Below are 58,454 nucleotides of genomic sequence, written 5' to 3' on the forward strand. Positions count from 1 at the left end.
GAACATAAGAATAAGCATTTATAATGCAGTTAGTAATTCTGCTGATTTAGAAAAGGGCCAGTTGTAGGTGCTTCTCTATGATTCGTCACCTCACTTGACCCTGATACTTGGCTAGGTTTCCTATACCAGGTACGATTTCCTTCATGCTGAATGGTACTTAGGTCCAATTAGAGAACTGTTTGTTATTGCCAACATCTGGAGTGTCACTATTGCACCCTTGGGGTTAGCATGCCATGCTGGTCATTGTGACAATTCATAGGTTTATGTATACTTCTCACAAGCTAGAGTCATCTGGGAAGAGGGAACCTCAATTTTGAAAAATGCTTCCATAAGGTTAGGTTGAATGCAGTCCTTCAGAGCATTTTCTTAATTAATGTTTGAGGGTGTAGTTCACTGTGGGTAGCGTCACCCTGGGCTGGCAGTTCTTGAGAAAGCAAGCTAAGCATGTCATGAGAGCCAGCCAGTAGGCAGTGATCCTCCATGGCCTCTGCATCAGCTCCTGTGTGCAGGTTTCTTCCTGGTTTGAATTCCAGTTTTGGCTTCCCTCAGTGGACAGTGACTCAGGATATGTAAGCCAAACAAACACATTCCTCCTCAAGTTATTTTTGGTCATAGTGTTTCACCACAGCAATAGTAGTAACCTACCTCAGACACTGTTATATCTGGGACTATTGATCACTTTTCTCTCTTGGAATCTCACATGGGATCATCAGGTTCTGTGAAAGCTAGCCCTCAGGGAAGAGACTTTCAGGTTAGGTTCAGCTCAGGAGCCTCTAGGCTCTGATCCAAAAGTACATGGTGTCTTCAGCAATTAGAAACTTACCTTCTACTTCTGGGGGTCAACCAAGGGCAATAACAATAGTCTATAATGTTTAGGGGAGTCTCTTGGACTGCCTTGACCAACAGCTCATAAGGGAGCTTCTCATGCCTGGTGTTATTTTTATAAACACTAGGGGAAACTTTTCATTTAAAGTATGTAGATATGAATATATGTATACATGTAGACTTCTATGTGTTAGATATAATTTTAGGTAAATAGATAGTACTGAGTCTTTATGACTTCTTCAGATATCCTTACTGTTATTTTGCCCTTCTCTCTCATTGTTCCTCTGTGTTGACCTCCTTTCCCTTTCCAAGTTACCCCAACCCCCATTCCTTATTTCAAATTACTTTTACCTTACTAAGTTTGTCTCTTTTGCTTCACCCCGCCCCACAGTCCATTTTTACTCTTATTCCTATTTTTTTCATTTTCATTTTTATTTTGAGAATCTTATATATTTACATCACTTCCACCCCGTCTCTCCCACTTAAAATTCTTCCTGCATTCTCATACTTGCTTTCAAATTTATGACCTCGTCTTTCATAATTATGATTGTTTTACACACACATGCACGCACGCATGCGCACTCACTTTAGTGTTGCTCCTGTGCATATGAGTTTCAGACTGACCACTTGGGATTTAATAACCTAATAGGGGACTTCTCTCTAGTGAAGAAGGATTTTCCTTCTCCTAGCATCCATTAGGGATGGGGTCTTGTGATACTTTCTCCATCTATGTTGATATAGCAACCGGTGTTGTCATTGTTCAGGCTTGTTTAGGCAACTGCATTATCTATCTGTGAAGTCATCTGATCCTGGGATCTGAGGATTTTTTTTTTATTACTGATTCAGTCTCATAGTTTGTTTTAATATATTCAGGTTTTCTGTGTCTTGTTTGCTCAAGTTTGGGAGTGTGACATTGTTTTATGTGTGTTTTTCATGCCAGTGTTTTGGTGTGTAATAGTACACTATGACCTGCTTTATTTCTATAGTATTGATTATAATGTGTCCCCTTTTACTTCTAAATTTTTAATTTGAAATTTTATTTTAAAGTTTTATTTTATTTGAGATTTTTATACATGAGTACTACTGTATTTATATCATTCCCACTCATTGCCAGCCCCCAACTCCTCCTGTGTCCCCCATGCTCACTCTCAAATTTATAACTTCTTCATGTGTGTATGTGTAAATACAATGTCCTAAGTCTGTTTAGTGTTGCTCATTTGATAGCTTATCAGGCGCCTGTCCCTAGAGAAAACTGACCCTCCCCCTCTTCTTAGCCATTACTTGACTGCAGCTTTTCATCTAGGGTTGGGGCTTTGTAAGATTTCTTTCATTGTTGGTGTTTCAGCTGGTATTGTTCTTGCTCAGGTCTTCTTTATGCAAGCACATTGTTGAGATTCCATCTGTGTAGCTTCTGTATCATGTCTAGAAGACACTGTTTCACAGCAGATGCCTTGGTCCTCTGGCTCTTATAATCTATTTAACTCTTCTTTAGTGACATTCTTAGTTGTAGGTGTTGTGCTATAGATGCATCAGTTGGTGCTGGGCACTTCATGACCAGTTGCTCTGTGGTTAGACCAGTTGTGTATCTCTGTAGTAGTCTCTATTTGCTGTAAAAATATGCTTTTGTGATGAAGGATGAGAACTACATTTATCTGTGGGATAAGGATAAATATTTAGATTGCATTAGAAATTCTACTGGTTTATGAAAGTGACAATGGTTGGTTCTCCTCTAGAGTGCATGACTGCACCAGCCATGGGTTTCTAGTAGGAGGCATGATCCCTCTTGTTGAGTGGGCCTTCATCAAACTTGATAGAAGTTGGTTACCACCAAGATATAAGTGCCACTATTGTACAAGTGGTAATATCTTGCTATTGCCATTCTTGGCACCACAGCTGTTTAAGACTACCACTTAATTTTTCCCTTGGGAGTTTGCATAGCACCTTCAAATATGCTGAAAGCCACTCCTCAGGGACAGGATTCTATGTCAGTTACAGTTCTATTTCTCCAAGTCCCGTGTAAACTCTATGATGTCTTCAGCAATAGGGTTTTACCTTCAAGTTTTGAGAGGTAGCCAAGGAAAATTACAGTAATCTATATTGTCTGGGAGAATCTCTTGGGTTTCTCTGACCAACAACTAAAATCGAAGTTTCCCATGCCTGATGTATAGCTGCTATTAAGGGAGCATTATCAGCCCAAATGACATAACTCCATACACACACACACACACACACACACACACACACACACACACACACACGTGTATATATACGTATCTGTGTACATATGTATATGTATTCAATTATTACAGCATAAAGAAGGGAGTTGGACATGAAGTTGGACCCTTAGCAAAAGATCTATTAGCATTTTTTAGCTGCTGCAAAATGATAGGGTTTTTTTGACCACACTCCAGTGGAATATCACATATCCAAGAATATTTGGCCTGCACAATTTGGCCTTGATATGAAAAAAAAGGACATGCAGTTCGGTGAGAAGAGAAAGGTGGATGGATCTTGGAAGAGTTGGAGGAAGGAGGGTGAATATTACCCAATACGTCGTGCAAAATTCTGAAAGACCTAGTAAAAATACATTTAAAAATTTTTAACCAAGCGAGCGGTGGCACACAGCTTGGGCACCTGCTGCCAGAAGGCGGCTGCGCCTTTCTTTCTGAGTTCAAATCCCGCTGTCTCTCCCAAGTCTCATGGAAAAAATTTTTTTTTAAATGTCCTGAAACTCACCCTGTGTACAGGCCATAAACTTACAGTCCTAACCACAGAAACTAGAAAGGTACAAAGTGACTGACTATACTAGCACAGGGTACAAGTGCTGTGAAGTGGGAAATGATAAAAATGACAGAAGGTAACTGGGGAAGAGAAGGAGAGACTAAATACAGAAGGAGGAGTGAAAAATAACACTAAGGGTGTATGAAAAAGCCATAAGGAATCCCATTACTTTTTATTTACCTAAAAGTATGTGTAATATACATACACGTATTATATATACCTATATGGATACATATTTTTAATGAAGTTATTGCCACTTGGATTGACAATAATTTTACAAGAGCCATCAACTGTCTAACAAAAGTCCCAGTATTAGTCATGAAAAATACTCTTTCTTTCTTTTTAAATTTTTTTGTTATTTTGTTTTATGTGTTTGGCCATTTTGCCTGAGTGTGTGCATGCACACCATGTTCATGCCTGATGTTGCAGAGACCAGAAAAGGGAGCCATATCTGCTGGGACTGGAGTCATGGATAATTGTGAGCTGCCACGTGGGTTTGGGGGATCAAATATGCATCCTTTGCAAGAGTAGCCAGTACGATTAACTGCTGAGCCATTTCTCCCACCGTATAGTTTACACTTTTTCAATATGCTTACTAAGCTTTTTGGTCCTATGTAGTTCTGTAAGTCTTATTTAGATTCTAGATTCCTCATATGTTTGTCCATGGATATCCATTATATTGGTGTTTCAATGAGGGGATCAGGGCTGAAATCTGACAATTTTGACAATAGTATTCTTTCATCTACTCTTGTGACTATTTTAGTTTTCATGCTGTATATTTAAATCAAGAAATGTGTTTCTTCTCATTCTTGTCTCATTTATTATTTCAAGATCCCCTGTGATTGCATATAAATTTTTGGATGAATATTTTAAAATGTTATTAGAATCATGGTGGTAATTCCATGAATACATAATTTGCTTTGGGTAATACAGAGATCTCCCAATCCATGAAAATAGAATGCTGCTTTCCCATTTGCTTTGGTTTTTAATTGGTTTTAGCCACAGTTTGTTTGCTTTCCTCAGTGTACATTGATTTTGTAAGAATTCTTTTTTAGATTATTTTATTGTAGGTGTTTATAGCCTAGAAGTCACTGTGTAGCTCTGGCTTATCCTACACTCTTGATTTTTATGCCCCAGCTTCCCAGGAGTGTAATTATGGGCAGGCACTACCATACTCCAAACAAATGGTGATTTGTCTTTTCAGGATGTTAGCAATGGGAATACAACTGCAACTGGCTTTTGTGGGCAGATATTTTGCCTGTTACTTTGTGGTTTTAACATGTATTTTGTGGAGTCTTTAGGATTCTATACACATAAAGTCGTGTCTTCTATAAACATAAAGTTTATTTTAGTTTTTAATTTGAGTACTAGTTCACAATGTCTGTTTCCTAATTAGTCTTAATTTCCAGTATTATGCTAAATATATGTGGTGAAAGGAGGCATCCCTTCTTGTTTCTGATCTTTCAAATGAAGCTTGTAACCTTTAACTGATGGGTATTACATTATCTGCGGTGTTTTCATATATGACTTTTACTATACTAAACAGTAGTAATAGTTTCTCCCTGACTTTTTATTATGAAAATGCACTAGGTTTTGTAAAATGTTTTCAGCATTAAGACTTTGCCTCTTTATTCTATTGATACGATGTATAATTACTAATCATATGTATTATATTGACTGACAAAAGGTTGTGTGTATATTTGGTTAACTTTATTCTGGGTAGGGTTTTGAGCGTCTTTCTGAATGAGATTAACATTTGAATTGCTGAGCAAATAAAGCATACATATTCAGTGCGGATAGGATTTGCCCACTGCATTGAATAAAACAAATGACAGGACAAGTGAGAATTTATCTTCTCTGCTTACTGCCTTCAAGCTGGAACGTTAATCTTTCCAGGCCTTCAAATTTGGATAGAGTCATCATGCCATCATCAATTTTCTTGAGTCCTCAGCTTACGCATTGGTGCTCTTCTTTCTCCATAATTATGTGATTTTAATTTCTTATCACAACTCTCTTTCTTTCCTTTCCTCCCTCCTTTCCCCTCCTTCCTTCTCTCTCTAATAGGTATTTCCTATTGGTTTTCATTGTCTTAAGACCCCTGGCTCAGCTAGATGCACTACACTGTTTTACTTTCACGAGTCACGAAAGAGACTATATAATCAGTGGATTTGTTTGTTTGTTTGTTTGTTTATAATTTCAACTCTGCCATACATTGTGTGTGTGTGTGTGTTATATCGTTCTCTGCTTCCTTGTCTCTAAAGTTTCTTGATTAAAAAAAGACCGATATCATTGAGGATCTTTTCAATATAATCAATATTTTCTTCTTTTGATTTTATTTTTCTCTCTTTGCCTATCAACTGTTTAAATATAAAACATCTCAATGTGAACCTATGCTTTTCTTATTTGATTTCACTGAGATTTCCAGCTGTTCAGATTTATGTTTCTGTACAACTAGGGGGAATCTGTTGTCATCCTTATTTTTCTGACAATCTTTCCACCTTTATCTCTTTTATCACCCCTAGAACTACCCAGATGTATATACTGGTTCTCTACATCGTATTCCACATGTTCCTTCAAATTTGCTTTATTTATTTATTTATTTATACTCAGTCATTTCAAATGCCTTGTTTCTAAGGTTAATTTTATTCCTTCTAGCTGCTCAATTAAACTGTGTACTATCTGCTGAATTGTGTACTCAACACTTTACCACAGTTATTGTTCTGTATGCTCAGGTCCTGGAATTTCTAGTTTTTTCATCATATTTTGTTCCTTTTATAATTTTTATTTCTCTTGGTTGATATGTTCATTTTGTTATTTTAATGAAAATCTTAGGACTGTGTGCTTCTCTTTAGCCTTTTCAATATATTGAAACTGTTGTGGCACTGGCTAAGGGCAGTCGATTGTCTTTCAGAAGACTGGAGTTTGGTTCCTTGCACTCATGTTGGATAGTTCTCTAACACCATCTCCATAAGATGTTCTGGACTCCATGGGCACCTGCACTGCTTGAGATCTCTACACTGAAGAGTCTTATGTGTGTGTGTGTGTTAGAAGAATTTGACTAGATACTCCTCTGCCTATGTTTCTTCTTGGATAGTTTAATGATAATTTCATTTTCTTTCTCTCTATGAATGTGATACTTATTTTACTGTTGTTTTGCACACTCTATGGGTTCCTGAATGGATGAAAATTGTGCATTTAAGAGAACAACTATTTATCTCAGTCTTTTGTAGATTGGTCCTATGCCAAAATGGTCCCTCAATAGTTAGTTAGTCATGCTCTGTGTTCTTTCATCTGACTATGGAGAAAGTTTGAAATGATTAGTTTTTACTGAACATGCATCTCTCACTAGCTTTTTGTGTGGCTTTATAAAACATGCACACACACACACACACACACACACACACACACACACACACACACACACATCTATTTCAGTCGAGTCTCACCGGGTATGTGACCCACACTTCAGGGTAGGTTCCATGTTCAGCAGTAGATGGCCAACGAAAAATGTACATTCATTTTGCAGACTTTTTATCTCATAATGCTTTGTTTGAACATTTTGTTTGTTTTATTGGTTTTTTCTTTGTATATTTTGGTTTCTGATTTTTTTTTTGGTAGGGAGGTAAGGAGGATTTGTGAGGAACTTTTGAAGAGGAAAGGCATAATCAAAATATATTGTGTGAAAGAAACTTTTTCAATAAAAATGGCAAACATATCTATCCCACACAGTATATGTGTGTATACATGTTCTTTTAAACATCTTAGCTCTCCCAGATTTTTATTTTACACTCTACGTATCATTTTATCTTTATCTATAATCTGCAGCCCCATTTGTCTCTAAAGAACTATTTGTTTGTTGCTGGGCCAAGCAGTGTCTACTGCGTCTTTCCACCCACGATCAGGTTAGGTAAAATAATGATCAGACCTTCAGGCAACCCTTCGGCAAGGTGGAGAGTTATAACTAAGGTCCCCTGAACTCACCACTGTAATTTGTTGAGGAGAATTCAGAACTGTTCTACCATCTGCCTGATGTGAATGCTGGGAACCAAGCCTAGGTCTTCATGAAGAGCAGCATGTACCCTTAATCGCCAAAGCATCTCCATCTCCTCACCAAAAGGTTTCGTCACTTGATTTCTGACTGGGGTGACAGACAATCTTAATGTAATTTTTCATTTGCATTTCCCTGATGGCTAAATACAATTAATACTTTTCCATACACTTACTGGTTATTTACACTTCTTCTAAGTGTCTGTTGAGTTCATTCACGTGTGTACTGGCTGGATTATCTGCTTCTCTGATTATCTCAAAACTTAAATTTTCTTTAATTCTTAGAAAACCTTGTTTATGGGCTGGAGAGATGACTCAGTGAGTAAGAGCATTGATTGTTCTTCCAGAGGTCCTGAGTTCTAGTCCCAGCAACCACATGTTGACTCATAACCATCTGTAGTGGGATCTGGTGTATCAGCAACAGTGTACTCATATACATAAAACAAATAAATCTAAAAAAAGATAACCCCAAACCATTTTAAAAAGAAAACCTTGTTTATTAAACACTTTGTTAATATTTTCCAACTAACCATTGTTTTCAGTTTTTACTTTGCTGTTTTTCTACTTTTCTTTTTAAATATCTAGTCTAATCTTTATTTTTTCTCATAGCAGTTATTTTCCCAGCAAACAGATTTTCCCCCTTAGCTTACTTGTACTTTCAATAAAGCATGTTGTCTTGATTGTCTTCTCTTTCTTCAAGGCATGCATTTATAAGTATAAATTTCCCCTTAGCATACTTTCTTTTGGGGTTAGTATAGCGTATGTTCATTCGTATCAGTATGAACTACTTTTCCTCCTCATTTTCTTCTCTGATCTGTTAGTTATTTAACCTAGTCTAGCTATTTGTGCCTTTCCGTAGTGAGCTCTAGGCTTTTGCAGGGTCCTGAATCCAGAGCCCTGGCCTAGTCTTACTGCTTTCTCTCGGGCTGTAGCCCACAGCTAGGCTCCCACACAGGACCCTTCGTGCTGCCTACAACACCCCACTTCATACCCAGACTTTCTACTCCTCTTCCAGTCTAGCCTGGTGAGTACCTACTGACACCCAATCTTTAATACCATGTAAACTGGGCATGAAAAATTGGTGAGAAGCTTCAGCTGAAGCAGCAAAATTTGTGTTTGTCAATATAATGTACCAAAGGTGAGTGAATTTGGAGGGTCTTGGGAGGGATAAATGGGAGGGTTTGGAGGGGGAAAAGGGGAGGGGGAAGTGTTGTAATTAAAGTAGAATCTCAAAAATAGACAAAAATACATTTCCACAAATGAAAAAGACAGACCCATATTCTTTGGCTTACAAGATGATGGGAGATTTTAACCAAATGAGTGAATTATAAACTTGCATGGATGGAATCATAAAAAATTGGGAAGAGACTAGATTGTGAGAGTGTTCAGCATGCAGTATTTACATTTGTATAATTATTAAATAATAAACTTGATAAAAATATTTGTAAGTTGAAAGCATATTTTATTTCTGCTAAAAAAAAAAAAAAAAAAAAAAAAAAAAAAAAGACAGCTTTTTGCTAGACCTGGAACGTTGTGGAAAAGCATTAGTAATTGGTTTGCAGGAAGAATTTGGGCAGCTTTGACCAAGCAAACTCAAGAAAGCCGAGAAGGCTGCAAGTGGAGCTTCAGGGGTAACAGGTGACATTCAGAGGATGAGGATGCTGACTGACAACAGCAGGCTGATGAGATTTTGGGTAATGATGAGCTCTCTGACAGAAATTGTTCTGCAGGCCACTCTTTTTACACTGTGGCCACTAATCTGGAGGTACCTTGTCCATTTCTGAGATTTTTGTGGGAGGCTGAATTTAAAGCTGACAGCCTAGTTTATCTGCTGGAGGAAACTGCCAAGCAAACTGGCAGCGGCCTGAGCATTAGTCTGCTTCTAGTAGGATTGACAGAGTCAGGAGCAAACATGATTCTGGGAGGAATGGTACAAAAAATTTGCAGTTTATTGAGAAAATAAACACAAAGAAAGTACCAGTAAATGAGGCTGGCTTAGTTACTTTTCTTGTTGTTGTATCAAAACACCCTGATGGTAGCAACTCTGGGGAAAAAAGTTTATTTTGGCAAACTTTGAGGGGACAATCCCCTATGGCAGGAAAGCTGGTGGCAGGAGCTCGTCAACACATTACGTCTACAGTCAGGAAGCAGAGAATGATGAACTTAGGTGTGTAGCTGCCTTTTTCCTTCTTGTGCAGCTCAGGACACAGGCTCCAGGAATGGTGCCATGCACGATTAGGGTGGGTTTTCTCACCTCCATTTAATCTAAATCACAGTAATCCCTCACAGGCATACCCGGATGCTTGTCTCTTAGTTGGTTCTAGATACTGTCAAATTGATACTCAACACTAACATCACAGTTACAGTTAGTGTACAGTTGCAGCTATTAGTGCCATGAAAAATTAAAAGTAAAAAAATACATCAGCTTGGAAATTTAGAATGCAGATTTCTGTATACTTAAATAATAGGTTTTATGGTAAGAAAATCATTGTCATGTTAAAAAAAACACAAACTAGTTTCTGTGAAAAACACAGATTGAGAATAGTTCTTCATAACAAAAGAAAGCAAGAGTTTTAGAATCACAACAGGAAATACTCCTCAAAAGTGTCTCAGGAATTAGGAAGGTACAATAAAAGGCATAAATTTATTGTAAAAGAAAGAAACTTTTAAAAATTACCTGGATTTTTTTTCACAAGGTTGTCTTCTTCCTGGTTTTTCTTTGGTGAGAAAGTAACATAATTTGAAAACCGACTGTGGTTGAAGCATGCTTATTTGTCTGCATAACAATACATTAATTTTTATTCTTTGAACATGTGATACTCTTATCCAATGTATATTGATTATATCTGCCCACCACTGCTTCTCTTCAAAGGCATAGGGTATTATGGACCTGTAGTGGCTGTAGCAGGCATCACAGGCAAGTCTATACTTCATTACAAACAGGGAGCAAAAAGACAAAAGGCCCAGAGACAAGATTTCTCTTCCAGGGTGCTCTCTCATTGCTATACTGCAACCTACTTACCTACCTATTGAAGTTTCTAGAACCTTCACCAATAGGCTAGGGACTAAGTCTTTAGGGGAACACTTGATATCAAACCTTAATGTATGCTTTTGCAAAATGTTTCTCAGAAAGGTTATCTATCTCTGAGAAAGTTCCAAGAGATGCAAAACTAAATCAGGCCCCTGGACCAATTCAGGAAGGTGGCAGAGAAGTCATAGTGAACAGTTACAACTCTCAGTAAGTTTGGCAAGCACTGCTCCTTCTGGTATTAATAAGACACACAAAAAAGTGGATAACCATCACTGTGACCACTACTTGATTGTAGAGGTAAAGACCATAGGTAAGATAAAATGTCCTAATAGCCTAGTGTAAACATTTTCAGATTTGTTGATTAATAACACACCTGGTAGCCTTTTTTGAAATTTTTAATTCTGATGTTTGTTCTCTTCATAGTTACATCTATAAAGGCACAAGTCCTTGACATTCCCTGCTTCACCATTCTCAATATCACACATAAATTTGTCTTAAGAAAGATCTCACATTATTCAGAAGATAAAATAATTTTCTTCTGCAGCTGTAACTTGTTTCTAATACTCATTTCTTTCATAAAGTAAATGCAGTCCATCCAAGTATAGATTGCTCATTGTCTGTGAGACAGTAAAGTTATGGGGCTAAGTGAGGTATTATGGAGATCCTTAAAGACTAGGATTCTTCTTTTGCTTTCACAAAGTGAATCAGGAACATATGGAATTGAGCACTTCTTTTGCTAAGAACTATAAGTACATTTCTGAAGCCTTATTATAGAAAATAACTGTCACAGGATGGTATTAAAACTTTATAACTCTTGACCTAATGCCTGAGTTCTGAAGTACATCAGTACTGGTCAAAATATACTTACTGGACTGGCTGCATTGGTGTTTGCTGTGAATTAAAGTGACAACTTATGGGTGCTATCTCTCACTTGCTCAAGAAGGGGACCGGGAGCTTATATTGTTGTTTTTTTTAAGTTTGCAGTAGTGGGGAGCTGTGTGTAGGGTAGTCAGGGGGAAGTAGGAGGGTACTAGGAGGGATGGAGTGGATATCATCAAGATACATTGCATATGTATATTAAATTATCAAAGAAGAAATGATTTTTAAAGAGAAAAACCTGTGCAGGCTATGCCTGTACATTACCATTATCTGCCGGCGACTGAAAGTTAGAACTATTTTAAATTTGGAGGTCTAGAAATGGGCCTAAATTGGAAGAGTGTTTGCCTAGCATTATATGGAGACCTTGGTTCAAACGGAAACACCATATAAACCATAAATGGGAAATAGTGTTACCTAGGCACTCAGAAGGAGTGGAGGCAGTGGAAGGTCAGGAGTTCAAGGTTATCCTCAGCTATATAGCAAGTTTAAGGCCAGCCTGAGATAGATGAGATCCTGTCTCAGTTTTGTGTAGTAAATGACATATTTATTTTTAGGTCCTGTGTTGGAGCCTAGCTGTTGGTTATAGTCCAGGAAGAAGTGGTAAGACTAGCCTTTCCCCTGTTTCAAGTAGGGAAGAAAGAATGTTTGAGGAAGCATTTAAAAGCTTCCAAAATGATAGATTAAACTCAAAAATAGTGATTCTAAAAGCATGAAAAATTGTTGAGAAGGTTCAGTTGAAGCAACAAAACTTGTGTTTGCAACTGCACCATGCCAAAACTGTGTTAGAACCTGTGTGGGGATTGGATCACATCATTGTTAGAGATTGGCTAATCTTTCATAAAAGCTATTCCCGTAGCCTTAGATGTTGATGAATAATTATCTGTTTGAAGGAGGATAGCCGCAAAGAAAATTAAATATGAATAAACTGAAGACAATTTTTGTAATACCTAAGTTCTGTATGAACTTATCCACAATTTATATGATGCGGAAGGACATAATAGAGAAAGTAGATGACTTATTCATAATACAACATATGCAAAAGCAATTTAAACACCCAGTGGATGAATGGAAAAAGAAAATAAGCCAGGCACAGAAAGATAAATACCATGTAATGTTACTCATATGTAGAACCTAGAAGAGAAGTTGGGAATAGAAGAGTGGTTATGAAGAGATTATGTTGAATGATTAGGTGATATTGGTCAAGAGATATGAAATTTCAGTATCTAATAATGATGAGTAAGTTCAAGGGATCAATTGTGCTATACAGTGGCTATAATTAACAACACATTAATTTTTTGAAAACACCAACACAGTGGATGTTAAGAGTTCCTGTTACAGAAGTGATAAACCTGGGGAGGGGTAATAAATACTTAATTACTGAGAGCTAGTCATTTTACTATATATGTGTACAATATATATGCATGTTTCAAAACATCATGCTGTACACATTGTCATTTTTAATTTGTGGATTTGAAAAAAAAAAGTGATTAAAATGACCTGAGGATACCTAACTCTTGTGAAGTAATATATCCTTATACTAAGTATCTGTAGTTACATAATAATAATAATAGCTTCAAGCAATGCTTATTTATTATCCTACTTAATTTGAATCAGGAGTTCAGCCAAGTCTTAATGGCTTCCTCTTCATCAAAGCTGCATCAAATACTAGTGAATTAATGACTGACTCATAAGGCATAAAGTGTTTTTCTTTTTGTCGAGACAGGGTTTCTCTGTGCAGCCCTGGCTATCCTGGAACTCACTCTGTAGACCAGGCTGGCCTCCAACTCAGAAATCCACCTGCCTCTGTCTCCCAAGTGCTGGGATTAAAGGCGTGTTGCCACCACTGCCTGGCTCATAAAGTGTTTTTTAGAACTGCTGATATAAGAAATAAAACTTTGAAAGGCTCCAGTCCTGCATCTACGCATGGGCATCATTAACTATTCTGGGAGTCAACTCAAAATGTATTGTATTGTATTGTATTGTATCAGCTAAACGTAAGCAATCTGTGTTCAATGAAAACATGAAATATTGCTGTATATTTATCTAAGTATCATTTACAATGTGGCATTAATAAATTGGTATCTACAAAAAAATCATGTAATGTTATAGGTAACTAAATATAAGACACATTAAATTGAAAATTGGAAGAAATGGATAAATTACCTTGAGGCTTGAATGACTTTTTGGAACTTTTAAATATTATATATTAAATGTACAAAGTAATGAGCTTTACTATAATAACACTGTCTTGTACAAAATTATATAGAATCTGAGCAGTTACAATGGTGGCAAATGATTTAATCCCCACACTTTGGAGACAGAGGCAGGTTGATTTCTGAGTTTGAGGCCAGCCTGGTCTACAGGGCAAGTTCTAGTATAGCCAGGGCTACACAGAGAAATCCTGTGTCTAAAAAAAGTATACAGAATCTTAGAAAGCTAACAAAGCTAAAATAAATGAGTGAACAATCACAACTCATGTATTTTGGGATAAATTTTAAAATATTTACACTGATAACATTTTAAAATAAAATTTTGTTCTTCTTCATGGTAAGGTCATGTCATTTACAAGAAAGCAGATGCAAGTAGAAATTATCATATTAACTGAGTTTACTCAGACGCAAGAAGACAAATGTCAATTTTAAAATTATTTTTTTGGATCCACATTTTTATCTGGAAATATGAAATATGAAATATGAAATGTGCATATGGCATGAAATTAGAAGCAAAACTGTAGACGAATGAAAGGGACTAATGGGAGTAGGAAGTGACAGAAATGGGCAAACTATGGAAATAGGGACATGGTTAAATAATATGTATGAGCTGGGGATGGCTCCATCTATACAGCACCCACTTTGCAAACATGAGGATTTGAGTTTGATCCCCAGAATCCATGTAAAAACCCTGAGGATGGAGGTATGTACTTGTAATCCTAGTGCTGGAGAGGCAGAGGCAGGAGAATTCCAAGCCTTTCTAGCCATCCATTCTAGCTAATTTGTGAGGTTTAAGGCTAATGAGAAACCCTGTTTCAAATGTGGTGGATGACAATCTTGATAATTATTCCTAAGACTGTACTATGACCTTCACATGCACACAGACTCACACGTGTGCAAAAGTGTGTGTGTATGTGTGTGTGTATACAAGAACACAAATATATACACATTCATAAAAAGTACATTGTCAAATAAACAAATGACAACATATCTTGGTGTGGGTGTGGGGAAAAGGAAACAAACTATGCACTGCTTGTGGGAGTGCAAATTGGTGCAAATACTACAGATATCAGTGTGAAAGTTTCTCAAAAAATTGAAAATAGATCTACCACATGATCCAGCTATACCACTCTTGGGCATATACCCAAAGGATTCTGTATCTGATTGCAGAGATACTCATTCATCTATATTCATCGCTGCTTTACTCACAATAGCCAGGAAATGGAAACAGCCACGACATCCATCAATTGATGACTTGATAATGAAAATGTGGTACACAATGGAATATTATTCAGCTGTTAAAAAAATGACATCATCAGGTAAATGAATGGAGCTTAAAATAATCATTTTGAATGAGGAAACCCAGACACAGAAGGATAAACATAACATTTCTTTTCATTTCTGGATATTAGCTTTGAATCTTTAAATAGGTGTGGTCCATTTGGAATATACACAGAGGCCAGGAATTTAGCAAGGAACCATTAGAAGGAGGGGCTTTCAAGAGAAAAAAAGATAGAACACAATGGTATAAAAGGTTAAAGGTGTATAATGGAACATGAAGTATTAAATTGGAGTAGAGCATCGGAAGGGAGGGCAGAGGAGAGGATATGAGGAAGGATAACTAACACTGAATGCCTTGTGAAAAAGCCATAAAGAAGCATCATTATATAAATATATTACACATATATAAAGCTTTATGGAGCTACCCTACAACAGAGGTACAATACCCCAACTAGACATCTCAGGTTAACAAACCAAACTCCTAGTACCAGGAATAGGTTATCTCCTTTTAAGTTGTTGGCCAATGGGGTGTCACGTAGACTACTCCAGAATAACAAACTGTTGCCAGTACTCTTGCTTACCCTCCAGAACTTGATGATTAAGACCTGACTATTGTAAACATTACATACTTGAGTCGCAGAACATGGAGAAATCAAGTTGGTACTTACCTGGAACCTTCATTTCTACTGGTTAGCTTTTATGGCACTGGAAGTTGCTATGTATACTGCTAGGAGAGAAAAATAATCCACGGTACCACTCATCTGTGAATACTGCAAGCTAAAAGGACTGATTTGACCAGATATGCCCTCTGGTGCAATGGGGGCACAAATGTTTATGAGAGTAACCAACCACTTTCTGATTGGATCTAAGACCTGCTCCATGAAATGGAATCTATACCTGACACTATTGAAAGGGGCCAGAATTCTATGGCTAGATAGCTAATTGGCCCTAGGGAAGAACCTAATATTATTATTCTGCTAAATGGATGTACTATTTATTTAGCTATATCCATAGACTGGGGCTTTTCTCAACCCTCATCATAGAAGTTTCTCTTTATAGTAGATATCAGTTAATACATTGAGACTCCTAACTGGTCAATGTGCAGAGAATAAGGGACTATGTGGTGTTAAGCCCTAAATGGGGACGGCATCATCATCATCATCATCATTATCATCATCATTCTCTCTCTTTCTCTCTCTCTCTCTCTCTCTCTCTCTCTCTCTCTCTCTCTCTCTCTCTCACACACACACACACACACACACACACACACACACACACACACACACACACACACACACACACCAAAGCTTAGGCATTTTTCCGGAAGAGATGGACGGAATCAGTGTGAGAGCCAGAGAAAGGAAATAGTATTTTCCAGACACAACAGAGCGATTGTATATATGAACTCACAGCACTTGTGACAGCCTAACCAAGATCCAGCTAGACAAAATCTAAGGACAAAGATGGAAAGGCCAGCCTAAAATCCAACCTCTAGCTGAGGAGAGGGAGAGTCAGTTTTCTTTAGTGATGTGACCCCTATTGTGTGACTGCATACCAGTGCAGACTCTACTCCCAAGACTAGCTAGGCAACACGAACTGGACTTGATGGGAAAAGATGAAGAAGGAGGAAGAGGATGAGGATGATGAAGAGGAGGAAGAGGAAGAGTCAAAATTTTGTGGGAAGGGACAGTGGAGAGTAGTTACGTGTGAAGTTGGGGGAAGAAATGTGAATACATTGTAAATACATTGCATGAAATTCTCAAAGACTTAACAACAATATTGTTTAAACAAGTGTATTCTATAGTTGTGTGAAAATGTCCTCATGGAGCTGAGTGGATGTGGAGTGTGTAAGAACACTTTCTCTGGAAACATGAGTAACTGAGTTCTAACTCAGCAAAAATTCAGGCATGGCCATCCCACCTGTAACACCAACACTGAGGGGAAGAAACAGGTAGGTCCCAAGAGTTTGTTGGCTAGCCACCTTTGATAAAACTGTGTGTTATTGGTTCAGTGAGAGGCCCTGCCTTAAAAAAATAAAGAAGATATCAATGTCTTCCTCTGGCTTCCCATCTTGCATACATAGGTACTCATCATTATCCTCATGTGCACACACCACAAAACCACACAGAAACATTCAACAGAAAATGACTTTATGCAACTCGATGCTGTGTACAATGAATAGATAACAGTAAAATATTAAATATATAAAATACTAAAACTGGGTCTGGGGATCTAGGTAAGTCGGTAAAGTACTTCCCTAACATGTATGGAGCTCTGGGTTTGATACCCATCGACATGTTAAACAATAATAAAACTAACATCAATTACCAAAAAAAAAAAAAATACTAGGGTGGCCATGCCCATAATGCCATCACTAGGAGTAGAGACAAGAGGATCAGAAGTTCAAGGCCATCTTCAGCTATTTAGCAGGTTCAAAGGCAGCCTGGGATATATGAGAAGAAAAGTCAAAAGATGAGCAGAATATACATAATAAGCTAAAGTCAGTCTAAAACATCTATGAAAAAAAATGAATCTTTCCAAAGGTCTGAAATGATGGAAACCCTGTTAGTCTTATTAAAGTTTGGACTATTCTGTGATAAAGCTGTGCTGCCAATGACTGGAAAACTAGCTACAAAGACAATTTATTGTTTATATGTTGGATGTGCTGATTAAATAACTTCATTCTAAGTCATGTTTGATATTTCCTGATACTAAGGCTGAAACACAGCAAAACCTATTCATTTTGTCTTATACATGGAGACTGCATTTCTCTCAATACTTTATGTTGCACCCCTGCATTCATATGCATAACACACACATACACACACACATATACACACACATGAACACATTCACATAACATGTCCACATGAATATACATGTAAAATAGATTCTCACAAAGACCCTGCAAGTTAAAAGCATAGAAGAGAACGTTGTACACTACCTCTCTATACATACCATTCAAACATCACACTTCAGTAGACTCTGGGAAAGGAAGCCTGAAGCTTATACAGTTTGGAGATACTGCTTTAAGAAAGAAGTATGAAATTTAAATAGAAAATTAGATTCATCTGTTAAATTTTATTCACAATGAAACTCATTATAATGCCTTAGATTTTTTTTCATTAAAAAAAAATGAGGGCTAGAGTTGGGGGGGGGGAAGGCTGGGGGAGGGGGATGGAGCTAGTGAGGCCAGAGCAAGAGGGAGAAGGGAAGGAAGGAAAAATTGAGCCAGACACAGTAGCGCACATCTAAATGCATACTAGACTAACACTTCCTATAAAAAGTAAGCCTCCTTGGGCAGTGGTGGCGCACGCCTTTAACCCCAGCACTTGGGAGGCAGAGGCAGGCGGATTTCTGAGTTCGAGGCTATCCTGGTCTACAGAGTGAGTTCCAGGACAGCCAAGTCAACATAGTGAGCCCTATCTCAAAAAGAAATTGATTCAAATACAATTGTATCACTTTCTTCTTCCCTTCCCTCCTTTTAACCTCTCCCATGTCTCCGCCCTCCAATCTTTTTCATGTCCTTTCCTTTATTATTGCTACACATATATAACGTGTACAAATATATAAATAAAAATTACTGGCTAAAATCATCATAAAATATCACAAAACTTACAAAAATACACTATTTAATACATTTTCTGTAAAGTTTTATTTTGCATGTGTTAGCTGCCATTCTTTGATTGCTTCATATAAAAAGAATAATTTTAAGTTATTGAAACTTGAGATATACAAATAATGAAAATTCATATGTGAGTACATGCTGTAAATTACACTTGTATGCTTCATGAAGGCAGAGATTACAATTATTTTCAACCAATTTCTATTTTAAAAAGGCAAAAAATAGTTCATGCGCAATTAGTTTCAAAGTCAGCTACTAAAATGAGAGCCAAGTATATATGAAATATGAATATCTATCTATTCAGTTGTAAGTGAACATGCAGTATATAATGTTGCATATAAAAAGTGCAACAATGGTTATGTGTAATTGAATAATCTATGATATATGATAAAGAGAATATTCAACTTAAAATTTAATGTATATATGTATATATTATTTATTTTTCTCTCAAATAGTAATACATCCCGAGCACAGCCTTCCCTCCATCCACTCTTCCCAGCCCTCCCCCCCCACTTCTCCTTTCCCCAGATCCGTATCTACTGTTCTTCTATTTCCCTTCAGAAAAAAAAATTTATTTTTAAAAATAAATTATTTTACTTTCCTTAACTTTTTTGTTTATGTCTAGATAAGGCATCTCTGTATCCCTGACTGTCCTGGAACTCACTTTGTAGACCAGGCTGGACTTGAACTCACAGAGATTTCCTTGCCTCTTCTGCCCTAGTGCTGCAATGAAAGGTGTTTTCCTTAACTTTGAAGTTATAAATTTGATACTGGTTTCATCATTATACTTTGTTCTTATATTTTTGGTTGTGAGCCTAGCCTTTAACAGCTCAGCCATCTTTCCAGCCCAAATATATATTGGCCCCACAGGATCCAGCCCAAAGGTTTTTATTTATTATATGTAAGTACACTATAGCTGTCTTCAGACATCCCGTAAGAAGGCATCAGATCTCATTACGGATGGTTGTGAGCCACCATGTGTTTTGCTGGGATTTGAACTCATGACTGGAAGAGCAGTCAGTGCTCTTAACCGCTGAGCCATCTCTCCAGCCCTATATTTTGTTCTTACTCAGGTTGCTTCCTCACTGTCCTCTCTCATTCCTTAATCTCCATGGTTAGCTGTCCTCTCCTTTCTCCAAAACAGCACTGCCTTCTACTTTATGTGATATGCATTTCATTTCCCTTACCATTTATGATCCATTTTTACCTGGATGTGCTCCCCACATACACAATTTATACAATTGTGGTAGTATAACTTGAGATAATTATACAGTATCTCTCTTTCTGAGTCTGTCATATTTCACTTGATATAATGATCTCTAATTTTGTCCTTATTCTTGTCAATGCCATGTTTTCATTTTTCTTTCCAGCTGAAACCTTTCTTACTAAGTGCATATACTACCTTTTCTTTAACCATAAAACAGTGAGTGGACACATAGGATAGTTGGATTTCTATGCCATTGTAAATAGAGTGGCAAAAACGGATATGAAAATATTCTTGGATATATAAGTACATACAAGTAGTATCCAAGAGATATACAAGTAGTATAGCTGGGTCATATGATAGCTCTATTTCTACTTTAAAAAATTCTTTTTATGTTTATGGTATTTTGCCTGTAAGTATATCAGAGACCAGAAGAGGACATCAGGTCTTCTGGAACTGGAGTTAATAGACAGTCGTGAGTTGCCATGTGGATGCTGGGCATTGAACCCAGGTGCTCTAGAAGAGCAGCCAGTACTCTTAATTGCTGAGCCATTTCTCCAGCCTCTAATTTCTAGCTTTTGGAAAAAAAAAAAAAAAAAACCTTTACACTCATACTTGCATAGGACAGGCATGCAATGGATTGCACACATTGAGTGTGGCTTCCATGCATAACATCTATTTTCATTTGCTTTCTTGAGGCCTTCTGATTGGGATGAGATGAAGTCCCAAAGCAGTTCTAATTGGCTAATATTTTTATTGATAAATTTTATTTTACTTTCTAAAATTAAAACATAATTGTGTACCATTTCCCCCTTATTTTTCTACTCATGACACCTTAACAATAGAGATGCCTAACCAAGACCTGAAGCAGGACAGGGTTTGAGGCTATAACTCAGTAGTAAAATGCTTGCTTAGCATTCAATAGGTCCTGGATTCAAATACTTGTAAGGTCCTAAAAAGAGAGAAGCATTTAAACTTGGGGAATCCTATGGAAGAAGAGAGGGGAAGATTGTAGGAACCAGTGGGGTCAAAGACATCACAAGAAAGCTCACAGAATCAACTAAGCTGGCTCATAGGGGCTCACTGAGACTGGACTAACAACCAGGATGTCTGCATGGCCCTCTGCACATATATTACAGATGTGTAGCTTGGTCTTGTGGGACTTCTAACAGTTGGAGCAGGGCTGGTTCTGAGTCTTTTGCCTGCTTTGGTACTCTTTTCTTCCTACTGGGTTGCCTCCTCCAGCCTTAAAATGAGGATAGGTACCTAGCCTTGATATAACTTGATATGCCGTGTTTGGTTGATATTCATGGAAGGCCTTCCCTTTTCTGAAGAAAAACTGAAGGAGGAGTGGATGGGGTAGTGAAACAGATGGAAGGTGGAGCAGGGGACTGGGAGGAGAAGAGAGGGGAAACTGCAGCCAGAATTAAAAAAAAATAATGACAAAAATAAGAAAAAATACCCTGCTTTTAAACAAGGGGTTCTAATTGGCTAACTTTTCAAAGCAGTTTTTCAAATGCTTTTTGCTACTTTACATTTTTGAAACTGTCAGTTCAGTTTATCAGTCCATTCAACAGTTAGATAATTTGATATTGTATGTTTAATCTCCAAATTCTTAACATATTCTATATATTAATTCCCTGTGTGATATATTGAGATTGTAATTCTAGGTATTGATCCCTTGTCTGATGTATCTTTTCCCTAATTCATTCCATGGCAACTTAATTATTGATATATAGAAAAGCATGTATTGGGTCTGTATACTGGTAATTTGCTGAATGTATATGTCTGATCCAAGTTTTGTGATTGAATCTTTAGAATCTTTTAAATATTGGATCATATCTTCTTTGGATATGGATAGTTTGATGTCTTCATTTTCTAGTTCTGTATCTTTTATTTCTTTTCTTATAATTATTTTTGCTGTAGCTAACAACATCAAGAACATGTTGAATAACAGGAAAGAGAATGGGTACTTTTGTCTCCTGCATTTTTGGAGGAAATACAATTTCTTCCCATTTAGTATAATATTTACTGTAAGTTTGTCATATCTAGTTTTTATTATATTGAGATGTGTTTCTTCTAGTTCATGTTTCTTGAGAGTTTTTTTTTTTTTTTTTTTTTTTTTTTTTTTTTTTTTTTTTTGAGACAGGGATTCTCTGTATAGCCCTGGCTGTCCTGCAACTCACTCTGTAGACCAGGCTGGCCTTGAACTCAGAAATCTGCCTGCCTCTGCCTCCAAAGTGCTGGGATTAAAGGGGTGTGCTACCACTGCCTGGCAAAAGAGATTTTTGTTGTTGTCATTATAGAGCAATGTTGAGCTTTATCAAAGTCTCTTCATCTATTGATATGTTAAGTATATTGTTTGCACATAGTGAGCTCACCATACATCTCTTCAATGAAACCAACTTGGTCATGGCTATCCTACCATGATCACGTTAATGTAGTCCTGAATTCAATTTGCAAGTATTTTATTGAGAATTTTCGTCCCTGTTTTCATTGGTATTTGGAGTTGGTATATAGGTTTCATTATCTTGCCTTTACCTGGTTTTGATTTCAAAGTAATACTGACTTTATAGAATGAGTTTTGTGGTGTGCCTTCTGTTTCTGGTTTGTGGAGTGGTTTGAGGAATATTGATATTAACTCCCTAAAGGTTTGATATAAGTTGGTAGGGCTCTGGTGGCCATGAGCTTTTTTTTTTTTTTTTCCACTAAGAGGTTTTTAGTATTTCTTCCAGTTCAAAACATCTTGTTTCTCTTTCTGTTGCGGACAAAAATCAATTTAGGGAGTAAAATCTATATTTCACATTACAGTCTGTTACTGAGGGAAGTCAGGGCAGGAACTCAAAGCAGGATCCTGGAGGCAGGAGCTTATGCAGAGGCCCTGGAGGGGTGCTGCTTACTGGCTTGCTTCCCATGTCTTGCTCTCTGCCTTCTTACAGAACCCAAGATCACCAACCCAGGAATGATACCACCCACAATAGGATGGGTTCTCCCACATCAAGCATTAATTAAGAAAATGCATCAAGAATCATAAAAGAAGAGAAAGAAACAAATGAAGAAATACAAGGGTAAAAATAGGAAGAAAACAAACAAAACAAAAGTGCTGAAGGAACTTCTTTCTCAAACCTTAAAACTTGTCTACTTCGAATCATATGACCAGGGTAGGAGGGTCAGTTTAACGTGTGAGCTTTTGTCTTTGCTATGGTTTATGCTGGGGTTGAGTCTGTATTGAACATGTATATGGTGTCCACTAGAGCTAGCTTCATCTCATACAATTTCCCTTCTTTAGATAGCAGGGGCCATACAGTAGTGTGTGGGCTAGGCAGGTTCTTTGGTCCTCTCAAGACTTGCTAGATCACGTGTTCTGGTGTGGCCAATGTTCCATCTGGGAGTTGTCTCCCAAGTATGTTGGGAATGGGAAGACCAACCATAGCCTAGAGATGCATACAGTTTGGGGACCAGTCTTTTTTTTAAAAGGCTTATTTTATTTATTTCATGTATATGAGTACACTGTAGCTGCACTCATGTGGTTGCTAGGAATTGAACTCAGGATCTCTGGAAGAGCAATCAGTGCTCTTAACCACTGAGCCATCTCTCCAGCCTGGGACCTGTCTTTATAATGTGCTATCTCTTAAGTACAAGTACCCTGCAGAGATATGGTCTTCAATGTTGTTAGCCTCTAGATCAGTACAGAGTAGATAGATGGCTCAAGGAGATAGTGCACTTGATGACCTCAGACTCACAACTACCAAACAGCACCATTTTCTTTAGTTTCTGAACTCTGCTCTAGGTCACTGGGGGCAAAGTTACATAGTTCACTGCCTAAGCTGAGCGTTCTCTGGCTTGCCCTTTTGTTTGATAATGTTGGACCCCCCCCCCCCACACACACACATTTCCTACTGCTACCTCCCTGTTCTCAGTGTTCCCACTAGAGGGGAACACATTCTTAAATCACTAAGTCCCTCTCAAAGTGGTACCTCAACACTGTCCTCTGAATCATATAGACTGGCAAAATGAGATTTCTCTCCATTGCTAGTTCATCTGTTAGAGGAAACACTGTGTCATCAAAACTCTCCACAGGATTCAAGGCTCATGAGGTCTGTGGACTTGCTTCAAGTATAGTTTTACCAATTGATTGGCTGAAGCTGTGTTGCCTATTTTTTTCTCTGCATTCTTCAGACATCCTAATATCACTTCTGTGAATTTCTAAAGTTCTTCCACTCTGTGGAATAAAGTCTTTTCTTTCTTACACAGATTTCTCCCTAGCCATGCCACTCAGAACTAGTTTTTGGCCCTTCTTATTACCTAAAAGTCTAATGGCATTGTGATTGTATATGAAAAATAAAAAAAGTTAAATGCCAGATCATGTGAAAATTTCTATTTGAAATAATTTATTGTATGTCTGAGGAGCAATTTATATTGCTTTTGGGAGACTAGCTACATTATAAGCCTATGAAGATTAGATATACAGACATCAAGAAAACACTATTCTTGTGCTACATAGGCACACATGTATATACATGCACACTCATGAGATAGATAGATAGATAGATAGATAGATAGATAGATAGATAGATAGATAGAGCAAGCTGAAACAATCTCACTTGGTTAACCAAGAATTTGTAGTGAGAAATGGCAGTTTGAAGAGGTATTAAGAAAAAATGAGAAAAACACACATCTTTTAATACCAGCACTACACGTAGAAGCAGGCAGATCTCTGTGAGTTTGAGGCCAGCCTGGTCTACCGAGTGAGTTCCTGAACAACTAGGGTTACACAGAGAAACCGTGTCTCAAAAAACCAACCAATCAAAGAAACAAACAAAGAAAAAAGAAAAATGTACGATATGGTTGTTGAGACCAAATTTTCTGAATCTATACCTCAACTTGGTTGGTCTCTGAATGAATCCTTACAAGGATATCTTTAAAGGGCTAAAGAAAGTCAGCTCTACCATTCTCCTGCAGTCCTTATTTAGGGACATGATATGATATCTCAAATCCATCCAGACAAAATGACATGGTAAGTTTTGGGATGTCATTAGAGGAGGCAAGTTTTTATAGCTGTCTTTCAGTTTTTTGCCTTACCATGCATCAGGTATGGGGGTTCCTGAGTGCTAGGACTAATTTCTCTCCACAAAAGTTCACGTGAAATTGTGAATTTGTGACACAAACCACCTTAGTGCCATAGCCATTAAAAAAAAAAAAAGTAAAGATCCTTGGGCTCCTTTTCCTTGCCTGTTTCACATAACCAACTGCTAGTGTAGAAATGGCCCATGCTACTTTCTTGATACTTCAGGAGCAACAGCATTAAGGTCTCAGTTGAATACACATAACTATGGATCCATCTACATACTTCCTACATTTCTTTTCTTTGTCATTTCTTTTTTTTCTTTCTCTTTTTTTGGGGGAGAGTGAGACAGGATCTCATTATGTTGTCATGGCTGGCCTGGAATTTGCTATACAATGAAGACTAGTCTTGAACTCACAGAGATCATCCTATCTCAGCTGGGATTAAAGGTGTGTGCCATCATACACACCATGACCTACATTTCATATTGCTCAAAGCAGTATAATTGAGGCCTACCCATAGATGAATGAGACATTTTAAAATAGAATAACCAAATCAATAATGTACACATAATCCAACATGAACTGAATTTTTATTTTTTTCCCTGAGATCCCTCAAGTTGTTTTGATTAGACTCAGATAGCAGGCACAGAGTAGTTTCAAACGTGAAAGAAATAATGTATGATATGTAATATAATAAAAATCTAAAATGTGCTCATTTTACCCTGTCTGAAACAGCAGCATTTGGTAGGAGACACAGTGGTAAATAATGTTGACAACCCTGGGATTGTTCTCTATAGTAAGCCATTCAGTATCTCTGTTATGAAGGTGCTTGTTAATTCATATTTGTGATGTGATGGAGATAATGTGGCTCCAATTAGGACATTAATAAAGGGCTTTTCAGTTGTTTGTTTGGATTTTGGCTTTTCATGGTTGTTGTGCATTTTCTTTAGGACAGTCTTGTTGTGTAAGGTCAGGCTGCTCTCGAGCTGGAACTATTGTCGCCTTAGTCTCCTGAGCATTGTGATCATGTTGGGTACATCATCATACTTGGTTCACAAATATTATTTATTTCATTTTGCTTTGATATGGCTGCTACTATTTTGATGGCTGGTTTATTAGTTTAAATAGTTTTGGAATAGCACTGTTATAGTCAGAGGGCAGCCAGATACATTTCCATCTGGAGTCCAAGTTTCATGAGAACTGAATCTTACATGTAGCACCTAACAAAATTCTTGGAAAGCATGGGCATAAAATAGAATAAAACTCTAGGTACATCTGAAACTGGACAAGGAGCCTAGTTTCCTTTCATCTATTTTAGAAAGGATCAGTTAAAGAGGTGAGGGAACTCAAATTGTCACTAGATAAAATATTTGAAGCCTGGCCATTGGTGTCCTTGGTTTCTGCTGACAATGTGGGCAATTTCTGCAAAAGGATTTGAGAGTGTGAGGGCAGATTAGGAATGCCACCTAATAATCATTCAGATTCATTAGACACAAGAGCAAGAGCTGAATTGTTGATCAAAGCATTGTGTTTTTTCCCCACACATAACACTTCAGCTCTCATGTCAAACGAAGTGGTGTATCCCACGTGATCACAATGCTTAGGAGGCTAAGGCAATATTTTCATCTCAAGAGCAGCCTGACCTACACAGCAAGACTCTGTCTTAAACAAAATGCACAACCACCGTGAAAAGATGAAATCCAAGCAACTGAAAAGCCCTTTATTTAATGTCCTAATTGGAGTTACATTATCTTAGCTCATCACAAATACAAATGAACAAGCATCTTCATAACAGATATATTGAGTATATGAATGGACTCACTGGGTGCATTCTATATTGTCAAATGTCTGAGGATAATGTTATTTTAGTTTTGTCTTTGTTTTTGTTTTCCATGTTAGTGGGGTTTTGGAATCATTAGCTTTCATCATTCAAATGACACCTTGGAGGGCTTGGCTTGTGGGAATGTGTATAGGCAACTGTCTCTTTAAAAATATCATGAGTTCTTTGAGAGTTTCATGTAATGTGTTTTGATCATATTCATCTTCCTCCCCCAATTTTTCCAAGATCCATTCCACCATCCTCATTCACTAAACATTGGGTCTTTTGTCCTGTCAAAATAAATTTGTGCTGTCCAAATAGTCTTAGATGTGTGGCTTCCCTCTAGAGTGTGGGATACCAAGGCTACACTCTTAGGGAAAACTGACTCTCTTCTAGCAGCTATCACTTGTCAATAGCTCCAAGGCTACTGTTAGCAATGTGTGCCCCATTCCCCTCTTTTTCATTTTATTTTTAGGGATTATAATATAATTATATAATTTCTCTCCTTCCTTTAAACCTTCCCATAGCCTTCATTCCACTCTCCTTCAAATTCATAGACTGAGTTTCTCTCTCCTTCCTTCCTGTCTTCCTTTCATTCCTCTCCTTTCTCAGCCCTTTTATCTCCCTGAAGCCTTGTTAGATGTTTATGCATATCACTGATCTGTCTAAAAGTCAGTCTTTTACTCTTTTGATATTCTTTCATTTTTTTTATTTTCAGTGCTATATTGGTTTCTGATCAATTCTTTATCATGGACCTCCTTTTTGATTTGTATTTATTCTGTTCTTCTAAATATTGACTTAAGGGCCTAATTGTTAAAAAGTTATATATATTTTTCTTGATACTTGTTTTTATCAGTGGGTTATTTGAAAGAGTACTGTTTAATGTATAAGTGGCTAAATATTTTCATGTAAATTTTTTATTTTCTTTTCTGGTACTGAGGATTGAACCTCAAATCCCATGTATATAAGGCAAGCTTTATATGAATTCAGGTAATGTCCTCAGCCTCTTTTTCTGTCATTTTTCTATTTTTAATCTCAGTTTTATTTTATTGTTAACAAATAGCATGGTTTATGATTAAATTGTTTTTAAAGCATTGAGATTGATTTATGGCTTACCATATGTTCTTTGTAAATGTATGTTGTGAATGTTCTTATGAATTAGTGGTTTAAAACAATGAACAGGAAGAGTGAAAAGAATCTTTTAGAACTGTTAAGATCTAAGCTCATAAATGGCTTACTTTGGTCTGACTACTAACACTAACTGCTAAAGGAGCATTGGAGAATTCTCATACATTACTGTTTCAGGAGGAAGTATCAGTGCATTCAGTGGTGGCCATAAATTTTAGAATTACCTTTTAATTCATATCTATCTTGCTGTGCTATAATTTAAGATTAGTTTTGTTTTCACAAACTTCCAAAAAAGGGCATACCCATGTTCATTGGCAGAAAAGGTCTTCTAACCTAGGTACCACAGAAGATACAAAATGGGCCAAACCTGGGCTCCAGTTTCACTGATTTGTAGACTGCCCTGCATCTATAAGAGGCTTCTGGGGATTTCAACTATCTGTCACTGAAACATGCTTACTGTGGTAGTGTGGTGATTTGAATGAGAATGGCCTCCATAGGCTCACATATTTGATTACATAATGCCCAGTTGGTGGAACTGTTTAAGAAGTATTAGATGCATCCTTGTTAGAGGAAGTGTGTGATTGTGGATGTGCCTTGAGATTTAAAAGCCTCATGCTGTTCCCAGTGCTCAATCTCTCTCTCTCTCTCTCTCTCTCTCTCTCTCTCTCTCTCTCTCTCCCTCTCTCTCTCTCTCTCTCTCTCTCTCTCATTTGTAGATCAAGATGTGAGCTCTCAGCAATGTCTGCTACCATGCCTTTGTCTTTATTCCACAATCACAGACTCCAATTCTCTGAAACTGTAAGCCAAATGAAGAGCTTTCTTTTACAATTAGCCCTGGTTATGGTATTTTGTCACAATGATTGTAAAGTACCTAAAACAAGTGCTTTGAGTGAGACCTCCATAGTCTTGGACATTTAAATTCTTGGTTCTACTCAATAACATTTTGGAAGGTTTAGGAAATATGCCCTTGTGGGAGGAAGTATGTCACTGGCCATGTGGCTTGGGAGTTTAAAGCAGTGGTTCTCAACTTTCCTCGTGCTGCAGCCCTTTAATATGGTTCTTAGTGTTATGGTGATCCGTCCATAACCATAAAATGATTTTATTGCCACTTCATGACCAATTTTGCTACTGTTATAAAGCATAATGTCAATATCTGACATGCAATCCCTGTGGGGTCATGACTCACAGGTTGAGAACCACTAGTTTAAAGCCTCAGAGCATTCCTGGTATTCTGTCTCTGCTTCCTGCTTGTGATTTGGGTTGTAAGATGGTAGCTTTTGCTTTAGCTATCATGCCTGCAGCCTGCTGCCTCAAGTCTGTATCACAGACTCTAAGCCTCTGTAACCAGAAGCACAAATAACTCCTTTCTTCTATAAGATGTCTTGGTCATAGTGTTTCATCACAACACTAGAAAAGTAATTAATACACTCAGTAATCTCAATAACACAGCAGATCTGAAATGGTTTCAAGTTATCCCAAGCCCTTCTCAACCATGGTCTCAGAACATTCTGTCTATTTAAAGTCCAAGCTAGGAGACATACTTGTGTTAGTCCATGGGGCAGACATTCTAACATCAGTATCAAACTAGATGTAAAGAGCTGTTAATCTCCCCCGTCACCTCTCTTCATTGTGGTTTGACATATGGGCCCACATAGGGACCCAGAGGGGGCCATATTAGTCAATAATCCCTACAGGCTGACCTTCTGACCTTAGTACCACCATAAATCTTGACATAGGCATTAAAATTCTTGACTGTGGTTTGAGAGCAGGACTGCTCATGCAGGCGCCTATCAGGAGACACATCCATCTATGACCCTAAAGACAAACTAGAAGACATTTGTTTCAGTTATAGACATGGAAGTATGTCTGCTACTGAGTTTTAGCCCTTCTCAGTCACAGCATAGAATATGGCTGGCTGCATGTCTCCAAGTTCATGCAGTGATTCAGTACAACACTATCAGGCACTTGGAGGAAAGAAAGCACATCAATTTGTACATATAACCCTTGAGTATATGCCAGTACTAGGGACTGAAGTTCCCAGAAAAAAAAAAAACCCAATACAACACAACAAACAACCAAACATAACAACAAAACAAGAAACAAAGAACTGCACCTGTTAGAGATTCTATAAAGCTAAATGACCGGCCTTCATGATTATGAAGAGTTAAAATGTTGAGGGCTAAAACCAAATTCTTTTGGGTTCTTTTTAGCTTCTTTGAAAGCTATTCATTGCCCACTCCATGTCTGACCGAACACACTTGTGACTATCAAAAGTTTCAAATGTACTCTGAGCAAATCACTAGCTCCAGCTATACAAAAGCAGAATGGCACCAGAAATCCTCTGAGGTCTATAACAAGCTGTAACCTGTATTATCTGATATGCTAATGTATTTAACTATATATTTTAATTCTATTTGAGGCACAACTTTGTTCTATTACCATAAAAATCATGAAACTGCTACAATATAGGAATATGGTATTTGGAGTAGTAAAATGAATCTTTGTTTCCAGGTTCATATTCGGCTCCAGAATAAACTATCTCTTATTTCCTTTAAATTGAGAGTTGAGTTTTTTTTGATTGAGAGGACCAAGATACTACCCACTCTGATAATAGACATGATTTACATATGGTAGATCAAAAGGGTATGTTAGTTTTCTCAATACTGTGAAAAAATATCTGGCAAAAGGGGTTTTGTAGTTGGGATTCTATATCTCCTCATGGATTCATCATATTATAAAAAAAGGAAGGACACAGAAAAGGGAGTGTTGGTCCTCAGTTGCCTTTCTTCTTTCCCTGTTTGAATTCAGGCCAGACTCCCCCAGCCCACTCCCATGGTGACTCACACCTTCAAGGTACACTGTTTCACTTTAGTTAATTCTCTCTCAGAGCCCATTCACAGGCATGTCCAAATGCATGCCTTACTAATGTCCTAGCAGCTTTTTAATCCAAAAGAGTTTGACAAAGGTGATTGATGACCATACGACTCCACTAACACAGAGCAAAGTGTAAACTCAGCTGGAATATTGCCCATCATATAGTAGGACTGGAGTTTTTCTTCTCTAGCTGTTAGCTGAAGGTCCTTAATTCTGAGACTTCTTTCCGATTTCTGTGCAGGGTCCTCTCCATCTTCCAAACAGGCATGTTTTGAATCCTCACGCGATGCATTTCTTTCACTTATTCTTCTTCTGCTAAGACAATGAAACTACTTTGAAATGGCTATCCTGATTTAGTCACACATTCCTGGATAATTTTAAGATCAACTCACTTGAGGTTTAATTTACACCTGTAAAAGTCTGCCCGGGAATACTTACATTAGTGTTTTCTTGAATAATCAGAGAATGGAAACTTTTGGGGCAGCTTAGCTTCATAAATTCACATCCATAGAAAATGGAAATTACAAAGCATCCTCATTTAAAGCCCTCAGAGTGTTCTCTCTTCTATATTATCAGTTTACCATCCAAAACCCCATCCAAATCCATTTAGCTCTAATGTACCAAATTTTATCATCTAAGTAATGAACATTAGGTATGGTTAAAAGTCCAGGTTTCTGAAGTCTTTGAGAGCAGAGCTCTTCTCTGTAGCCATGCCAATCAGAAGAGTTGTGTTTGCAACCAGTGCATCTCAGCTTTCAGTGCTGAGGTGTTTTGTGTGTGTGTGTGTGTGTGTGTGTGTGTGTCTGTGTCTGTGTCTGTGTGTATGTGTGAAGGTTTGAGGACAACTTGCAGGATCTGGTTCTCTTTACATCATGGGGGTCCTAGGGATTAAATTCATGTTGTTAGGTGGAAAGTGACTTTATCCATAGAGCCATCTCACTAGCCCCTATGTCCTTTTATTTAATAAAATTTTTCAGATAGCATATTTTTAGATGTGTATTGCTATCTGTTCTACAGATAGCATTTTTTTTTTGTATCGTGAATTGCTATCCATTCTCAAATATCATGATGTTTCTTATTGGTAACATATTTTTCATTTCTATTTAATTTAATTACAATTAGGGATATCTTACCACTTTAATCTGAATATTTTTGTAACTTGTGTTCTCTTTATTTATCCTTTTCCCTGCCTTTCTACTGGTTTTATTTTTATCTTTTTGACTATTATACAAATATGCTAATATTTTTCATTAATTCAAAATCAATTTGTAAGAAAACGTGTGGCTTCCAATAGGACTGTGATCCTTGGTCTTGGTACCAAGATGACATATATGGGTTTGCAATGAAAAAAAAAAAAAACACTTTCAAGTTAAGTCATTTGTAATCAGAACTTTAATCCCACGGATTCTCCCAAACATTACAAATGACAGCAAAGAGTAAGAGGGGACACCTGCATACTAACTCACTAACTCAGCAACAGGAACCTTTGAACTGGCAGGGCAACAGTCTTTTGAAATCTCAAATTTCCAAATAAGATTGTCACAAGCAGTTATGTATTCACTTATACCAATCATATGAGAAGTTATGACCTAAGCAGAAGCTGAGTGTCTTTCAATGTGTTGGAGTCTACATAATTTATAACTAGGCAACCTCTGCCCAAAGGGAACACTAGTAGGATTTTCAACAACACTTGGCTGTAGTCAGTGGTGCAACTTTATTTGTTGGCTTGTGTTCATAACAGCTTTTAAAGAGTACTTAAGTCATCCACATCTGCATACTACATCCCAGCTACAAAAGAAATTAAACCTCTTTTCAATGGCTGACACTTTTGCTTCAGTATGTCACACTTTAGGTTGAGTAAAACTTAGACGTTTATTTCAGTCTATGCAAAACTAATGTTCATAGCAAATTCAATCTTCCTTAAGGAAACATTTTAAAACATTTTTTTTTTTGTATTTCATGCCTCATATAATCCATTTCATACCAGAAAGAATTATATCTCATGTGGTTTCTGTTCCAAGAGACAATCTTGAGCAGTTGAAACATCTTAAAATGTACCAAGCTTACAGAATTCCAAATGAAACTTAAATTTTCTCTATATACATACTCCTGTCAAATTGTCCCCTACATACCACCTCTGCTGCAAACTGTTCTCTTTCCTTTCATTTGGCCTCCATGGGATACCAGACATAAAGAAAAATGTTGACAGTTGTGATTTAGCTCTCCAGGCAGTTATCTCTCTCTTCTGTCTCTGGCTTTAAGAGATGGAAGAAGGTTCCCAGGGGAGGAACAGCCTAGAGGAAGAGGACCCCAGAACTAGGCTAGCCACTCTCCTTAGGCCCTGGATCTATGGGCACCTCTGGAGTCTGCTGTGTTAAATGTCTGATATTCACATTTAAATTGTGCTGATTTGGGAGAATTCAGCAGAAGACTTAAATTTGTTTTTACCATGAAATATTTTTCTTACTTCTAATGTGATTGATAGTGTTGTTAGGTATAATAGTCTGGACTTGTATCTATGATGGTCTCATAGAGCTTATAGAACATCTATCTAAGCCCTTCTTGTTTTCAAGGTCTCCACTGAAAATCCGCTGTTATTTAGTGGGCCTGCCTTTATATGTGACTTGGTCTTTTTGCCTTGCCACTTTTAATGTATTTTCTTTTTTCTAAATATTTGTTTCAATTGTTATGTGTCATGGGGGGTTTCTGTTCTTGTTCTGTCTATTTGCTGCTCTATACCTCGATAGACATAGACATAGACATAATTTTCTTTAGGTTGAGGAACTTTTCAGAAATACCCAACAGTAGCAGAGACAACCTGAAGAGACCACCTCCAGTAAATAAACATAGCCTCCAGTGGAGGGATGGGACCACACACCCATCTCAAAACTATTAACAGAGAATTGCTTCTGTATAAAAGAAATGCAGGGACAAAAAATGGAGCAGAGACTGAAGGAAAGGCCATCCAGATAATGACCCACCTGGGGATCCATCCCATCTGCAGACACCAAACCCAGACACTATTACAGATGCCAAGAAGCATCCTGCAGACAGGACCCTAGTATGGCTGTCCTCTGAGAGGTTCTGCCAGCACTCAACTAAGACAGATGCAGATACTCACAGCCAACTATTGGACTGAGCCCTGGGACCCCAATGGAAAAGTTAGGGGAAGGACTGAAGGAGCTGAAGGGGATTGTAACCTCATAGGAAGAACAACAATATCAATTAACCAGATCCCACAAAAGTCCCAAGGACTAAACCACCAACCAAAGAGTATATATGGGTGGGTCCATGGTTCCTGCTACATATTTAGCAGAGGACTTCCATATTTGGCATCAATGGGAGGGGAGGTGCTTCATTACGTGGAGGCGTGTTGCCCCAGCAAAGGGGGATGCTGGAGGGGTTTTCTGGAAGTGGGTAGGTGGGTGGGGAGCACCCTCTTAGAGGCAAAGTGGAGGGGAAAGAGGTAGGGGGCATGTGGAGGGGGGACCAGGAAGGGGAACAACATTTGAAATATAAATAAATAACATAATTTAAAAAACCCTTTTCTGTACTTTTGTCTTGGGTTTTTTTCTTCCTCCATACCTATTATTTTTGTTTGATATTTTCTTAGTGTTGCATATCTTCTGAATATTTTACACATGGATTCATTTTAGATTTAACATTTATTTTGACTGAGTTATCTTTTCTTCTACCTAATCTTCAAGATGTGAAACTCTTTTACTTCATTCAAACTGGGAGCCTTAATCTCCGAGCCTTTTGTTTGACTACCTGAAGTTTTCAATTTGAGTTTTATTTCAGTTTAATTTTCTTTAGTGATTCTACTTTCAGATCTTGAATTTCTTCATTATTTCATTCAACTGTGTTTTAATGGTCTTCATTGTGGCATTTATTCATATCCCCTTTAAGGTTCTTGAACATATCCATACTTGCTATTTTGAAGTCCCTATTTCTTGCTTTCACTAAATTAGCATTCTTGTTCTTAGGGAATCTTACAATGGGGCGCTGATTTCTGGAGTAGGCATATTGTCTTGACCGTTCATCTTTGTGTATTTGCAATGGGATCTAGGCATCTAGAGTTATGACATTTGTATTTTTTTCTTCTTACCTTTGTTGAGTGGCCGTTTAGTTCTTTGATTGCTGTTACTACAATCTGATATGTTGTGGATTAGCCAAATGATGGTAGGTTTTTAGTCTCATGGCTGAAACTCTGGGTTTTAGGTTTTATGCTTCTAAGCAGTTGCAGACCATTGCAGTTGGTTGGAAGTGTGGCAAGCTAACAGGCATAGGAAGGGGAGGGACTCTAGAGGTCCAGACCTTGGGTTCTCAGGCCCAAGGGAACCTACGTTTTAAAAAAACATTGTCTGTGATCTGTCCTAAGGAGTTTCTTCTCTGATCATGTCTGTTTGTGGTTCACTATACTCCTTGTATTTTGATGTCTCCTTTATTCTCTAAGTTTGAGAAATGTTCTGCTATAATTTTATTACATTGTCTGTCTATTACATTTGATTTTACCTCTGTTCTTTCTTCTATACCATTAATTTTCAGGTTTAACCTCTTGAATGTATTCCAGGCTTCTTAGAAACACTGCTTACACGCCTTATTTTTCTCCTTGTATAGGTCTCTATATATTATCATCTCAAATTTTTCCTCCATTCCTGAAATACATTCTTCTGCACGGTCTTGTCTGTTAATGGTGTCATTTGATTGGCTACCTTCTTGGTTTCAAGTATTTCTGTTTGGCTGTTTTTAAATATTTCAATTTCCTTGCTGCATTTTCTCTCCATATTTTGTAGTCTTGCCTCCAATTTACTGACTGTGACATTCACTGTGGAGACTGTCTTGTGGAGGCCTTGGGTGAATTTCCATAATTCGTGCATCTGTTTTTTTGGATCTTTTTATATGATCCTGAATTCTTTTAAAATGTCAGACTGAAATCTTTCTCAGATACTCCTGCTATCTCTGTAACTTTGGATTTCCTTATAGGGGAGTGGGTTGGTTGCTATCAGGTCATAATTATATTCCTTGCTATGTTTTGTGCCTGTTATAGTGGGTTTGGCTTTTTTTTTTTTTCAGTTTAAAATTTACCTTGTTCAAGTCTATTTGGATATTTTGTTTTCTGTGATTTGTCCTAGAGGTATATCTGCCTGAAGTCCAGCTACCAAGAATAGTGAAATTCTGTGAATTCTGTGAACTTGCTGTGGGGAAAATACCATAACTCAGGCCCACTAAGGCCTGTCTCGTATCAGGAGGCTATGATTAGAGTCATGAGCACTGAGTAACATCTGAGACCATAGTTATATAGAGTCTAGATCCTGAAATGACCATTGAAATCTCAGAAGTCAGAAACCCACATTCACACTGACCTCAGAGACTACTGGAACTACAGCCCCAGTCTCTTAGGAAAACCTGAGCACAAGGAGCAGGACAAAGCTCTGAGCTCTGGGATGGAGATCCTGTTGCAGGGTGCTTTCTAGTCCAAAAGAAGTCAGAGACATGAAAGTTGGGTACTCTCTGGACTTGCAAAAGTCAGAGGCTTGGTCATCCTTTGCTCTCTGGTTCTACTGGAGCCAGAGGCCTGGTCTCCCAGAGTTCACTGGTCCTGAAGAAACCATAGGCCTGGCCTTGCAGTATTCTCTGATACTGGTAGAGCCAGAGCCCTTATACTTTGGGGGGGGGGAAGCTAAGTATATAATATAATATATATATAATATATATAATTATTATATGAACAAATATTGAAATAAGGGGCTGGAGAGATGGCTCAGTGTTTAAGAACACTGGTTGCTCTTCCAGAGGTTCTGAGTTCAATTTCCAGCAACCACATAGTGGCTTACAACCATCTGTAATGGGATCTGATGCTCCTTTTTGGTGTGCATGAAGACAGTGCACTCATATACAAAAAATTAATAAATAAGTTGTTGATAAAAGGGTTAAAATAAAATGATTGAAAAATTACTTGCAAATTGTGTGGGATATTTGAATTTTACTAAAAATTTCAAGGTATTAGTGAGCTTACTCTACTAGAGTTTCACAATAGATACTAACTTGGATACACTTCTTTCTTAGGTCCTTTTAGCTGCTAGTCTTCCAGTCTTTTCTCTCTCCCCAAATACAACTTCTTTTTTATTTACCCCTGAAATCTTGGCAAAAGTCTATCAGTACTTTACACTTTTCTGTGTGGAAAGATTCAGTTCTGATCTAGCTAATTCTATTCAGATATATTCCATTTAGCATTTACTATAGAAGTCACAAGCTAGGTAGCCATATTTTGTGGTATTGAAGGAAGCCAAATAGCTTTGAAAAGGGAAGGCTTACTGGTCAGGTGTGTGTGTATGTGTGTGTGTGTGTGTGTGTGTGTGTGTGTGTGTGTGTGTGTGTAAAAATAAGGATCTCAATCTATACAAGAATAGTATATGGCATGTGTTCTGCAAATGAGGAAAGTGTGCCTTATTAATTAGATGAGGAACTGATTTCTCTCTGCTTTTTTTTGACACTATAGAAGAGGTTGCAGCCCTGTTTTTATGAGAAGAACATGAAGAAAGACCTAAAGTTGATGATAGTGAATGTAAATTATTTTTTATCCAGCAGATGATACACACACAGTTTTAGTCTTTCAATTTTAAGTTCTTAGCAGTTTTTTATATTCCATGGTGTTTCTATTACCTTAGACTTGTTACTTTTTCTCAAAAAATTCCAAGCATAAAAATGACCTAACTTTGACTTTTGAGAAGGTAATATAAGCACATATATTTATATTCTTGCTATTTATATATAATTATAACAAAACCCCCAGATAGTGTATGCAAAACTATGAAAGGTACGGAGAAGAAGAAAAAGAAGAAGAAGAAGAAGAAGAAGAAGAAGAAGAAGAAGAAGAGGAGGAGGAGGAGGAGGAGGAGGAGGAGGAGGAGGAGGAGGAGGAGGAGGAGGAGGAGGAAGAGGAGGAGGAAAGGGGAAGGGGAAGGGGAAGGGGAAGGGGAAGGGGAAGGGGAAGGGGAAAGGGAAGGGGAGGAGGAGGAGGAGAAGGCGGCGGCGGAGGCAGAGGAGGCAGAGGCAGAGGCAGAAGCAGAGGAGCAGATGCTCCTAAGTCATAGGGAATAACATGATCATGAATTCTATAGGGTTTTTTGTGTAATATATCCCATCCTGGGTCCTAGAAAAGGTAGCAACTCATAAAAGTCAACTTATGCAGATAATAGAGTCATCTAAACTCTTGTTTAATCTCACCAGGAACCTGGAAAAGGAAAGGGTAACATAATTCGCTTAAATAGTAATTGCTTTTCTTAAGACAAATATCACTGAAAAACAATGACTCCATTCTCTCCAGCAAAGGCAAGTTGCAAAACAGAAACTGAAATTACAAGTAGAATAATACACTGTAATAGCAGAATGGAGAGAGGAAAACTATTTCTTGAAACTGGAGATAAATGAATAGATATTTCTGAACAACAGAGGTAATATGACTGAAAATAAAAAACAAATCCTCAGAAAACTATAGGACCATGAAATAGACAAAGAATGGGACTTACATGTATTGGAAAATCAATGTCTGATAATTCCTCAAATTTGAGAGCGGTCATAAGCCCATGTACTCAATTACAATTCCATATAAAAATAAATCCAAAGAATTACACTCATAGTGAAATATCTGAAAACCAGACAAAAATATCTTGAGCACATAAAACGCCACCTAAACAGAAAAGCTGATTCAGTGACAGTAGTTATTCTCAACTGAACACGCGGAAGTCAGAAAAAATTGCAGTAACATGTTCAAAGGCCAAGAGAAAAACATTGCAAATTCATAAACCCATATCTGATACAAATATTTTTCAGATATTAAGGGAAGCATTAGATGAAAAAAAAAAAAACACTAAGAAAACTGTTCACTAATGCCTCTACCCTAAAAGAACTTCCAAAGGTCTGCAACATTACTCAGTGAGTAGAGGTGTTTGCCATTAAGTCTGAAGACCCAAGTTCAATTCCCAGTAGCCACATACTGGACAGAAAGAATTGACTCCTGAAAATTGTTCTCTGACCTCCACTTGTGTGGCATAAAAAAACCACACACACACACACACACACACACACACACACACACACACACAGTGGGGGGAGAGGGAGAGGGAGCAAGAGAGATACACACAGACAACATACATTTTTTAAAAGGCATGGTAAAGACAAGTTTCTCACACACAAAGGAAGTGATAAAACAGGTGACATTAGGAATGCTTCTTTTTTAAAGGAAAGTAACTGTGAACACAACAAACAGAAATATGATGAAACCCCACAGACTCTTGCTGTTACCTTCTTGGTAACAGGTAATCCTTCTTGGATTACCTCTGTTATGTTTAATGGCTGAAACAAGAATCACAATGCTAGCTGATGGCTTCTAAATGTGTTAGAGGAAATATTGTGATGATGACTTTATAATCAAGGAGAACAAGGTAATGCAAAGGGCAGGAAGATGTTTATAATTGACTTCCATTGATAAAATGGCCTCAGAATCTTATGATAGGCTATGCTCTGTGTATATAATACAATGTAATGTCACTAAAACTATAAAAACAGGTATCTCCAAAACCACTAGTTGAATCAAAATGGCATGATAAGGGATATACATGAGAGGATTTTGTGGATGTAAGGAAGTGAGAGTCCGAGGGAACAGAACCACCAGAGAGCAGAAAGCACTATCAGAAAGTGGAACTTTTGAGTCTCCACATTTATTTTCTTCTCTTTTTTATTAATTTAAGTAAAACAAACTCAGTACATATTTAACAGTTTGCACTTATGTATACAGTACATTTACTTTGTTAAAAGTTCCTATCGAGTCAAATAACAAAGCATGCACAAAAGAGATACGAATGCATCTTGTGGGTAAGTTGATGCTCATCACCCACCTCAGCAAACCGTGTTTGGAAGCTTGACTTTCCATTAACTTATATTATTAGTGTTTTCCCCTATGGATGGGACTTTTGTAGCCCATCAGGAACTGGGAAAGCCACAGGAGCGGAATGAAGGGCCTCTCTCTCTCTCTCTCCCTAGCAACTAAAAGGCAGGGATAGTGCTGTCCCTGACAGACACCAGGTGCTCATGCCCTCTTTGCTATAAGCACTGATAGGAGTTTGCACTTGGCAGCTGGAGGTCTGATGAGATAGGGTCTACACGGAAATTGCCACCTCTTGGGCTAGGAAGGGTTGGGGGTAATACAAGGCCCCTCGCTCAGATCTCCCAATTTCCTGGCTCACTCTCATCCATAATCTCTAGAAATGCACACGTCAGCACATGAAGCAAAAGCAGGGAGTCAGCATTTTGTGTCCACATGAGCCTCTGTATTTCTTCTGTAGGATATCAAAATGCATTGTGGTTCTTGTTCATTGGCATATAAGGTCAAGGGACCAAGGAGTCAGGGAAAGAAGTGGGTCTGGAGAGGGAAATAGTAAGAGATTGGTATTATAAAGGGGGAAATGGGGAAAATGAGGGAAATGGGGTGGGTGGGCTTTAATTGGGGATGGTAAAAGAGAAGGTAATATGGATGGAGTGGAAGGAGGAGGGATAAATAATACTAAGGGTGTTTGAAAAAAAACAAACATGGAAATCTTATTATTTTATGTCTGCTTAAGTAAGACCCAGGCAGTGACACTGTCAGTTGACATGCCAGCATGGATGGGGGAAATCTTGCAAGGAAGGCCCTACCCCTAGGTGAAAAGTTACAAAAAATTAAGATTCCTGAGAGAGAGAAAAAAATCAAGCTTACCCAGAAATGAGCCCCTAACTGGTTATCCAATATCAAATGGTCAACCCTAAAAATATATACATACAAACAGCACTTAATGGACACAGCTGGCTGTACTTATACATTTTTATTTCTTCATTTTATTTTATGTGTTGTGTGTGTTTTGCCTGTGTGTATGTCTGTGTGCTGTGTACATGCCTAGTGCCTGTGGAGGCTAGATGAAGACATTGGATCCCTAAAACTGGCATTATAGATATTTGTGAGCCACAGTGTGGGTGCTGGGAATTGAGCCTAGGTTCTCTGAAGAGCAGCCTGTGCTGTTCCCTGGAGTCATGTCTTCAACCAAAGGTTGTATTTATGTAACTCTCTCTAGGTCTCCTTCCTTCCACCACCACTTGGGACCTTAATTAGATTTCTTGATGGCAGACATTTGGAGTGGGGTGAGGTGCTATAGAAAAGTAGTTTTAATTTACATTTCCCTGATGGCTAGGGGTGCTGAACACTTTAAAATATTGGCCATTTGTGGGATTTTTAAAAACTATGTATTCAACTCGTTAGCTTGTTTATTGATTGGCAGTTTATATGTAAGTATACATGTAAGGATAATGAAAAAGAAATTAAAAAATAAAAAATATAAATAGAATTAGAGATAATCATTTAAAAGATAAATCTGACCAAGAAAATGATGGAGAGAACTGGAGAAAAAGATAAACCCATTATTCATTGCTGGTGGCAGTTCCAACTGACAAAGGTGTTATGGAATGAATTTGGAGCTTCCCCCAAAAAATTAATGGAGAATTACTATATGACCCAGATATTGTACTCCTGGGCATGATATTTTCACCTTTATATTTATTGCTGCTTTATTCACTATAGCAAAGAAATGGAACCAATGTAGATGAATAAATAATGAAAATCTGGCACATATGTAAAATGGAATAGTTAGCTATAAAGAAAAATTAAATATAAAGTTTGAATGGATATGAATGGACTTTAAATATATAATATTAAGTAAGGTCACACAATTTCAAAAAGGCAAAACCTGCATAGTCTTTCTTATATGGGAATCCTAACCTATAGTGTGTGTGTGTGTGTGTGTGCATGCACATAGACAAATGTACATGTGGGTACAGTGTATATGTATGTAGAAAGAAGATCAAGAAAGGATAAATATTAGGTGATAAGGACAGACAACATGCAGGTAAAAAAACTGAGTTGTGAAACAGGATATAAAGTTAATTGTGTTTACAGTTTAACTCTGTCATGGTTTCTTTGTGGTGTATAGATAAGCACATAAAATGTAACAAATAGTAGAAGTATAATTGTCAGTAACAATTATAGCTAACGTAATATTTTCTTGATGTTTATTAAGAAAATTCAAATGACAGTAGTGGGCCAAGCCCTACACAGGACATTAATATCACCCCCTCTAGCTCTCAGGGAACATTGCTTAAGAAGAGTTGGTTGGGATGGATGTAAGAACCAGAAGATAGGGTGAAGGGCTAGTTCATGGGGCCCTCCCCTTTACATCTGAACTATTGGCTAGTAACAGTTTCTAGGATGGAGAAATAATCGCCTTTACTTGTATTCTGTGATAGCTTGAATGAGAAATGTCTTCCATAGGCTAAGACATTTGAACTCCATATGTCCTGTGGTGACATTATTTGTGGAGGTTTAGGATATGTGCCTTGCTAGAGGATGTCACAGGAATGGGGCCGGGGGGATGGGCTTTGAGAAAGCCTTGCCCTGCTCTCGGTTCAGTCTCTCTGCATCATGCTTCTAGTTGAGATGTGATCTCTCAGCTTTCTGCTTCTGATGATGTGCCCTCATGGATTCTTATCCCTCTGGAACCATAAACAAAACGAAACTCTTCCTCTCATAACTCACTTTTTGTCACTGTGTTTTCTCACATCAAAATTAAAAATAACTAATAAATGTACCCACTACTGAGTTCATTGAGCTCTGATGGATAGCTTCAAACCCATGGTCACAAAGACAGCTCTGATTAATCTCATTGGGACCAAAAAAAAAAAAAGAAGAAGAAGAAGATATTCTTGAATTGTGAGAGATTTGTGGAGAAGAGGAGGGGTTGAGAGGATTGAAAGGGAAGTGGGGGAAAGAAAGTGGTCATTCAGTCGGTATGCACTGCATGCATTGTGTACATGTGCAAGCAAAATCATAAGAGAAGAAATTTGATGAAGGGTAGACCAAAACCATGAAAATTGACTTCTGGCCTCCAATACATGCCATGGCATATACATCCACGCGCGCGCGCACACACACACACACACACACACACACACACACACACACACATATGCTTTTTAGTTTTTTTAAATTGAAGAAGCCACTTTGGGCCTTGGGCAGGAGAGATGGCTCAGGACTTAGGAGCACTTGCTATTCTTTCCGAGGCATGGACTTCAGCTACATTGTACATCTATATTGTGCAGCTCACTATTGTCTGTAACTCTGGCTCCACTGGAGCCAATGAACTCTACTCACCTCCATGGGCATCTGCATACACATGAGCACATACACAGACCTACACAAATACATATAATAAAAATAAATATAAACTTTAAAAAAAGACACACACAAAAAAGTTGGGTCGCCCTACTAACATCAGAGAAAATAATATTTAAGTTCAAGTAATTTACAGGTAACAGAAGATTTTATATGCTAAAAAGTGATTAATTAATCAAGAAGTTATAACAATCACAAATCTATATTCACTAAACAAAACATCCCTGAAATTCTAAGCAGTAACTGACAGAACACAAGAGAAGAAAGAAATGCAGTAAGTACTTATGATTTAAATACTGTTTTCAATAGGACATTTAACATGTAGATAGAGGACTTGAACAAAATTATAAATTAGCTACACTTCATAGATATGGAATATTTTCTGGGATAAACTTCTAGGTCACTAAATAAAACTCAATAAGTTTACAAAGATTAGAATTACATATGGCATCTTTTCTAAGTATAGTAGAATGAAGTTGGATACTCCTAATGGGAAGAAAGCTGAAAATTTTGCCAATATGTGGAATTTAAACAAACTCTTAAATAGTCAAAAAATCAAAAAATGGAAATCACAATAAAAATAAAAAAATTACTTGTGTGTTGGTCTGAATGAGAATGGCCCCCATAGGCTCACATATTTTAATACTTAATCCTCGGGTGTTGAAACTGTTTGGGATGAATCAGGAAGTGTGGCCTTATTGGAAGAGACGCGTCACTGGGGCATATACTTTTAAGTTCCAAAAGCTCATGCCATTTTCAGTTAGGTCTCCCTGCCTCCTGCTTGTGGATTAATATGTAAACTCTCAGTTACTGCTCTAGTACAATGCCTTCCTGATTGTTTCTTGTTTCCTGCCATGATGGTCATGGACTCTACTAACCTTCTGAAACTATAAACTCCAAATAAAGTCTTCTGTAAGTTGCCTTAGACATAGTGTCTCATCACACTGTTAGAAAATTAACTAGGGCACTTAGAGATGAATGAAAATGAAAACACAACATATTAAACCTCCTGAGATGCTGTGGGGCAATGTTAGTAGAAAATATATAGTATATTTAATACATATCATACATGGTACATATATTATATTATAAAAATATATTATAATACTATATTATATACCAGAAGGTTTTCAAAATAACCTAGTGCTGCACCTCAAGAAATCCTAAAGGTAAAATCAAACTAAAACCAAAGTTAGCATGAAGAAGAACAATAGTAAACCTGAGAGTAGAGCTAGATAAAATGGATAATAGTAAAACATTACAATCAATGCCAAATTTATTTCTTTAAAGATGGAGAAAATTAACAAGAGTTGATAAAAGTACTGAAATAAAAATTTAGGATAGTATTACTGGTATTACAGAAATAACACTGATTAAAAAAGAATCATTATTATGATTTACCATATATTCCACCCTTAATTTCAGATAATGTTCTTACTAATATTACTCATTTAAATGAATACATTTCTAGGAATGAACCAAGTTTTAAAAAGAAGACATGTGGCACCTAAGTATACCTATAATGAGGAGATTGAGTTAGAAACACAAACCAGGGATCATTTTTCTTCACTGTTAAAAGTTTCAAATCTTATTTCCAGACAGGCCCTCTATGTAGCCCAGGCTAGCCTGGAATTCAAGATCCTCTGCCAATTAGGTGCTGGAATTCTAGGCATGCACATATCTTCCTGGCTGAATTTTATCAAACATTTAGAATATCAAACTCTTTTTGATAAATATGTCAGTAGAAATACAGCATCATACTCAGAATTGAAAAATTAATATCAGTTACCTTAACACTATGAACAAGAAATAGGTCCATTGTAAAGGAAGTATTAGGCAGATAAATTGGATAAGAAAAATAGCGAGTGGGATTTTACATTGGAAAGGAAAAAAATAAATCTATACATGCTCATAGACCACAAAATCTTATAAGTAGAAAAGCATAAATAATTGTACAAATTTATTGACAGTAAGTGAATTTATAAGTCTAGAGTAGTGTAGACAAAGATCTAAAAGTATAGTCTGAGACTAGATTCTTTTCCATTAAACTAAAACACGATACTTCATCATCATTTGCAGATGCTCCCAATAACTGCCCCAATTGAGATAACATGGTAATGGACAAACATTATTTTAACATTCTGATAATTTTACACAGCAAGCAGTGGAATAGAGCAAGATTTTTAACAATGACATGGAATTAGAATGATATCCAACAGACTCCTGCCAAAAAAAGTGTACTTCCTGTTAACATTCACAGTTCTATCTAAGAGTTAAATAAGGTTTTACTATTGTGACCTCACTAATGTGACTGTGGATTGAAGATATATCTAACAGTGTGACATGTATGCACTTTCAGATAATGCAAATTTCTAAAATATAAATGGACTAACATTTCTCTTGAAAATGATTATCTTATAAATTATAAATATAATTAACCTTAACACATATCAAATACCTGTGGAAGATGATTAAAAACAAACAGTATTTTAAGTAGTAATGTAAACATTTTAAAATAGGATATAAATGTTTTATTTACAGGTTAAAAAAAGGCTTCCCTGCCTTCTTTCCTCTCTCTGTCCCTTCCTTCCTTTCTTTCTCTGGCTCCTACAATCTCTCCACCCTGTCTTGTAATCATCTAAACCTTGGGAGAAAAGTATAATATAGGTGCCCCATTTAAGCCTGAGTACTCTGTAGTCTCTTATTCTCTGCACTTTGACCAGTTGTGGGTCTCTGTTTTAAGAGCCAGAAGTGGAGATTACTACCAGAAAATAGTGTTTTCTGGACCCAGTAGTAGTTTCACATATGAATCTAGAATGGTTGGTTACCAAATACCAAGTGGTCAGCCCTAACACCATACACAAGCCAGTAATACTTAATGGACTCAGCAGGTTGTACTTATATATATTTACTAATGTATACATAATAATAATGAAAGAAAAAAGGGCCATGAATTTGAGAGGGAGTCTGGAAAACATAGAGGGTTATATAGTATTTTAATTAAAAATAAATTCAAAAAATATGTGGAGGCTGGAGAGATGGCTCAGTGGTTAAGAGCACTGGCTGCTCTTCAAGAGGTCCTGAGTTCAATTCCCAGCATTCACATGGTGGCTCACCATCTATAATGTGATCTGGCGCCCTCTTCTGGCTTGCACGTGTACATTCAGACAGAGCACTCATATGCTCCTCTGTGTGTGTGTGTGTGTGTGTGTGTGTGTGTGTGTGTGTGTGTGTGTAGTGTGTAGATGCTGAACAGGTATAACAGATACCTTGATAGTGTCTTTTAAACTTACCTAAATTTTGGAAGATTTTCCTTAAATAAGAAAAAGAAATGGGCTACCTAGAGTAGAAATGAATCAGTGTTAAATGGTCATCTAGCAGCAAACTCATAAGAATTTGAACAGCATTTGGTATATACAGCTCACATATATGGTACTTATGTAAATGCTTCCTGTATGAGCTCTAAGTTGGATAGGATAATTTTCCTACCATTATTACAATAAAAATCAATCAATTGTGAAGCATTTAATAATAACTCTCATTTCCCAGAAACCATAATGGCTATAGAAAACTACAAAATCATGGTTCTTGCTCATTAATCTAAGAAACACGTCTTTAAAGAGTATAGCTTATAAGTACAGATCACTGTGTAAGTACAGGGACTCTGTTGAAGAGAAGCCAGTTGAATGCAAATATGAAAAGTGGAAAGGTTCAGATAGCAAGAATGTGAGAACTTTAAAGCTGCACCCTGGAGGATAAATTTTTCAGATGCTGCTATAATTAAATTACTAGGTAAATGTTTGACAACTTCAATGCATTTCCTGATGTTCTCTAGAGTGGACTATCTAGGGTATAACCAGACATGAATCAAACACAACAATAAACACACAAATGCTTTCTATTATGAACTTTCTTATAAACAAGTTTGAAGTAAAAATTACTTGGTCACATATCGCAAAAAACAAAAAACAAATATAAAAAGTTCTCAAACAGAAAGAAAACAAAAGAAACTCGTGCCTTCCCTGTATTGACAGAGCTCACTTTTAGTGGCCTTGAATATATCAGCATCACTCACTGCCTGCCTGGGAGCCTTCAGTGCTATACTCAATGAAGTCCCCTTTCTTGATTGGGAAGTACAGAGCGATATGAAGGCTTAGAAGGAACTCAGACCTATAGAGTCTAATCCAAGTGCATAGATGAAACAGAAAAACCTACTTTAGGCACAAGCAAGTAGGCTCATGAACAGCTAGTTCTATCCTGATCACACTGTCTAGCAACATTTCCAAATCCCTTTCATTTCAAGGAGGAATATTGGGGACATTTTCTGCCCAATGACATGTGAATGTAAATGATGTACATTATCTGTAGCACAGTGTAAGACAGCCTATCACAACTATTTTCTTTCTTTGTCTGTCAAATATAGTTTTTAGTAGGGTTAAATGCACTAGTCCCATAGATTATAAGGAAGTTAGTTTTCCACTTGAAGGAGATGTTCAGAAAAGCTTCCTGACAGGGAACATCCTTAGGACTGTTTGTTTGAGTAAAGAGCACACAGCAAGCCAGGTATGGCGGTGAATGTCTTTAGTCCCAGTACTCAGGAGGCAGAAGCAGGTAGATCTCTATGAGTTTGAGGCCAGCCTGGTCTACAAAGTGAGTGCAGGACAGCCAGTGCTACACAGAAAAACCCTGTCTCAGAAAACTAAAAACAAAACCAATAAATAAATAAATAAATAAATAAATAAATAAATAAATGCACACAGCATCTAGCCTTATTTATACTGACGAATGCATACTCCCATACTCCTATGTTAGTAGCCTATTGTTAATAATATATTGATTGCACATTTTCATAAAGGACCAACTAAAAGACTCACTATTTTTCAGGTAAAGAGCACATCACATCATGAATAATTCAATCACATCTTTACTGGGAGGTATGTTTGAGGTTCTGTTGAGTAAATAGCTAGCACTGACATCTCTCAGGCTGGATATGAGCTCTTATCTTATTGTCAAGCAGGTAGATACATATGCAAACACATTAACTGCAGTAAAAAATGATGATGGCTGTGGCAGAACGGAAAGACAGGCGGCTCCAGGACCAGGGACAGAAACAAAATGGAGAGATATTTAGTGATGCTCTAAAGGCTAAGGAAGATCATTAACTATCCCATGGTGAGTGACACCTACACCACATAGGTGAAATGTTACCAGGAAAGACTGGAAAGAGCTAGGTCTGTTTGTTTTGTTCCATTTTGGTTTTTTGTCACAGCCTAGATGGGTTGTCACAGCCTAGATGGGAACCCTGGCTTTGCTACCTTGTCACTTTACTTTGGTTTTGTTTAAGCAACACATTCATTTTTTATTGGATATTTTATTTATTTACATTTCAGATACCATCCCCTTTCCCCATTTCCCCTCTCTAGAACCCCGATCCCATCCCCCTCCTACTTTTTGCTTTTATATCATTTTAATTACATGAAAGTATTAAGGTCAGTTCTAGGTTGAGGAACTAGCAATACAATTGATGCAAATAGTCAAGGAACAAGCAAGACAATAAACACAAATAGTCAAAGAACAAGCAAGGCAATAAACAAAATTCCACAAACACTCCTGTGATCACTATTTCTAAGGGCTTATCAGGATGACCAAAATATCTGAGCCAACTTCCCTGTCCTAACCCAAAGTCATTTTCATGTCTGAAGCCTACTTCCTTGTTCCAGCCTAAAATTTAGATTCCTGTCTGAAAAACACATTCATTTTTATTTTATGTGCATTTGGCGTTTTGCCTATATGTCTATCTGTGCAAAAGGATCAAGACTTCTGGAACTAGAACAGTTGTGAGCCACACAGTAGATACTGGGAATTGAACCCAGATCCTTTGGAAAAGCAGTCAGTGCTCTTGCCAGCTGAGCCATCTCTCCAGCCCTATCACCACTTAGTTTTTTAAAATCCTTTCCTTCCTTTCCTTATCTGAAAGAATAAGATTTCAACAGCTACATTTCAAAGTCTTAGGGAAGTTACAGGTGCAAAAAGTTTGGTGCATAGATGACCATCAATAAAGAACAACCTCTTTTCTCTCTTATGTGGAACCCAGGTGTGTGTGTGTGTGTAGTGTGTGTGTGTGTGTAAACTAAAAAGGGGACTGTGGCATGGGAGGAAAATAGTTTAAAGGATGAGACAGAAGAGAAATGGAGAGGATAATAAAATGCAGGTGACAAGAAAGCAAAAGGGGGCATTCAAAAGGAAGGGGTCCAAGAAAAGTAGGGTAAGTTGAATTTATATCTTTAAACCCATAGGTTGGTACACCTCTCAGACCATGTCAGAGAAGTTTCTTTGTGCAGTTGACACTGTCTAGCTAACACAGAAGCTTACAGCTGGTCAAAGTGCAGAAAATAAATGTTTGTATACTGCAGAGTCACAAAAGAGACATGTGCATTGCCTCTCAGCTAAGAGCTAAGGGCAGGGCAGGCAAACACTGAGGAAGAAAGTGGCAGAAAGATGCTAAGAGGCAGAGGTCAGGGAGGCCTGGAGCAAAACACTGTTCTCTAGACTGACAGGATACAGTAGTTGTGGCTGCCTGAACAAAATCAAGTCAGTCAACATCCCAGCATGGCAGGTGGGCAAGCGGTGTGCTCCAGAGATCCAATCCCTAACTGAAGAGCTATTGACAGGTGGTAGCTTCTACAGGGAGGAAGAGTCAGTTTTCCTTAAGGGTGTAAGTTAACCACATTTGGTAGATGGCCCCTACCCATGAGCATACATGAAGCACAAACCGGACTCAGTGGGTTATTATTTTAAAAAGGAGAACATAAAGTTGGGGAATAGGGAGGTGGGGGGTGGACCTATGAAGAGCTCAGGGGAAGAGTGGGATTATGGCCAAAATACATTGGATGAATTCTCAAAGAGTTGATAAAAATGATGTTAAAAGAAGTGGGGCAGGGAGATAGATTGGGGGAGTGGGAGATAGGGGCAAATTAGAACAAATCATAATGATATACATGCATGAAAAAGGCCCAATGAGGATCGGAGAGATGGCTCAGTGGTTAAGTGCACTGACTGCTCTTCCAGAGGTCCTGAGTTCAATTCCCAGCAACCACATGGTGGATCTGATGCCCTCTTCTGTTGTGATTGAAGACAGCTACAGTGTACTCATATACATAAAATAAATAAATAGTTCCTTAAAAAAAGAAAGAAAAGGCCCAATGATGCATGCTAAATTGAAAATTAACTTAAACATAAAAATAAAGGATATCATCGAGATCTCTATCTGTGTCCACACTGTGAAGTTTTAAAAAGCAAGAACCTGTTCAGTGTTGTCCCTGCGATGGCCATTAGTGCTGCACAATACCTAGCAACAGGTCAGTGTTAAGTGTTCATTCAAGCTTGTAGAGAAAATTGGAACTCAGCTTCAGCCTCTTCCATTTAAACATTGAAAGTGTTTGACTTGGATGTCCCTTGTCACAATGATATTTAGTATTTCCATAGAAACTGATTTATTTTCTATTAATGTCCTTTGTGCAGAAAGTTCCATTTGCTAGATTATGACCATTACCATGGTGTCTGGTGTCTTACATGTATACACCTGTTTCGTGTGTGTGTGTGTGTGTGTGTGTGTGTGTGTGTATGTGTGTGTGTACTTAACTCAGTGGACATCCTGGGGGAGTCAGCCCTCTCCTTTCATTATGTGGGCCCTAGGGACCAAACTCAGGCTTGGAAGCAAGTGCTCCTATCTGCTGAGCCATAGCACCAACACAATTACCATATTATGTGCATCATTGAGTTGCACAGAAGTAGGGATCAGCTAAATATGGTTGTTTAATCTAAATCATATTGGATGACACAGACAAGACACATATCATTTTATATCCAGTGGACCATGACATCATATTAGAAAGTGTGGACTATAATAAATATCATTTAGTAAGAAATGAAGTGTCAGGTTTCTAAAAATGATTGAGTGTTATCATAAATTTTTGTATGGTTTTTGTTAAATTTCATTGTGAGGTTTTATTTTATTGAGTATTTTTCTCAAATATACAATAAGCCAGATAGTGGACTATCACTCAGCAATAATAAACCGAAGGCTGGGGAGATGGCTCCCTTAGCAAAGTACTGGCTATGTAAGTGTGAGGACCTGAGTTTGAAACCCTAGGACCCAGGGAAAGCCAAGTGTGACGGCTAGTATCTGTAATCCCAGATGGGAGACAAAGACAGGAGACTCCTTAGAAGTTCCACGGGTTGTTAGTCTGGTACACACAGTGGCAAAGCCCAAAAAGATGTTGTCTCAAGCAAAGTTGAAGGTAAGGTAAGGAGAAATACATAAGGCTGTCTCTTCTCTAATCTGCACAAATGTGCCAGAGCACGTGTACACCTACATTCACACACATGAACACAAACACACAATTGCACACACATAGACTCATGATATTTTTATCTAAATCTTTGTTTTGAAAATCTCATACATTAGTATGGTATTTACATTATTTTCATCTGTCCTCCTTTTCTACTTCTTCTCAAATTAACAATGTCTTCTTTATTATTATCACACACATACACACACACACACACACATACACACACGCCTACTGACTCCATCTAGTATTACTTATATGTGAGTGTTATGGAGCTGATAATTTGGCCAACCCATCATGGAAAAATCCCTGGAAAAAAACTGAATTTCCCTCTCTCACAAGCCCCTGATTGCCTCTAACTCTTCATTTACGTGTAGGGCCTTGTGAGATTTGCCCTATCTAAGGTAGCATATCAACTGGTATTGTCACTATGCTGGTCTCATTTAAGAAACTACATTGTTGAAATTTCCTGTGTATCTTTCCTACCATGTTCAGAGGACACAATCGCACAGCAGATATCCCAATTCTCAATCCCCTATGATCTTTCTACACTTCCTCTTCCACAATTTCCTTGAGCCTCACAGATAGAGACTGAGCTGTAGATCACTTGGGGTTAGGTACCCCATGGTCTGTTGTTCTCTGCATTTTGACCAGGTGTAGGTGTAATGATCTTTGTCTATTGCAAAAAGAAGCTTCTTTGATGAGGGGGGAAATCTATGCTTATCTGTGGAAATAAGGATAAGTATTTAGAAAATATTTAGGAATTATATTGGTTTGTGTAAATGGCAGAAATAGGTTCTACTCTATGGTTTATGACCTCTCTAGTCATGGGTAGTTGGCTATGTTTCCAGTACCAGGCATGAATTCCCTCATATTAAGTGGGCCTTAAACCCAACTAGACAGCTCTTAGTTACTTCCAAGACATAAGTGACACTATTTCACTAGTGAGAACATCACATTTGTCATTGTTGTGGTTTATAGCCTTCACAGTGAGGTAAAACTATGCTCCCCCCTCCCCCCCCCCCCCGGCAGCTTGATAACTAGTCCTCAGTAAGGAGGCTTCTAGATCAATTCTTCCAGGCCCTGAAGATACTTAACCTTTTTATGGTGTGTGTGTGTGTGTGTGTGTGTGTGTGTGTGTGTGTGTACACATCATGTAGAGCGGGGACACACATGCCATGATGGACTTGTGTGGGTTAGAGGACAACTCTGTGGAGTCTGTTCTCTCCTACCTTTGGTGGGTTCTGGGGCTCAAACTCAGGCTGTCAGGCTTGTATAGCACGTGCCTTACCACTGAGCCATCTCACCAATTTATACATCAATGAAGCTAAATATTGAGTCTTTTGTTAACTTAGAAAGTTCTAGTACTTTGTATTTTCCCATATACATATATATACATACATTTACATATATACATACATATACATACATGAGACATTTTATAAAGGATGAAACTCAGAATATAGAAAAATTTTTAGTGGGTATCATACATCAGGGGTGGGGAGATGGTATAACTATAAATGAATTGTATAAGGAAATATTCTGGGATGCTGTAGCTGCTCTATATCTTGATTGTGATGTAGTAACATAAATCTATATGTGTATTAAAAACCATAGATTTAATACTAAAATATATCAACTTGACTGTAAAATCTTAAAAGTTAAAATGGCTGTTTTGAGGATAACTGGCCATTTCCTATTTGGGTTTGAGATCTGCTCCCCTGGAAAAAACTCATGTCTGATGTAACTCTGGCTAAAAGTTCATGGCTGTGGAAGTCACAGGCCCCTGGGGAAAATACATTACTGTTTATTTGCTAAATGGATGTGGAGTCAAACTACCTTCTAAATCTTCCTATTTATCCCTATAGATTAATACTGCTCTTGGCCTTGGGCCGAGAAGCAAGATTCTTTCTGCAGCATGAAATAGTCAATGCATAGACTTATAAACTGGTCAAACGGTGAGAGTAACTTGACCCCAGCTCACTCTTGAAAGGGAAATCTATATAACTGTTTCCAGGGCCCAGAAAACACAATGGAAGACAAGGTGGGAAGGGGGTAAAAGCTGGAGGATGGATGGGGATGCTAGGAACCGCAGTTTTCTGGATACACTGTGGCGTTTGCATTCACGTACACAGTAGCTATCGTTACTTACACAAGGTGGAGCTCTTCAACATTCTATCACGGCTGGTCAAGTGTTTGTGAGGCCCCCACCTCTGGCTGAGGAGCTACTGGCAGTTAATGGTTGCTAGGGGAGGGAGAATAAGTTTCTTCAGTGATTTAGCTACTAGTAAATTGCCCATGCTTCAGTAAATAACTTACCCATATTATATGAGCAACCTTAATTAACCTCAGTGGGATACACACACATACACACACACACACACACACACACACATACACACACACACGAGGAGATTAGTTAGGAAAAAGAAACTGATCAGCAACAGGCATAGGAAAAGGGATCCTGAGAAGGGAAAAAAAAAACCTCTTTGTTTTGATTTGTTTGGGTTCTTTTGGTTGTTTTTCTGGGTTTCTAAATTTTACGTTTATTTTGGGTGTGTGTGTGTGTGTGTGTGTGGACATTAGAGGACAACCTGCTGGAGTATATTCCCTCCTTCCACCATGTGAGTCTCAGACTGTCAGGCTTGGAAGCAAGACCTTTCCCTATGGAGGTATCTCAAGTCTGTCTTTTGTTTTTGAGGTTCTAATAAAGCCCAGGCTAGGCTCAAACTTGTAATCTTCCTGACTTTGTCTCCTGAGTGCTAGAATTATAGACATGCACCACCACATTTGGCTGGAAGAAGATATCTTAAGCAAGGGATTAAGAAAGAGAAGGCTTATAAAGAAGAATATATGTGACTTAAAAGCAGGAATGGAGGGGGGAGGAGGGGAAGACTATCAAGAGGAAAGGAAGGGAACCAGCCAGAGGGAAACAGCAGGGATGGGAAACTATTGGGAGAGGGAACTGGACAAGGACAGGTATGTATGAACTTATCATACTGAATACTAATCTAAAATTTTAATTTAAAAAGGGTCAACAAGATGTCTCAGTAGTTAAAAATGCTTGTCATGAAACTCTGACTGAGTCCTAGGATCCATGTAAAGGTGGAAGGAGACAACTGACTGACAAAATTGACTGTGACTTCCACATGTACACCATGGTGTGAGTGTGCTTACACAAATCATATACACAGCACACATTAGTGATAATAAGATGAAATATAATCATAATTTTCAAAGAACAAAATGTGTTAGTAAAATTAATAAATTAAAAAAATATTTTATTTAAAAGTAAAAGCATGTCCTTGCCATATTTTTTTTTATAGACCCAAGCTACAAATTGTTAAAATGCCCATCCACTGGTGACCAATTAAACAAAACGTACTGTATATGTGTATTGATGTGTCATCCAAGGAAAACAAAACAAAAAAAATGATGTTGAGTGAAATCATTCAAACAATGGGGAAAAAGACTGTGTATGGTAGTTCATGCCTTTAATCTCAGCAGTTTGGAGGCTGGACCAGAAAGATTACCTTTTCAAAGCCAGGACTATGCAGCAAGAACATAACTTGTTTTGTGGTTTTTTTGTAAATTATTATTTATTGGCCAAAGGAAGAAATACATATAATGAGGATATGGAAAAAGTGGAAGGAATCATGGTGGGATCATGAAGTAGTATATTTTACAAACCAATATGCAGTTTTCTCAAAAAATCCAAATAGAACTATATATGAGTCAGTTGTACCACTCCTGGGTACTGACTTAAAGGACTCTGCATCCTAACACAGAGATACTTGCATGCCCACATATATTGGTGTTTTGCTCACAATAGGCAAGATTTGGAAACAACCTAGATATGTACCAGGCGAGGAGAAGATAAAGGAAATTTCCTACCCACACACAAAGGAATTTTACTCAGCCATAAAGAAAAATAAAATGATATTTTCAAAAAAATGATTGGAACTAGAGATCATTATGTTAAACAAAATAAAACAAAAATATTTTTTGTTTTCTGTCATATGCAAAACCTAAATTTGAATATATATGAATGTATATATGTTAACGAAAGTAGAAAAGGGATTAAGAGATGGAAGATGTCTAAAAGGAGGGGATGAGTGTGAACCAAGAGAGGGTAATATATGGCATGAAAGGAGGAAGAAGTATTTCAGAAGAGGAGGAAGGGGAGGAGTGAGTGATGGAGCAGGGGAGAGGTACATGGGAGGGTTTGGAGGAAGTGTTGTAATTATTCTATAATTTCAAAAATTAAAAAATAAAATAATAAAAGAATCAAATATTAAAATAAAGAAGAACAAAATACAATGGCATATATTTTTGCCAATGAAACTATAAACCCCATTACTTTTGTATGGTAATTCAAGACCATTTGATAAAAAAATTTAAAAGCTAGAAAAGCACTTTGAATTTACTTACATAAATGGCAGGGAATGAAATGTAATATATTGTGATAGAAAGCTAATAAATGTGCCTAGGATGGAGGAAAGATGGGAAAAAACAAGGGCGACAATTATAAAGAGGCATGGAGAAATTTGATAATAAATAATATAACAATTGGCCTTGGCAGGTTGTGTGAAGATGCTTGCCTCTAAGCCTGATAGCCAGAAGTCAATCCCCATGCCCCACATAGTGGAGGGGAAAAGAAACCACTCCTAAGGGTTGTTCTTTGGTCTCTACTAGCATGCTGCATGTGTGCACCCACCCCTAAATAAATGTAATAAAATACTCTAAAATAATACTACGATTATATTAATTCTACCAACAGTTACACACATACACTAAATCAAATTGTACAACGTTAGTGTGTGTACTTTATTTTATGCTAATCACATATAAAAATGACAATAAGATGTGTTAGTTTACCCATCAGATTGCTAATGTATTATTATATATCTAACAATGCTTTAGGAAGATGCAGATGTGGTACTCATGATGCTTAGTAAGAAAGGACACAACTATACATAGAAATAAGCCTGGATATTTACATCATGATTTACATGCACAAAACCCACCCAAACCACTAACTCTGTGACTAGAAATACAAATATGTAGACAAGTATACAAATGTATATAGAATATTGCTTTTAAAAGTGAGCAAATATGTTTAAGCAGTGGGGAAATAGTGTAATAAATTATAGTGTGACTATACAGTGTGCAAAATAATATTATCAACTAAAATTCCTCAAGATCCTCATGTCACACTGATAAAGGAACTAAAATTTGACTTACAAAGAGAATAGTTTCCAGTTGCTGAAACTGTTAGGAGTCTGTTCATTTTGGCTTTTACCTTCTCAGATATCTGTTTGCATATAACCTTTCCCAGTCAGCATTAAGGTTTCAATCCAATGTTGACTTATTTATTCAGATATATCCTTCCTGCTTGCATTAAATTAATCTGATACCTCCTATTTCATGCCTAGAGACCTCATCCATGGTTCTGCTAATCTGAGCCAGCATCTTTTACTATAAGCTTAAAAAAAAATCAGTAAGCATTTAAGTCTTTGTTTTTTTTTTTTTTTTTACTAACAGACTGTGAGCTAACTCTCCAAACTCTAGTGAGTTTCAATCAATGACTAACACATAATAGCTATTGTATAACTATGACTCTTTACATAAATAAAATTTCTGACCTAGAGCTACTGTTGTCAGTAGTATTTAATTCTGGACTACTCTATAATAACTAACTCAGTACCTTCTGGAAAGATTTGCCTGACAAACATAGTCCCTAGGATTTCATAGATAAAAGTAGTTCAGCAACATATCAAGGACTTTAATCTCATATGTAGAATCTGGAAGTGAGCTCAAGAGATTTCCCTTTAAGTGCCATGACTTCCAAGCCTGTATACAATTGCCTTCCTCTAGATAAGTCAGGAAACACTATAAGATCTGGGTCTCTCTCTCTCTCTCTCTCTCTCTCTCTCTCTCTCTCTCTCTCTCTCTCTCTCTCCTCCTCCTCCTCTCCCTCTCTCTCTTTCTTTCATTCTCTCCTTCCTTCCTTCCTTCCTTCCTTCCTTCCTTCCTTCCTTCCTTCCTTCCTTCCTTCCTTCTGTTCTTTGTGGCTTAGCAAAAATACCCTAGAGCCTAAACCCTGTTTCCACTAACTTCTCTGGAAAAACTAGATGGAAGTTGAGGTCTTAGGCTGTACAGCAGGCTCTATCTATGGGGTTGTGGAGAGTTGCACTGTCCTTGTGGAATGAAATAATGGTTCATCTAGGTAAAGAAATGACAGGGAATGGCACCCTCTCCTCAATCCATTGGTGTGGCACAAGGGAGAACAGCATTAAATATGTCCCAAATTAATTTACGAAGTAGGAAGTACTAGTACACTTTCCAATAAAAAAACTTCAGTAAAAAAGTGAACTTTGGGAATTACATTCTTATATATAGCATCAAAACACAATATTGTATATTTTAATTGTATAACTAGATTACAGTATAATAACAAATATGACAATAAATTAATAAATATATAATACATCATTTTTAAGTCTAGGGGACCTTCTCTAAAGGCTCAGGGCTCACTGTGTAAGGGGGGGGGGCAGAAGGATTGTAAGAGCCATAGGATCAAGGAGTTTGTGGTGAGAGTCTGTCTCCTAGGAAAGTCAGGAGCTCCACCCATCAAGTCTCACCAACCTGACAGCATGAATACTGAATAAGGATGACACCAATGAACATGGAGAGAGTGCACGAAGTCTCAACGCTACACAAAGAACTAAGGACATCTGGGAGCAGATGAAATACTCTTTCCAAGGGGAGAGCACATCAACTGCTTGTCCAATGCCAAATGATTAGCTCCAAAAACAAACATACAAATGACATTGCACAGACTGAACAGGTTACATTTAGGAATATGTACCTATATGTATACACATATATTCAGGAAATAACCATTAGTGAAAAAAAAGAGACCTGAATTGGAAGGACAGTAGGGAAGGGCATATGGGACACTTTGGAGGGAGGACAAGGAAGGGAAAAATGCTGCAATTATATTATAATCTCAAGAATGAAAGGAAAGAAAAGACTAAAAATATGGTAGTATTTAGGATTAACTTTCGCAG

General features: G+C 37.5%; 1 long non-coding RNA gene across 2 annotated transcripts; it reads right to left on the minus strand.

Annotated features, from left to right (window-relative positions):
* Positions 1-26,649: 26,649 nt before the first annotated feature.
* LOC143435467 (uncharacterized) lies at positions 26,650-53,628 on the minus strand. Of its 2 annotated transcripts, none has more exons than XR_013105800.1 (2): positions 53,534-53,628; positions 26,650-31,083 (listed from the first exon to the last, which is right to left on the minus strand). It is a non-coding gene; the product is annotated as an uncharacterized LOC143435467 (long non-coding RNA). The 2 variants fall into 2 exon arrangements; XR_013105801.1 differs by having other exon boundaries at positions 26,650-31,086.
* Between the last annotated feature and the right edge of the window lie 4,826 nt (positions 53,629-58,454).

This window comes from Arvicanthis niloticus, chromosome X, assembly GCF_011762505.2.
Source record: "Arvicanthis niloticus isolate mArvNil1 chromosome X, mArvNil1.pat.X, whole genome shotgun sequence".
Taxonomy (NCBI): domain Eukaryota; kingdom Metazoa; phylum Chordata; class Mammalia; order Rodentia; family Muridae; genus Arvicanthis; species Arvicanthis niloticus.